The 72,089-nt window shown below is 49.1% G+C and overlaps 1 long non-coding RNA gene across 1 annotated transcript; it reads right to left on the minus strand.

Annotated features, from left to right (window-relative positions):
- Window positions 1-10,284: 10,284 nt before the first annotated feature.
- On the minus strand, window positions 10,285-59,181 carry LOC144107998 (uncharacterized). The gene is made up of 5 exons (XR_013309459.1): window positions 59,045-59,181; window positions 56,884-56,948; window positions 17,966-18,105; window positions 15,806-15,870; window positions 10,285-10,306 (listed from the first exon to the last, which is right to left on the minus strand). It is a non-coding gene; the product is annotated as an uncharacterized LOC144107998 (long non-coding RNA).
- Between the last annotated feature and the right edge of the window lie 12,908 nt (window positions 59,182-72,089).

Below are 72,089 nucleotides of genomic sequence, written 5' to 3' on the forward strand. Positions count from 1 at the left end.
ATATCGGCGGACACCTGAACCACACAGCACCGTAAGGGAAGGGATAAAAGAGGGAGTGAAAGAAGAAAGGAAAAAAGAGGTGCCGTAGTGGAGGGCGCTGGCGGTAGTGGTTTTATTAAAAATAATAATAAAAAGGAGGAAAAAGATGTTTGCTAGCCCCGGCATCTACCATCGATACTGAAGCACCTGAGCTGGGGCAGCGGAAATAAAGGACACCAGGCAGAATGGAGAAATGAAATCAAAGAGGTGAGGGGACAGGAATAGAGGACAGGGGGAGAAGTAATATGTACAAACCATTCACAAAATAAGAAATGTGACCAGGGTGTGCGCGTGATTAGTTCAATTTAGAGGAATTAAATCACACACGCGCACAGCACCGTGTTGGATACAACTGGAGTGGGGCATCCAGTTATTAACTCCGCAGTACTTTCGACCACCTGGGTATCTTTACCGTGCACTGACATCGCACAGCACACGGGCGCGTTACTGTTTCGCCTCCATCGAAACGCAGCCGTGCTCTCTCATAACAGCTCTTTCCTTCGCACCCGCGCCGCTCTGCAGTGGCCACGAGCCAGAGTTCCACGTTTGTTTTCCATACGCCGTTCAAGACCACGTGATATATAACGCATTCGTGCATCGCAGAGGAGTCAATATCTGGGCATGATTTGTCACTGGGAAGCAGCCGAAAGACCATTTGTTTACCCTCTGACACCTATCACATGGTTTGGGCCTGCCCCTCCAACCCCGCTATTCCCCCCATCCCCAACCAAACCCGGGAGGACTGGGAGGCGACCCTGCTCGGCTGCCACGACTTACAGGCCCAACAAGCCTTAGTCGGGCGCGCCCGTTCGGCGGCAACCGCCACTGGGGTCCCATACTAGGGACCTCCACCTAGTGCTTGTGCGGATCGGTCCCTTACGGGCTGATCCAAACATACCTCCTATTCATCCGTAATAAATGTTTTCACCACCACCACCACCCGCTGTTCTTGCGCTTCGCGGCCTGTTTTTAAAGCGAAACCTTTACTGGCCTAGCGGAGCTGGTTTCGCCGTGGGCTGCAATTGGACCGTTCGACCACAGACGCGCCGCAGCCTTGGCAACGCCACCGCCGCGTGAATATCTCCTCGCATTTCCTTTAACCCTTCCCTTAAGGCGCGGCTCAGGTGTCCCCCGAGATGTGAGACAGATACTGCACCGTTTCCTTTCATCAAGAGACAGAGAGATATTAAACTTTATTTCCCAACGGATAAGGCGATCTACCCACCCCCGAAACTCAGGGCAGGGGTCGGGTGCCGCCCCCTCATATGCAGGCTGGGAGGTTTTGTTCCCCAGCAGCCTCTTCAGCCAGTTGGACGAGCAGGAGCTTGAGCTTAAGGCCTGAGTTGCGCAGCAGGGTCTCCCAGGTGTCTCTACTGTTTATATTGTGCGTCCCCCTGGGAGAGAACGGGCAATCCAATATTGTGTGGTCGAGGGTCCCTCCCGCGCCACAAAGGATATATTTATCGCCCCTGGCCTCGGGGAACATGTGATTCGCCATAACTGGATGCGGGTATGTATACGTTTGCAGTCGCCTCCCCGCGTTTGCTTGTCTAATTTCGACTCTGGCGGGTGTACAAGTCTACGCTTCAATCTATAATGCTGCCTGATATCCCCATATTTTGCATGCGCTCCCCGCTCCCTCCGTCATCGAGGGGCCCTGTAGCGGCTCGGCAGTTGAAGCCTCGAGCCAGCTCGTGGGCCGCCTCTTTGCCGGGGACGGCTTCTTGCTCCGGAGTCCAAATTACTTCAATTTTTCTATCCAACTTTCTCTGGCCGAGGATTCTGGCCTCTAAGGGTGGGATCCTTCTCTTGTTAAAATTTTGTATGGCAGTTTTGCTGTCACTGATGACAAACTTCACTCCGGTTCCAACGCAAGCTAGAGCCACCGCAGTTTCCTCGGCATCTTCTATGCTCTGCCCGCGCGAAGTGGCAGCTGCCACGGGGCTGCCCCTGCCGCTGACGACCGTTGCCAAAGTAAAACCGCCAACACCTCCCGCCGCGTCTACAAAGGCCACATATGTCCCGAAATTTTGCCGAATCTAATTTCTAATGACTCGGATCGTTTTTGCCTCCTGTGTTTGTTATATACTGGTGCATGTTTTTGGCAGGGCGGAATCGTCAGATTTTGTCTGAATTTTCTATCTACCTCCACCTTTTGTGTGGGACCCCTGTCCTGTTTTATTCCAACTTTGGTCAGAATGGCTCTTCCTGTTCTTGTGGTGCCAAGTCTCTCATTTTGAGAGGTTCGCACCGCCTCCGCCATTTCTCCCCATGTGTTGTGCACACCTAGAGCCATTAGTCTTTCTGTGTACGTGCACATGGACAGACCTAGCGCTCTTTTTACGCATTTTCTCTATAGAGACTCAATATTCACTTTTTCCACCGCTTTCAAATCTAGATACGGCGTTGCGTACCTCACCCGGCTGAAAATGTACGCCTGTACCAGTTTAATCAAATTGTTTTGTTTAACCCTTGGCCTCTGCAAGCCACCCGCCTAATAAGGATCAGGGTCTGCTTCGCATAATTCTCCAGCCTTCTGATAGCCTCATCATTATGTCTGTTTGACTGTAGAATTCAGGTCCAAGATACCGATTTGCTCGACTTTTGGTACCTCCTTACCCGCCATTTTAATTTTTGATCTCCGACGGTGGCTTGCGCCTTAAGTGCTTCGGATTATATATCAATAATTCTGATTTCTGCCACGAGCACGCTAGGCCTCTCTTAGCCGCGTAATCGACTATGATGACGGTGGTGGCCTGAAGCAGGTTTTTGACAGCCGAATCACTTACTCGGTTGACCCAAAGGGTGATATCAATCGCATTTATACGAAGTTTAAATCCCTCGAGGTTTGCGAATTGCTCGGGGAGCTCTCTCATAGCCACGTTGAAGAGTAGGGGAGACAGCACCGATCCCTGGGGCGTACCCTTATTCCGTAGCTCAATAGCGGGGGATTCTAGCGTTTGGAACTGCATGCAAGCAGTTGTGCCCGTCAGGAAGTCCCTGATGTACCGATAAGTCCTAGTATGTACATCAACCTTGTTCAGCCCTTCCAAGACCGCCTCGTGCTTCACGTTTTCGAAAGCCTTCGTGAGGTCTAGCCCCAAAATGGCTTTCGCATCTTTAGACCTTGAGTCCATTATGGCATGTTTGATTTTAAACATGACATACTGCGTACCTGAGTGAGGCCGGAACCCAGCCATCTAATGTGGCCACAGATCGCCCTGCCCCATGAAGCTCATCAGTCTGGTCTGGACGACGTGCTCCATGAATTTCCCAACTCATGAAGTTGAGGAAATTGGTCGCATATTTGCCAATCGAAGAAGCTTCCGAGGTTTCGGTATTGAAATAATGCTTGCCGTCTTCCACTGTTGTGAGATTTCAAATTTTTTCCAACATTCCTGCATGTACTCCTTTAGACGCCTAATGCAGTCATCGTCTAGGTTTCTGAGCATTTTGTTCGTTACCCCTTCAGGGCCAGGAGTCGACCTCGTTTTAATTACAATCTCTGCCCTTACAACCGCTTCTGTGATGGGGGCGTCCAGCGCCTCGTTAGACGCACCACCTTAGTCAGGTAGTGGAGTTCGCGAAGTTTCTCCCACGTACGTCTCAATTACCTTGTTCATGAAGTCATCACTGTTCGCTTGTAATGCGTGCCTCGCTTAAGCCAGTCTTATGCCGGATTGCGTCTTCGAGTTTTCAGGGTTCAGCAAGTGCCGGGGGAAGTTTCACGTCTTGGAGAGGTTTATGCTCTCCTCCATTTCGGCTCACTTGCTGTCCAAATTTTGTGCGCATAGCTTGAAAGTATAAACTTCGATTTCCTTATTATGTCTTGCACTCGTCGTTCTGAGGTTGCGGTTCAATATCTGCTTTTTGAGACGACGCTCCATGCATTGCTTAGCTTCCCACATATGCAGAAGACGGCTGTCCGCAATCCCCGGGGCGTTATCTCCGTCTAGTGTTTTTGTCGCCTCTCAAACGTACGATTTGAGCGCCGTCGCCCAATCCTCAATGTTTCTGATGGGCTTCATTTCAAGAGCCCTCCTGATATCTCTAAATTAATCCCTCTTAAAGATGTCCGGCGCACAAGCCCTGCGCGTTTTAAGGCATTTTTTCGGTATAGAAACAATTAAGTAGTGGTCGCTGCCAAAATTTAGATCCCAATTATGCCATTCTAAACCTTTTACGTGTTTCGAGAATGTCAGATCTGGAGATGTATCCTTACCAACGCTATTGCCCACACTCGCTGGCGTCGCGGTGTCCGTGTGCAGGGTGAGCCCTAGGTCATGCGTATGCTCCCATAGCTGGCTGCCTTTGGGCATTGCTGCGTCTACTTTCATTCGTGGTGACGTGCATTAAAGTCCCCCGCTATCAACAGTGGCTGGTTGCTTCAAATTTTGAGATGCTTGTGAATCTGATCTCTCAACCTCAACTTCCTATGCCTGGGTGAGCTGTGTAAATTTAAAAGGAATCGACTACAGTCTTGTTTTCCGGTTAAAATTTCGACAAACATGTTCTAAATCCCTCTAGAGTCTAGATCATGTTCAATAGTTGCGATATTTCTTTTCACGAGCGTTGTGACCGAAGATTTCTCCCTCCCGTCACAATGAAATGCCTGATAGCCTGAAAATTTTGCAGAGCCCCCAGTTTGCTGGAGAGCAATTGCCAATGGAGTGTCATTTAATAGCGGAAGGTACTGTTGCAGAATCGGCCGCTTGCTCCAGAAGGCGCGACAGTTGCACTGCCAGATTTTATTTTCATTTGTGCGCCTAGCCATTTTGCAGTTGCGAGACGGTCTGCTCCATACTCTGTTGCCACCCGTTTATGGCGGCCATCTCATTCCTTAACCTTTGGCAATCCTTGGCCTGTTTTCATAAAAATCTTTCATCAAAACCAATTTTCAATTTAATCTTTCTTCTTTATTATTTTCCTCCCTGCTTTATCTTGTCTCTTATTGCGCGGTTCGGGTGTCGACTAAGATGTGACAGATACTGCGCCATTTATTTTCTTTAAAAGCCAAACAAAATAGCCGCCGTCGTTCACTGGTTTCAGTGGCGTTGAGGAGACTGTAGAGGTTGTTTATTTTCACTAAAGGAAAGGCACACAACTGGCTCCTTGGGTCAGTGGACACAAGCTCGCTTTTATCTTTGTGACGTTGGTGCCCGACTGCCAATGAAATTTATAATTGGTTTTTCGGGAAAGGAAAAGGTGGTGGTGGTGATAGTGGTTTTATTTAAAATAATAGTAAAAAGGAAGGAAAGGATTTTTGCTAGGAAAAGGCGCAGTATCTGTTTCATATATCGTTGGACACCTGAATGGCGCCTTAAGGGAAGGCATAAAAGAGGGGTGAAAGAGAAAGGAAGAAAGAAGTGGCGTTGTGAACGTCTGCGGGATAATTTCGACCACCTGGAGATCTTTAACGTGCACTGACATTGCACAGCACACGGGCGCCTTAGCTTTTTGCCTCCATAAATACGCAGCCGCCATGGTCAGGCTCGGACCGGGGAACTCCGGATCAGTAGTCGAGCGCCCTAACCAGTGAGCCACCGCGTCGGGGCTAATTGCTAACACCTGCTTTGTCTCTCTGTCTGTGTGTTGCTGCCAGGAAGAAACAAAAGTGAAATGCACAGGCCTGCACACTGGCTCAAGCCTAGCCACAATCGCTGCCACGTGCAGATAGTAGGAGGGTTGAAAGATGGGATAGAAAGACAGGATAGTAAAGACGCGCTAACGACAAGGCATATCCCGGAGGCAGTGCAATACCGGGCCAACCGGTGGCCGAAGTGAAGCAACCTTCAAACCTTCCGCCACATTTCGGTCCGCACCTTATATAGGCAGCGCGCCTTCCATGCCACCCTGGCAGGTGGCAGTTAATGGTTGATCGTGAGAGGTTGGTCACCCAATGAACGCTGAGGCCTACTGCTGAGGGCCGCGGTCTGCTGTAACGGTGTCAGCGCTAATGCATGTAGCCAACATCTCTATCACCACCGCCACGTAATTCAAAGTGCGATTGACGTGTCCACTGACCCAAGGAGCCAGTTGTGCACCCTTCCTTTTCTCAAAATCATCGGCGTCTTGAACGATGTCGACGCATGGGTGACAGACGTTGCTGCGAGGAAGTAGGAAAAGGAAAGAGCACGGGCCTGCCTACTGGCTCGAGCCGAGCCACGCTCGCTGCCACGTGCTGAAAGTAGGAGATTGAAAGTAGGGCCCTTAGAAATACTTCCAAGTATTTCTAGGGACCCTACTGAAAGGATAGGGGGAAATATAGAAAAGGTGCTGCGCACTAATAGGCCCATAGACCCCCGGCCGATCTGGCCGACCCGTGCCAGAGTGCGTCTAGCACTCCGCCATATTCCAAAAATAACTTTAATCTTGGGTCCAAGGACCAGCAGCAGATAGTTAAACGGGTATCAGGGGTATCAGATTGAGGTGTCCACTGACCCAAGGAGCCAGCTGTGCGCCCTCCTTTTCCTGAATATCACCGGCGCCTTGAACGTTGTCGACGCCGAAGCCTACGCCAATGAACATAATGATCGGCTACAGGTTTCGCTTTATATACATCATCGATTTGCTGAGCTAATCCACATTTTGTTGCATGCCAGTATGAGAAATGCCCTTTTCAATTTCCTTCTTTATAATAACTTAAGCTTGTTTCCTTTTTTACGGGACTAAAATAAGGCCTTCTAGATTTAAAAAAAACTTAGCTACGTATACCCTGGCATAGCTGAGCTATGCCGGGGTATACGTAGCAAGAGGTACGGCATTCCCTGATTACGTCTAGTTGTTTTGCTTGTCGTCATGGCTCGTGTTAGACATTGAAGACGAGACATGTGGCGATAATAATAATAATTGGTTTTTTGGGGGAAAGGAAATGGCGCAGTATTTGTCTCGTATACCGTTGGACACCTGAACCGCGCCGTGAGAAAAGGAATAAAGGAGGGAGTGAAAGAAAGGAAGAATGAGGTGCCGTAGTGGAGGGCTCTGGAACAATTTCGACCACCTGGGGATCCTTTCTTCTTTCACTCCCTCCTTTATCCCCTCCCTTACGGCGCGGTTCAGGTGTCCAACTATATATGAGACAGATACTGCGCCATTTCCTTTCCCTCCAAAACCAATTAATATTATTATTACTATTATTGTTATCTTTAACGTGCACTGACATCGCACAGCACACGGGCGCCTTAAGCGTTTTTCCTCCATAAAAACGCAGCCGCCGCTGTCGGGTTCGAACCCGGGAACTCCGGACCAGTAGTCGAGCGCCCTAACCACTGAGCCACCGCGGCGGGTAAAGACATGTGGTGCAGGCGGCACATTATTCAAGCGGCGTCTCCACTTGTCGATGAGCTCTTTTCTCTGCTCCGGCGTCCCCGCACCTCTCTCGGCCTTGCGTCGGTCTTTCTTCCTTGCTTCGACGGCTAACTGCCAGACCACAACCTTGGGGTATTACGACTCGAGTTTATCCCGTCTTCTACGCCGCGCAGCGTCGGTCCCGCTCTCCTTGTTTTTCATGACAGTGGTTACGCCGCCGTATCGTCCCCCCACCCCGCTGTATATGACGCCGCGAACTCCCCTGCGCGCGTGAGACTCCTCGGAGAGGCGCGCATGTGCAAGAGACCGCAAAACTGCTTGGACCGAGGCGAGGGGCGTCTGCTCCGCGGTCGACGCACCGCGCCGGCAGCTACGCAGCTTTGCTGTCACTCGGCTCCTCGCACATGCGCAGTAAACGTCGAAAATCGTCGGTCGGAGGCGAGCGGCGTCTGCTCCGCGGTCGGCGCGGTACACCAGCTGCGCGGCTCTGACGTCACTGAGCTCCTCGCGCATGTGCAGAACTGACGACCGGCGGCCCCAACGAAACAGCGAGACTGGGGGTGATGTAGCCCTCAATACGAAAACCACTCAGAAATCAGAAAAAATCCAGTGGAATTATCCCAGCTGCAGCGTGAAACTGTAGGCATTCCGGATGCAGGACTTCTGAGAGGGTCGTGCTAAGAAAAAGAAATAGACGTGAATGGAATAGAAACAAGTTAAAAATAGGAAAATGAATTGCAATATAACAAACCCTTCGCTCCATTTTAATGCGTACAGTTTCCCATATTTTCATTTGCTTCCATTGTTAGATCATGTCTTATTCTGTGGCCTGCACTTCTGCGCTTGTTTGCTGTTTTTTCCTTTCATCATCTGTCATCTGTGAATTTTAATTTCTGCTTTTTTAATTATCTTTCCCAGTGGTCTGAAGTCTAGAGTTACTTAAGTGTGATGCGGCGCCTGGTAGCAACATGGTTCTGGTTTCTGATGACACTATATGTTTTGTAGCCCATCGTAACTAAAAGGGAAGTGCAGGTGATTATCTACATGTCAGTAAGTGATATCGCCAGCTGTAATTTTCAGTATGTCCTGCTTTGCCTGCATACATATCCTGTGAATTCATTTCCTACTAGTAAGCAGCGGGAAGCTTGTGCCTGTGATGGCTATTCTGGGTTCATCCCATTGTCACTGCCTTTCGAAAGACTTTAAATTGATGGTATAACCCTATTGAAAAATCTCGTATATATGTGTTAAATGTGTCTCATATATACGCAATTATTGGATATGTGTCCACATATATGGTCGTATGAATACGTGCTCGTATGGTATGCGCGTTCTCTCCACGTATGGCGAAACACATATATACGAGTGATACGTGCCTCACATATACGCTAATGGATATGTGTCACTCCGGTCCCTCATATATACGAGGGCCACGTAACCTTCGTACAGATACGAGGGCCTCGACATGGGGATACAATGGCCTTGCAACACGTACTCTGGTGTACAGTTAATACCTCTGAATATGTAGGCTACCTGAATGAACTTGCAACCCTTCAGTGCAGCAAATGCTGCATCCCAGCACTAAATACCAGGCTGCAGTCAATGAAATAATTTTTCTTGCTGCCTTTATTTTATCATTTTTATCTGACTACAGTCATTGATTACAGGGGCAGGTGCAGGCGATGATTACTTGTTGTCCCTCAGCATGTCCGCCAGGTAGCAATTCAACTGCTCTGCGCATTTTCTCATCCTCGGCAGCTTGTGCAGCTTTGTTGTATGCATCAAATGCATCTGACAGAGTATTAATAATGACAAAATTGAAGACATGCAGGTGCTGTAAAATAAAGGTATTTAAGTCATGCACACTTAAATAAACAAATGCCTTTGTCAGTCAGGAAATGTACCTAAATAAAAGAGGCTTACTGCCCACAGCTGCTAGTTTTTCTGAGCTCATCCGATGCTTCTGCATGCCACCAGCCTTAAGGAATTGCCGGCACACTGAGCCGGTGATGCTCCTTCCCTGAACGCTCTTTCCCCTAGGGCTCTTCGGGGAAGGAGCATCACCAGGAAGGAGCGTCACTTTTGTGGGGAACCCCACAAAAGTTTTGTGGCGTCCTTGCAAAACAGGAAGTCTCGACCTTGGGAAAGAAGCCAGCGCCACCGCTCTGCACTGACAATTTCCGCTCCCGAGGTGGATCTGCAATAAAACAGCTGCACATATGCTTTGTATAACGCCCTATAATAGATTGGGGAGAGAAGTATTTGCCACATTAAAACTGCTAAAATCCTTTTCCTCAGGACTCCTATATGCAACATTAAGAAAATGGCAGTTTTCCTTGCAAACGCTACTAATGATAAAACATGACACATCGCTCTCTTCTTCGGAGTGAGCAGCACGATGGGCCACCAGGTCACGTTTATGTGCAATCATATAAGCTGCCTTTGACAACATAGATGAGCCTTTTTATCTTTACTTCAGGCTCCACTGCACCCTGGCAACAGTAATGCTGCCAAATATTCGGAAGCACAGAACTAACAGATGAAAGATTATGAATATTTAACACACAGCAAATATATCTTAGCACAAGAGGCTCTGCTAATTAGACATGAAAGGTGAAAGGTTGTGGTCATGGCTTAGTGATCTAAGAGTTCATTAAGCAAAGCTGCCCTGAGCTGTCACAGGTTCAAATTGTGCCTGGGGCTCATGTGCAGGCAATTGTTTTCCGCTCCACGCCATTTGGATGGAAAATTCCACGTGTCCGAGAGGTGTGCACTGATCCTCAGCCATATACGCTTCCACAGTTTCTAGATTGTCTGCCTGCAGTTACCAAGAACGAGAGCTACAAGCATTTCAAGCTTACAAATTAGTTCTAAATATGAGAAGCCATCGTACCTGGCCATTGACCTCAGCAAGAACACCTGGGTACTATGGTGCAGCAGGACCCATGCTAGTGGAAGCCTGGAAAGTGTGCAAAGTGTTCGCATTTGCAACAAGAGTAATGTACAGTGTCGGTGAAGTCTTAAGGCCAAAGGCTTTTCGCTTCAGCCGCATAACAGAGCCATTACAGCAATATTAAAGACCAAGTGACCTTGAAGTGCTAGCAGGTTTCTTCTTGCGATACAGAAGCTTCCTGCTTGACTACAGTTTTGAATGATCCGCTACATGAATTATTCTAGGAACATTGATTTCACTGGAGCTGAATGCTGTAGCCTTAACACTTTTGACCTAGACTGTACATGGTACATTAAAGGGACAGTGAGGAGAACTCAATCAATTTTCTTTTGTAAGCAAAATGTGATAGTTCAGCATTTCATGGCTTTGTTGCCGCTTGTCCGAGAGCGAAAGATGCATTTATTTCAAAGAAATTTGCATTCGAAGTTGAAAAAGTTTTTCCCGCCACTCCGAGTCAAACTCGGGAAATCTTATGACATCACGGCGCACTCTTATGACGTTACAGGACGTAGTGACAAGAAACGTGACGTAAACGCTGACTCCGTGATTTCTCGCGGCTAGCGGTGCGGTCTAGCAGCAGCCAAAATGAAAGCTACCGCCGCCACACGTTGAAGGCATCTATCGGGGGTCGCTACCATTGCTTCGTCTACGTTTGCACCAGCATCTTGCCAGCGTTACGATAGATACCGTTCCCGAGCCCGATGACAAAGTTCTCGCAAAAACTCCGGCCTGCTTTTCAGCGACCTCTGCCCCACAGAGCGTGCGATGACTTTGAGGGAGAACGGTTAGTTAGGCGCTAGCGGGTCGTTCCCCCTTCCGCCATGAGCAGCCATTGCAAATTAAATATCATAACCCCAGTGCGGGGAGTCGCGAGGGGCCAGGACAAGGTCAGTGCGTCGCGCCCATCGGAGGCTGGCCGGGGCTTTGGGGTCAACAGATTGTGATTCCTTGAACGGCGCGGTTGCACGGTGCAGAAGACGGCGTCCAGGTCTCCCACGGTTGCAAGGGCGAGGTTATTTATTTATTTTTTTGCCACAAAAACGGATGGGTACTCAAGGACGCTCGCATTTAAAGTAGGCGGCTTGAAAGTAAGGCCGACACTTCAACGGCTTCTCTGCGTTTCCGGAGGTACAGGGTCCACTGGATCGGGTTCTCTCGCCCACTTGCATGTACCTTCAGATGTGTACTGTGAATGGATTAAATTAGCCGAGAGTTCGAAAAGAACAGCACCGCCCAAAGACCGAAGCTATTGAAAGATGTCACAACGCGCACCTCGCCGCGGAACCGTATCAGTCTGGTCTGGCTGGCACAGCTGGCGCACTCGGCGCGAAATAGAGACATGCTCCAAGTCTCCGCCAGTGTGGTCAGAGTGCGCCTAAGCTGCCGAACGCGTCACCAGTCAAGCGCAGTTGGAGTATAGAGGGTCTCGCTTTGGCCGACGTGACGTTGGTGTGCAGTGCGCGCGCATGCGTTACGCCAGGCTATAAACGCGCATTAAAGGGACACTGAGGAGAAATTGAGGTTGCGTTGTATCGATAGAATACAAGCTCCTGATCACAAAAACGCAACTCTTACTGAAAACAAAGCTCTTGTAAGGTAGAAAATAGCAAGGACCAAAACACAGGTATCGCCGCCACAGGGCAATCTCGCAAGTACAAGCGTGATGACGTCATAGGACAAGAGACGCCACCTTGGAGGAATGTTCTTTTTTACATGGAAGCTGCTAAATCTCTGAGGCTGACAAAAGAAGGTTTCGCGGTTCAATATTGAAATAAGTTTTGTTTTAAAACCGATAGCGCACTTTTAACACACCAGGAACACAGACAAAAGACAACCTAAATGTTGGAAGCAAAGAAAACCAATGCTTGGGGGCGCCACAGGCAGCCACGAGAGTTTCGATTTGTTATGGCGCTTCGCGTCTATGAGCTTTGCGTGCCCCGAGGTTTTGTTTTTGACGAACCTCGATTTACAAGTGCCGAACAGCAGAGGAACTCCAAGTGCCGCTTCAAGTAATAGTTAACCTTTGAAGGAGCCTGTTAAGGCTGGTCAAATGATCGCCACGGTCGATGAAAAACTATCATGGCACGATGGTCGGTGATCATACAAGGCAGTTCGCAGTATAAAGAGCACTTGTGTCTTCCCACGCTCGCCCGGCGAAACATTCTTGGCTGTGCCAGTCAACTTCAAACTACTTAACGGAAATCATTTATTAGAGACGGGAGACAAGGTACAAGGCAGTTAAAAAAAATTGATGGCCTAGCTGTGTTAGGCCAGGATATACGTAGCGAAAGCGCGGAGACTTCTGCATCGGAAGAGTGCAATCACTAGATGCGCCTTTATTCATGGTTAAATCTTGAGCCGTCGTGGCGGAGTGGTAGAGTCTCCGCCTCAAACTACAAAGGCCCTTGTTCGATTCTGAGCCTCGGCACAGGTTTTTTTTTCAGTGAGTGGGCGGGGGGTTTCAGTGGCTACCATAGGTGCCGCCACTGAATACGTTGGTTAGCTGTTAAGCGCAGGCTCTGTTAAGGTGCGTTTACACTCCGGAGTAATGCGCGCGCGCTGCATGGCGACGTCACATCGGCCAAACCGAGACCCTCTATGCTCCAACTGTGCTTGACCGCCGACGCGTTCGGCGCACTCTGACCGCACTGGCGGAGACTTTAAGCATGTCTCTATTTTGCGGAGGGTGCGCCAGCCACCGCCGGCCCGGCCAGACCGATTCAGCTCTGTGGCGAGGTACGTGTTGCGACGTCATTCAATAGCTTCGGCAGTTGAACGCAGCTGTTTTTTTCGAGCTCTCGGCTAATTTAATCCATTCACAGTACACATATGAAGGTACATGCAAGTGGGCGAGAGAGCCCGATCCAGTAGACCCCGTACCGCCGGAAACGCGCGGAAGCCGTTGAAGCGTGGGCTTTACTTTCAAGCCGCCAACTTTAAACGCAAGCGCTCTTGAGTATCCATCCGTTTTTTTTTGGCAAAAAATAAAATAAACAACCTGGCCCTTGCAACCGTGGGAGACCTTGATGCCGCCTTCTGCACCGTGCAACCGCGCCAATCAAGGAATCGCAATCCGTTCGCCCCTAAGCCCCGGCCAGCCTCCAATGGGCGCGACTCACCGACCTTGTCCTGGCCCCTTGTGACTCCCCCCACTGGGGTTATGATATTTGATTTGCAACGGCTGCTCATGGCGGAAGGGGGAAACAACCCGCCGGCACCTAACCCAACCGTGCTCCCTCAAAAGCATCGCACGCTCTGTGGGGCTGAGGTCGCTGAAATGCAGGCCAGAGTTTTTGCGAGAACTTCGTCGCCAGGTTCGGGAACGGGATCGATCATAACGCAGACAAGACGCCGGTGCAAACGTAAACGAAGCGACAGTAGCGACCCCCGATAGATGCCTTCAACATGCGGCGGCAGTAGCTTTCATTTCGGCTGCTAGACCACACTGCTAGCCGCGAGAAATCACGTCTGCGCGTACGTCACGTTTCACGTCACTGCGTCCTGTAGCGTCATAAGAGTGTGCCGTGATGTCATAAAGTTCCCGAGTTTGAATCGGAGTGGCGAGAATAACTTTTTCAACTTTGAATCCAAATTTCTTTGAAATAAATGCATCTTTCACTCCCGGACAGGCGGCAACAATGCCTTGAAATGCCGAACTATCAGATTTTGCTAACAAAAATAATTTGATAGAGTTCTCCTAACTGTCCCTTTAACAGAGCCTGCGCTTATCCGCTAACCAACGTATTCGGTGGTGGCATCTATGCGCGCCACTAAAACCCCCCACCCACTCACTGAATAAAAAAAAAACCTGTGCCGAGGCTCGGAATCGAACCAGGGCCATTGTAGTTTGAGGCGGACTCTACCACTCCGCCATGACGGCTGAAGATTTAACCATGAATAAAGGCGCATCTAGTGAGTGCACTCTTCCGCTGCAGAAGTCTCCGCGCTTTCGCTACGTATATCCTGGCCTAACACAGCTAGGCCATCAATTTTTTTTTTAACTGCCTTGTACCTTGTCTCCCGTCCCTAATAAATGATTTCCATTAAGTAGTTTGAAGTTGACTGGCACAGCCGGGAATGTTTCGCCGGGCGAGCGTACGACGACACAAGTGCTCTTTATACTGCTAACTGCCTTGTATGATCACCGACCATCGTGCCATCATGGTTTTTCATCGACCGCGGCAATCATCTGACCAGCCTTAACAGGCTCCTTCAAAGGTTAACTAGCACTTGAAGCGGCACGGAGTTCCTCTGCTGTTCGGCACTTGTAAATCGAGACGCGTTAAAAACAAAACCATTAGGCACACAAAGCTCATAGACACGAAGCGCCATAACAAGTCGAAACTTTCCTGGCCGCCTGTGGAGCCGCCAAGCGTCGACTTTCTTTGCTTCCAACATTCAGGTTGTCTTTTGTCTGTCTTCCTTGTGTGATAGAAGTGCACTATCGGTTTTAAAACAAAAATTACTTCAATATTGAACCGTGCAACCTTCTTTTGTCAGCCTCAGATTCGCAGCTTCATGTAGGAAGGAAAATTCTTCCAACGTGGCGTCTCTTGTCCATTGACGTCATCACGCTTGTACTTGCGAGATTGCCCTGTGGCGTCGATACATGTATTTTGGTTCTTGCTATTTTCTACTTTACAAGAGCTTTGTTTTTCAGTAAGAGTTGTGTTTTTGTGATCAGGAGCTTATATTCTATCGATACAAGCCAACTTCAATTTCTCCTCAGTGTTCCTTTAATTGGCATCTCCAGGAGATTTTAAAGCACTTTGAGTTTACTATCACATTACACTTCTTGAACCTTGTCTCAGTTGCAAGAAATAATTCTGCAAAATAATGGAATGTCAACAACTAGAACACAAACAAAAACTGTGTTTCGACCACAAAGCCATCGCTAAGCAATACTGCTCCGAGCTGCCGCAGGTTAAAAATGTGCCTAGGGCTGCTCTGCAGGCAATTTTTTTTTTCTGCTTCATATTATTCGGACAGAAAATTTCCCATTTCCGAGAGGTGTGCAGTGATGCTAATCCCCATGTTTCCGGTTTCTAGATTGTTTGCCTGCATTTATCAAGGATGAGAGCTAAAAGCATTTCAAGCTTACAAAATCATTCTTGTAAGATCGACAATTGGGCTTTGATTTCCCAGCGCCCCGTGCTGAAGAAGGAGCAAAACACAGGCGGAAGACGAGGCTGACAAAGTTCAGTTTGGCACACAGAAACGCTTGGCCACCGAGGTGCGCTGTGCTAGCAGATTGTGGCCGTCGACACTTCTTGTTAGCACTGCGCACCCAGCCCCTCCACAACTGTAAAACGCAAATCAAACAAGAAGTGTGGATGGCCACAATCTTTGTTAGCACGGCGCACCCCGGTAGCCAAGCGTTCCTGAGCACCAAACTGAACTTTGTCAGCCTCGTCTTCCGTCTGTGTTCTGCTCCTTTATCAGCACTGGCCGATGGGGCATCAAAGCCCACTTGTCTTACATTCTAAATATGCGACACCTTCATACCTGGCTGCTGACCTCAGCAAGATATCCGGGTTCTGTGGTGCAGCAGGATCCATGCTAGTGGAAGACTGCAAAGTATGAAAAGTGTTCACATTTGCTACAAAAGACTAATGTACAAGGTAAATTAAACGGCAACTTCAGAGCATTTTCAAACATATTCTGTTTACTATCACATTACACTTCTTGAGCCTGGTCAGAGTCCCGAGAAATAATTTTTCCAAATAAGGAGCAAAGAAATAATGAAATACCACTAACTAGAACACAAAAAAACTTGATTTCAATCAACAGATCAAAATATGATGGTAAAGTGTTTTACTGGTAACACTGGTGACTCACATTCTGTACTGCACCAACTAGCTTTAAAGGAGTATAAACACCCATCTTTTGGGTGTGTGTTTTTGCTTTCTAATGAGGCATCAGGCATTATTATACATGGATTACCTTGTGGTATTCTCCTATTCTCAAGTCTAGCAAGAGAACAGCAGTTCACAATTGGTAGCGAGGTAAGGGAAAAGGTAAAGGAATACGTCTATTTAGGGCAGGTATCAATAGTGACAACTGATCCGGATTATGAGGGAATTACTACAAGGATAAGATTGCGATGGAGCGCATATGGCAGGGTCTCTCAGGTCATGAATGGCAGTTTACCAATGTCCCTCAAGGGAAATGTGTACAACAGCTGTATCTTACCAGTACCCACCTATGGGGCAGAAAAGTGGAGGCTAAAAAAAAGGGTTCAGCTTAAGCTGAGGACAACGCAGTGAGCCACGGAAAGAAAAATGATAGGCGTAACGTTAAAGCAGTATAACACCTACCGTTTGGGTGCGTGCTTTCTTGCTTGTAATGATGCATAAGGCATTATTATACATGGAGTAGCAGCTAGTAATCTCTTACGACCGCTTAATAATTTTTAATAGCATTTATTTTTCGTCCAGTTTCGGCTTCAACACTTGAACAAGGACAGTGACGTCAATGTGTGCTTACACGTCACTAGACATGAAAAAACAGCAATATAATCGCTGCTTGCACATTTGTTGTCATTCCAGCAATTGAGGAAGGCTGATTTCAACACTGCAGTAAATTAGAACAATGAAGCACCGATTCTATGGACATTTTTCCATGGCTCACGTGAAGGAAAAGCCCTCTTTGACGTCAGAGCCATCGTTCGGCTGTTCCAAAACTGAAACAGCATGCCAGAAAAAAACAATTATAAATTATTTAGCGGTCGTAGGCAAACATCACATGGTGATTCATGCCTAGTAGCGTCTTCTGCATCATTGAAGAAAAGAAAACATGCCACCAAAATTAGGTGTCTATACTCCTTTAAGAGACCGGAAGCAGGAAGAGTGGTTGAGAGAACACACGCGGGTTAATGACATCGTAGCCAAAATCAAGAGGAAGAAATTGGCTTGAGCGGGGAATGTAATGCGAAGGTAAGATAGCTGTTGGTCCTTAAGGGATTCCAAGAGAAAGAAAACATAGCAGGGGGCGGCAGAAGGTTAGGTGGGCAAATGAAATTAAGAAGTTTGCAGGCATAAGGTGGGCGCAGCTGGCAAGACATGGTTAATTGGAGAGACATGGGAGAGGCCTTCACCCTGCATTGGGTGTAATCAGGCTGATGATGAAGATTCTCCCATGATTAGTAAATAATTTATAATCGAATTTCTTTTTCGCGCCGTTTCAGTTTCAAGAGATGAATGGGGACTATGACGTCAAAGTGAGCTTATAGGTCATGCGTGGCATGAGAAACTGCAATATAACCGGTGCTGCTACATTTGTCATTCCGACTATTGAGGAAGGCTGGCTTCAACACTGTAGTGAATTAAAACGATCAAAAAGCAATTACATCGCATTTTTTTCATGCCTCACGTTACATATAACCTCTCTGATGTCACAGTCTTCACTCGGCTGTTGAAATCGAGACAGCATGGCAGAAAGATTTGATTATAAATTATTTACAGGTCCCAGGCAAACACCACATGATGATTCATTCATAGCAGTGTCTTCTGAATCATTGTAGGGAAGAAAACATGCCACCAAAATAAGGTGTCTACACATCTTTAAATCTTTAAATTATCATTGGGCTTTTTCAAATTGCCGTGCTCGGAGAGCCTGTTCGCTGCCAGAAAATTCACTCCTGACAGGAAGGTGCATCATGCTCACATGAACTAGTCGCCGCCAGAACCAGCCTGCTGGCAATCATGGCGCCAAGGCCGTCCATGGATCACGGAAGGCGAGTGCCCTCTGCTGCTTTGCTTGATGTTGCGTCTCATTGCTCGCATGCGTACGGTAGAAATCTGATCCTTGGGAGCGAAAGAAAGGACGGAAGTTATTCAGGGCAGCCGCGGACTCATGCACTCAGATGCGTACATCGGCGGCAACAACGCAAGTATATGTCCTTCAGTGCGTTGTGTGCTGTCGTGAAGTGTGCATGTAAGCTTCGAGATATCCACAAAAGCATATGTGACGGGCAGTCGCACTCTAAAGACTTGCATTTGACACCACATAGGAGGGCTAATTGGACAGCGTTAATTGGAAAGACATGGGTGACGCTTTTGCCCTGTAGGTGTAGTGAGGCTGATGGTGAGGAGGAGGAAAAAACTGCGCATGCACTGCTCAAACAACATGCTGTAGTCTCAGATTATTGCATATTTGCTAACTACACACTAATTACTTTGGCGCCAATGATCGACCCTGCCTATACTGACTCTCCTGTGGTAGTTGCAATTTCTGTTTGTGAACTAATTCCTGTGGGCTGTGAGCAGAAAACAATCAGGATATGTTCCACTCAACTGTAGTCTGCCGCCCTCCAGCTGCTAATATTGCTGCCAGCAAGTAATGCACGCATTATTTTGACAAGCGTGCATATCAGCTGGTTGAACATTTTTCTGAAGTGCGTGCACTGTACAAATTTAGCTGCACGTCGTGTCTGTATGCTATCGCTTTTACTGCAGAGCTAGCACTCGAATGAAAGGCATTACAATCTGGCCTTGCATGTCGGCCCCGCACTGTGTGTGCAGGCATGATGATCCACACTGGGAAATTTTTCTTTTTGATGAGTCAAATGCAAGGTGAAGTATGCATACGGTATGGTATTTCTCAGTTATTTTAAGCACTTGTGGCAGAAGACCCGAGCACCAAGCTTTATGGGAACGACCGAATCGGCACGTGCAAGGTTATGCTTCATCTTGAGCTGTGAAATGAAAATGACCTCCGTAGAGAATAAAAATTTTGAACAACAAATTTGGCAGAGCACACACGCACGCCAGCCGGCAGCCACCACTTAAAGTGCCCCGACCACCCTCTGGCTAAAAATGTCCTCTACCAATGTTGTTGTGAGGCACAGTCCCCGGAACACACAACCGCAAACAAACTTTAATAAAAGATATTATATTGGAGTTGCATATATGGCAAACTAGCTACTTTTCCATGCTCCTCTTCTTCCATTCCCTCTCAGAGGTTTTTCTCCCTTCCGCTTGGTCCACTAGCTTTAGTCCTCCATCCCTGCTTGTTCTCTGTGGCTGCCCTTCCGTTTACAAGAGTAGACAGCACCCCTTTTGTTTTAAAGTCAAATGGGGAGCTTTCGGTGGCGTCCGCGTTGGGCCTATTATGAACGGAATGCACACCAGCCGAAGAGGATTAAGGTGCAGATCCCATCGACAGGGATGACCACGGTGGCGCAGCAACAGCAGCGGCAATTTCGACAGCGTCATCAGGTGGCCGACGACTGCACAAAATGAAAGGATGACTAGCTGGGAAGGAGCCTGATTCTTCCCACGCTCGGCTCGATGCAAATGACCTTCCCCCTTTGACTGGTTCCCTGCAAGAAGCGACCGACGATGAACAGATGACGGGAAGAGGGGAACTGTGCCTTCCAGTATTTAATCGGGTCTTAACAAGAGCCGCCCCGACCGGAGAGAGCCCACCGCAGTTGTAGCCCACAGCGCAGCACCGGCGTTTTCGATAGACAAGTGAATAATAATTATCACCCCTCGTGAATAATAATTATCAGAGGCCCTATCCGTGTCTCACGTGGCCCGATTCGCTTTGGTATGCCGCATAACCGAAGAATAGCAGGGCCTATAAATTTCCAGCAATACATATATTTAACCAGTATCATGGCACTGACAGGCCACCGAGTTGCAAGCCGAAGCTAAGACAACGTGCTGCAATGAGAGATGTGCGCTGTTCCGCAACGCCGTATCGGTGGGCTCGATACAAAGCTCTCTGTTGCTGAAGGCAGCCTGGCTGCTCCCCCAAACAATAAATATTTTAGACAACAATGCGAGGAGGCAATACGAAAAATGAAACTTTGACCTGACATAAAGCACACAATATATGAGAGAACAAAAAACAGAACGATGCTTCCATTCCACATGCGGTTGTCTAGTGTCCTACGCAATCTTTTACAATGGTAGCATTTAAGCAATATCTCTACACTACAATTCAAAGATCCGCTACAAAGCACTCTGTTGCTGACGGGAGCCTGGCTGCTTCCCGCAACCATAAATATTTTATACACACACAAACAGAGACGCCTGCCTGGCTCTGAAGTATGCTGCTATGTAATGTACATATTGCGACTGGTAAGCGTGCGAGTGGCAGTAGCAGAGGCATCCGCAGTAAAACTTCGCTCAGTGCATACATGTATCTGTGCAACTGTTGTAGCTGGCTCAGACTTTTTAAAGCACATCGGAGTGATTTTTCTCCTCGACATCCTTTGGATAAGCTCCGCGTTTGTTAGTGGAACACAAGAAATGAGAGATAAAATAATTAAAGCGACAACAAACACAGGGCAAGCTACGAAAACGGATCAGTTAGTGTGTCGCGTTCATTGCTTTCCAAAAATCATATGTCGCGAAAAATTAGCAGATCTGAACACAGCGGATTTCTCCCTGCCTCATGCAATTACTTGAATTCATGAAAAAAATCACGATATATTATTTCGCTCAGAGTGACGCTTACGTCGAGACCTGCTACAACGCGACCACGCAGTTTTTCCCTTCTTTGGGAAGCATGCGCTGGGCTGCTGCGTGCTCGGATCGCAAGCACAGAGGAAGTGGTATCGTAAGCGTTCTGCGAGTGCTCGCAACAGTAAAAACGCATGTGCATCGACTTTATGTAAAACGCCACCAGGCTTTGCTAAAAGCGTTAGGCTTGACTGTACACGCATCACACGTTTGGCACTTCTGAAATCTGACCAAGTAGCGAAGTAACTGCAAAACTCACCTCCAAGCTCCATTACTTGGGCGGAATAGAATGCCTTCTCATCTTTTCCGCCGCGCCAGTAGACGTCCTTTTTTTGCCAGGTCGCTAACGCCAGTCGGTGAGGCATCATGGATAGATGTAGCGCAAAGGAAACAAGGACGACATAGAGACGTGTACGATAGCTTTTGCGCCGGTAGCCATGAGATGTCGGCCAGGTCTCTTGCAGCCGACGAAGCTTTTACAACCATGGGCCATGTTCTCACCTTCCGTTCGATCTTGGACCATTTAGAGCCTTCCGCGCCTACAGAACTCCACACGGACGCCAGCAGCATGTCTGGGTGCCGCTCCTGCTCAGCGGAAACCTGGCTTCAATGAGTACGTCTTTGCATACGCAAGCCGTGCGCTCACAAAAGGGAAGTCTACTTATTCAGTCGGCGAAAAAGAATGATTGGCGATTATTTGGGCGATCGCACAATTTCGCCCTTACTTATATATGGGCACCCCTTCGCTGTCATAACAGATCACCATGCCCTTTCCTGGCTGTTTTCGCTAAGGATTCCTCTAGCCGCCTGGTTCGATGGGATCTCCACTTACACGATTACAACATTCGGGTCATTTGTCGCTCCGATGGTAAGCACTCTAATGTCGACACCCTCTCAACCTCCCCTGTGCCCTCTCATCCAAACCCACAATCTATTTACAGGCATCACACCTTCTCTTGACACCACTGATGCCGCTTTTGAGCATCGCAAGAATACATTGATTGCTTCTGTTCTGGATTTTCTATTAACCGCTCGCTTCCAATCTAGAGCGCTTTTTCGTCAAATCCATCAGTTTGTCATGAGGGACTAGCTGCTGTACCGTCGATTCTAAGTGTCAGATGTTTACAAATGGCTGCCGGTGTTTCCCCGGCATTTCCGCCCCGTCATTTGTGCCACATATCACTGTCACTCGCAATGCACTCATGCCAGTCTGCTGAATATTTTTTTCCTGTCTGCGTCTTCAATATTATTGGCGGTGCTTTTCCTGTTTTCCGCCAGTACGTACTTTTTTGCCTGGAATGTCAGAGTCACAAGAACCGACCACCGCACTCACCTGTTCTCTACAAGCATAAATTTGTCAAACTCAGCCATTCGGCCGTGTTGAGATCGAGCTTTGCTGGCCCTTTTTTGCACTCCGACAGGGCACCGCTGGATAATTGTCGCTATTAATCATCTTATGCAATCGGCGGACACTGCCCCATTACGAACTGCGACGGCCTCTGACGCAGTTGGTTTCATACTTCAAACCTCATACTTTGAAACGGTGCGCCTCAGGAATTCCTCAGCGATCGTGGTCGCGTGTTTCTGTCATACGTCGTTGAAGCCCTTTTTCGGGAGTGCCACATCGTTCAGCGTTAAACTTCTTTGTATCATCTCTTCACGAACTGCATGACAGAGGGATTTTACTGGACCCTCGGCGACGTGCTAGGCAAACATATCACTTCCGATCGCTCAAACTGGGACCATGTTCTGCCCTTCGTTACCATGCCTCGCATTGATCTCGGTTGCCTTGAATGCATTGTTGCTTCGATTGAATAAAAACATTTGCGAGCGAATACTGTCTCGAAACACGTGCGTATCATGTAAAGTCAATAAAATAGAGTAGCTTAGGAATGCGACAACACCTCACGATTCACAACAGTGGAGCAAACACGGGCAAATCGGAGCCTAGACAAAACAAGAGCTTGTATCAGGTCGACATACGACTACCGTCAGCATCAAACTTTGCGTCCGCCTCGTGGCATAAACTGGGTGCGAAAAAAGCTTTCGTTTGCTGCCCATCGCTTGCTTTTAAATAATCAGGAAAGTCAAATTTTTAACACTGTGCTGCCGCAGACTTTGTCGAGCTGCAGAATGATTAGTATCCGCGCTGAGTAGAACTATTGCGTACACTACTTAAATTTCGTTCATTGCTGGGCGTAACACACTGCTAGCAATACACGTTAAGTCGTAATTTTTTCTTTGGCGGACAATCTTGTGTGTGCAGCAAACTGAAAAACGTCCCAGCACCTGTTTCTCCCAGCAAAGTGATTCGGTTCACATTATACGGTCGGTATTTACCTCGAGGCCGCAATACTTCAAAAAATTGTGGCTCCAATCCACGCTTTGAAGGTGGCTGGAGAGCGAAGCTATGCTGTTTTCATTAATGTCTTAGCGTGGCGCTTTTTACTTACGACAAACACACGAAAAATCAATCATAAACTTTACCGGCAGTTCCAGGGATCGAACCCGACCGCGGCGGCTGCGTTTTTATGGGGGCAAAACGCTAAGGCATCCGTGTGATGTGCGATGTTAGTGCACGTTAAAGATTAAATAAATAATTGGTTTTGGGGGAAAGGAAATGGCGCAGTATCTGTCTCATATATCGTTAGACAACGTTAAAGATTCCCAGGAGGTCGAAATTATTCCAGAGCCCTCCAGTACGGCACCTCTTTCTGTCCCCTGTTCTTTTATTCCCTTCTTTATCCCTTTCCTTATGGCGCAGTTCAGGCGCCAAAAAATATATGTAAGAGAGACACTGCGACATTTCCTTTCCCAAAAAAACAATTGTTATTATTAAACACATTGGGGACAGGAAACATGCGCCATTGTTGTATAAAGAGCGGGGATGATACGGCGGCGCAACCACTGTCCATGGAAAAGAAGCCAAGTGGGGCCGACGCTCCGCGGCGTAGAAGACAGGAGAAATTCCAGTCATCGGACCTCGAGGTTGTGGCCGACCAGTTAGCCTTCGAGGCAATGAGCGGCACATGGCCAAGAGAGATGCGGAGACGCCACAGCAGAGAGAAGACCGCATCACCAAGCGCAGATTCTAGTTGAATAACGTGCCGCCTTCAACACGTGCCTCGTCTTTAATACCTTGCATGTAGCCATGATGACAGGCAAAAATTGGGGGACGCTTAAGCTTCGTCTTTAAGAGCAGGACGCGTGTTAGAGCGTCTTAGAGCGTCGACAAGGAATCTGCGGAACTCCATCGTCATTCGGCGCGACTCCTTGCCTGGACAATTTGAGGAAAGAAAGCATATCTTGGTGGACACCCAAACCGCGCCGTAAGGCAAGGAGAATGAAAATTGGTTTTAAGGAAAGGAAATGACGCCTGTCTCACATATCTCGATGGACACCCGATCGACACCGTAAATGAAGGAAAAGCACCCTTCGGAGACAACACCGTATTCACTTGACGAGCCTTTGTTCATTCCAAACCATCGAGATGCAGGGGAAATGTGGCCTGGAGTTTTGTGGTGTAAGCGTGCTCACTTTGCTTTTCGGCACTATTTCCATTCAATAAAGAAAAAAACAAGAGCTGGCGAGGCGTTGTGGTTGGTGTGCTCCTCTCCCATTCCGGATCCCGACGTTCGATTCCCAATGTCGACGAATTTCCGACTCGGTTTTATTTATGAATGCTTGTGGGATTTTTCCCTGACCGCCAGCACCGACAACACCTGCATCCCTGTGACACCGGGCCCCATAACGCTGTCGTGTTAAAACAACTAGATGTAATGTAAGGCTAAAGAAGAAGATGCGTCTGATGATTTGAAAAGACGAAGCCGATGTGACAGTGTTCTCGAGAGTTTTTGCCAGCGCTACGCTTGTGTGTCTTTTGCCGATCTGATCCCAGACTGCTGCCGTTGCCGTTCCCGTCGCCCCAGTACCTCGTAACAGACCCCCCGTTACATTTGGTGGAGGAGCCGGGTAAAACATCGGCCCTGGAGCTCCGTAGTCGTGCTCTCCCGGCGCGCACGATGCCTGAGGACGTCCAACACCAGGCCGTACAAGTGGGCCAGGCTGTCATCTGTGCCGGCTCTCTTCGTCAACGGGACCCGACCATTTTCAGCGGGACTGACGAGAACGATGTGGAAGATTGGCTCACATCGTACGAGCGGGTGAGCGTATACAACAAATGGGACGATGTGACGCAGCTAAACAACGTCATCTTTTATCTCGCCGGTGTGGCTAACCTCTGGTATCGCAACCATGAGGCAGATATTCAAACCTGGTCCATTTTTAAGACTAAATTTGCAGACGTATTTGGTCGACCGGCTGTCAGGCAACTCCGAGCCGAACAGCGATTGCGTGAACGATCTCAGCAGGCTAGTGAAAGCTTCACTAGCTACATTGAAGATGTCGTCGACTTGTGCAAGCGGGTCAACGCTCGTATGTCGGAAGCCGACAAGATCCAACACATCTTGAAAGGCATCGATGACGACGCTTTTCAGATGCTTCTAGCGCGCGACTTGCGTACCGTTGCTGAAGTCGTCACGCTGTGTCAAAGCTTTGAGCAGTTGCGCAAGCAGCAGATTCTGACACGCCAGCGGCCACAGCAGGTTGAGTCGCTCGCTGGGCTCACGCCTGCTCCCGACCCCTCGCTGCTACAGCAGATTAAAGACTTCGTGCGGGAAGAAGTGGCACGTCAACTTTCCTTTCTGCCGAGCGCTCACGACCGACCATCATATCTGACTCCAGCGCTCCGACATACGATTCAAGAGCAAGTTGCTGAGGCTCTTCCACCGGCTCATCCGTCACCACCTGTCACGGTTCCGCTGACATACGCTGACGTTGTCGCCAGACCACAACCTGTGGCGGCTCCGCTCACATATGCCGAAGCCGTCGCGAGACCGCCTCCTGTCGCGGCTCCAGTGACATATGCCGATGTCGTAGCAAGACCGCAGCCGCCAATCTATAGTGTGGCTTACCGACGACCTACTCCAAGGGTCAGCGATTCCTGGCGCACAACGGACAATCGGCCGATTTGCTTCTTTTGTGGTCTCCCAGGTCATGTAGCTCGGCATTGCCGCCGTCGTCTCCCGGACGCGGAAATTCCTCCCCAAGCTCCTGGGTACTGGCCCCCACCGAGTCAGTACTCTGTACCAGCTGCGCCGCCGCAAAGTCGTACTTCCTCGCCGGACCGTTCTACCCTCTCCAGCCGCCGGCCCTCTTCTCCACGACGCCGGTCTATTTCGCCTATGCGACGTCGCCCCACCGCTAACCAGGAGGAAAACTAGGCGCCGCAGTTCCTGAGGCGAGAACTGCGTCCACAACGAACTTCGAAAGGCCTCATCCGTCAGCCGCTAACCTCATTGAAATTTCCGTTGACGGCGTTTCTGTCATGGCGCTTGTCGACACTGGTGCTGCCGTTTCCGTCATGGACGCAAAGCTGTGTAGTTCTTTAAGAAAAGTAAGGACGCCAATTGCTGGACTCTCACTGCGCACCGCCAGCGCTCATAACATCCAACCGTCAGCAGCGTGTACCGCTCGCGTTGTAATCCAGGGGACCATTTATGCCGTCGAATTCGTCGTACTGCCCTGCTGTTCTCATGCTGTTATCCTGGGCTGGGATTTCCTATCGCGCCATGCTGCTATCATCGATTGTGCTCGAGCTGAAGTCGAGTTCTCTCACCTGCCCGAAGCTGTCTTGGACACTGCCCCTCCTGGTGCCTGTGTTAAGGCCCTAGTTGCCGAAGACATTGACCTGCCTCCCTGCTCTTCAGTCCTCGTACCCCTCTCTTGCGGCCCTCTTCGCGACGACACTGTCCTCTTCACTCCGTCCCCTATCTTTCTGCACCGCAAGTGTCTGCCTCTGCCATACGCTGTACTGACTATATCCGCTGGCCTCTCCGTACTGTTCGTGTCTAACCCATTCTCGTTCCCCAACGCCTTGCGCCTAGGTGAATGTCTCGGCACGGTACAACCATTCGCGTCTTGCTCATCCGCGAAGAGACGGACGACGCGCCGCACCTCTCCATAGCCGCACTCAGCCCACCTACTGCTGCGCCCGATCCCTCCTCAACCGAAGCATTCCTTCGCTCCATCGACGACAACCATCCAGCGCCGCAAAGGGCACAGCTTCTCACTTTACTTAATCAGTTTCGCTCATCATTTGACTCACATCAAAGTTCCTTGGGTCGAACTTCCACTGTCACCCATGCCATCGACACAGGTGACCACGCACCGCTGCGACAACGTCCCTATCGTGTGTCTGTCGCCGAGCGCCAAGTTATTGAAGACCAAGTCGACAAGATGCTCCAGAGCGGCGTCATTCAGCCCTCAAGCAGCCCATGGGCGTCGCCTGTGGTGCTCGTCAAAAAGAAGGATGGCTCCATACGCTTCTGTGTAGATTACCGCCGCCTTAATAAGATTACGCGCAAAGATGTCTATCCCCTCCCGCGCATAGACGACGCTCTGGACTCTTTGCAAGGGGCCGAACTCTTTTCATCTCTTGATTTGCGTTCTGGGTACTGGCAAGTTCCTATGAAAGAAGCCGATCGCCCCAAAACCGCCTTTGTGACACCGGATGGCTTGTATGAATCTACGGTGGTGCCCTTCGGGCTTTGTAACGCCCCCGCGACTTTTGAGAGGATGATGGACACCATTTTGCGCGGACTTAAGTGTGAGACATGCCTTTGCTACCTCGACGACATTGTGGTCTTTTCCCCGGACTTTGACACCAACCTCTCCCGTTTGAAGCACGTCTTGACCTGCCTCTCTAACGCCGGCCTGCAGCTGAACTAAAAAAAATGCCGTTTTGCCGCTCGTCAATTAACCATCTTAGGTCATGTTGTCTCTAAGCAGGGCGTCAGTCCCGACCCAGCGAAACTTCGTGCTGTGGTTGACGGTTGACTTTCCCAAACCTACCACCATCAAAGACCTGCGCAGCTTCCTGGGTTTGTGCTCATATTTCCGCCGGTTTATTCGCAACTTTGCGTCCATTGCTGCGCCTTTGACTCAACTGCTGTCTGGAAGTGCGGATTTATCACTGTGGTCTCCAGCGTGCGACGACGCATACACCACCTTGCGCCGTCTCCTCACGGCGCCGCCCATTCTGCGCCATTTCGACTCGGCCGCTCCTACCGAAGTTCACACGGACGCCAGCGGTGTTGGCCTCGGCGCTGTCCTCGCCCAACGAAAACCTGGCTTTGACGAATACGTCGTTGCTTATGCTAGCCGCACACTCACCCCAGCAGAACGCAACTACTCCGTAACTGAAAAAGAGTGTTTGGCGATTGTATGGGCCCTCGCGAAGTTTCGACCGTACATTTATGGGCGCCCTTTTGACGTTGTGACCGACCACCATGCGCTCTGTTGGCTTTGCAACCTGAAAGATCCCTCCGGCCGCCTCGCTAGGTGGGCCCTTCGCTTGCAAGAATATGATATCCGCGTCGTGTATCGCACCGGCCGCAAGCATCAAGACGCCGATGCACTGTCACGCTGCCCCCTTCCAGCCGAGATCGCCAGCCTTTCCACCTCCGACGCTTCTCTGCCCTTGCTTCGCCTCAGCGACATGCCTTCAGCGCAACGCATGGATCCCTGGATCGCTTCCCTTCTCGACTTTCTCGCCAACCCGACGGCTGCTTCACCGCCACGTGCGCTCCGCCGCCAAGCTGCCCATTTTGCGATCCGTGACACCCTACTTTATCGCCGTAACTACAACTCCGAAGGTCGCAAGTGGCTGCTCGTTATTCCACGTCACTTACGCTCGGAGATATGCGCATACTTCCATGCTGCCCCCCACAGCGGTCACGCGGGCGTTTTCAAGACCTACACCCGCATACGGCTGCGCTACTACTGGCGCGGAATGTACACCTTTATCATGAAGTACGTGCGCGCATGCATTCCCTGCCAACGTCGCAAGACACCTCCCCATCGTTCTGCTGCTGAGCTGCAGCCGTTACCATGCCCTCCACGCCCGTTCGACCGCGTTGGCATTGATTTATACGTTCCGCTTCCATACACTGCAGACGGCAACCGTTGGGCTATAGTAGCGGTGGATCACCTTACACGATATGCCGAAACTGCTGCCCTTTCGGCTGCCACAGCGACGGACGTCGCCTCCTTCATTTTGCACCGATTCATCCTTCGCCACGGTGCACCTCGTGAACTGCTCAGTGACCGAGGCCGCGTGTTCTTATCTGAGGTGGTGAAGGCGCTTCTCAAAGAGTGCAACACGATTCACCGAACTACCACCGCCTATCATCCGCAGACCAATGGCCTCACTGAGCGATTTAACCGCACACTCGGAGACATGCTCTCCTAGTACGTCGCTTCTGACCACACGAATTGGGATCTCGTCCTTCCGTACGTTACTTATGCGTACAATACCGCTACGCAGTCTACCACCGGATTCTCTCCTTTCTTCCTACTTTACGGCCGCCAACCCTCTGCTACTATCGACAGTATCCTCCCTTACCGCCCTGATGAATCCGAATATCGGCCTGTTTCCGACGCCGCGCAACACGCCGAAGCCTGCCGCCAAATTGCCCGGTCACTCACCACTGACACCCAGCATCGCCAGCGCTCCCGCCTCGACCAAGACCAAACCCCACCGAACTACACTTCTGGTGCACTTGTGTGGCTCTGGATCCCTTCAGGACCTCCCGGTCTCTCCTCAAAATTTCTTGCGAAGTACCATGGTCCCTACCGTGTGCTGGAGCGCACCTCTCCGGTTAATTATATCGTGGAACCCCTCACGCCGTCTCCTGATCTCCGCCGCCGAGGACGGGAGACCGTTCATGTCCAGCGCCTCAAGCCCTACTATGACCCCGCCGTCTTGCCATCATCCTAAGTCGCCAGGATGGCTCCTCTTGTCCCCGGGGTGATTGTAAGGCTAAAGAAGAAGATGCGTCTGATGATTTGAAAAGACGAAGCCGAGGTGACAGTGTTCTCGAGAGTTTTTGCCAGCGCTACGCTTGTGTGTATTTTGCCGATCTGATCCCAGACTGCTGCCGTTGCCGTTCCCGTCGCCCCAGTACCTCGTAACAGACCCCCCGTTACAGTAACTAGGGAATACCGTATCTCTCGCTACATATAACCTGGCATAGCTGAGCTAAGCCACTGCAACGGAGCCCTTTCTTCGCTTAGTCGCTCATTTATTCCTTCACTTACGCCCCGGTTCTGGTTTATTTATTTTTATTTATTTACGTCTTATATTTTGCACTTTTCTTTATTCTTCTACATAACGACTCCTTTATCATTCGTCTTTAAGAGAAGGACGCGACAGCGCGTTGGAGGATTGTCAAGGACACCAGGCAGCGGACTCGTCTGTTCGGCGGGACACCTGGCCCCATGGACAATTCAAGGAAAGGAAATACCCGCCGCGGTGGCTCGTTAAAGATCCCCAGGTGCTCGAAATTATTACGGAGGCCTCCACTTTTCTCAAAAACAAATTTTCAAAGAAAAGAAAACCCGCCGCGGTGGCTCAGTGGTAAGGGCTCTCGGCTACTGTTCCGGCGTTCCTGGTTTCGTACCCACCGCGGCGGCTGCGTTTTTACGGAGCAAAACGCTAAGGCGCCCGTGTACTGTGCGATATCAGTGCACGTTAAAGATCCCCACGTGATCTAAACTATTGCGGAGCCCTCCACTACGGCACCTCATTCTTCCTTTATCCTTTCACTCCCTCCTTTATCACTTCCCTTACGGCGCTGTTCAGGTGTCCAACGATATGTGAGACAGATACTGCGCTATTTCCTTTCCCCGAAAACTAATTTTAAATTTTCACATCGCGTAAAAGGCTACAGAACCTGACAGACAAAACTAAAAGATGATGTGTTTTTACATTTTGAGCGCCAAACAGATTATCATTAAATAACAATTCGCTGCAAAAATGTAATAAATTTGCAATGATGGCCCTGCTAGTACTGCAGCTTCATACTATGAGCACAGCGGTGAGGTATGCTTACATCCGCCATTATAGCTTTGCGCGCTGAATACGAAGACTTGCGGTGGCCAAAACCATAAGGGACATTGCGGTGGCTAAGCGGGAAGCTCGAAGTCCCTCCACACTCGAAGGAGCAGGGCCTGTCCAGCACGAGCTCCATGGAGCCCACCTCCAGCCTGCTGCTGATGCTGTTGCTGCTGGGGCGACGGCGTCCGGAAGAAAACCGGGTGAGACCTCACCATATCCCGCCGCATGAGACCAGGCTGCGGCTGGGGCTTCGTCTGCTGGCAGCGAGCGCGCCTAACTCCACGTCGCGCCGCAGCAATGCGCCGCAGACAGCGGCGACGCTGATGCTGGGGCCAGCCTGGTCCCGTGGCGCATTATCACTACCAAGGCGCAGCGGTGCCGGAGAGCTGCCCTGCAGCGAGCCGCGGCTGCCGTGGAGGTCCCGTCCAACCTGGTGGGGACGGTGCTGTTTTGGCCGGCGAACCGGGGCACCGCTTTAATCGGGGAACAGGGCTGGGCGTTGGCCGAGGAGATCGGATCCCGCCCGGGCGTCCTCGCCGTCCGGGTAAACGTGCGGCGGAATGTGGTGGCAGTGGACGCGGGGAGCAGCGATGCTCTCCAGGCCCTGCTAGCCACAGCCGTCATCCGCGGCGTGCCGGTCTGCGCCAAGGAGCCTCCTCCTCGGAATCAAAGCTCCGGCCTGGTCTTCGGTGTGGACAGGCTCAGGACGGCGGAGGAGCTGCTAGCGGCGGCGGAGTCAACGGTACCGATGGTGTCGGCGCCTCTGTCGGGCAGCACGCTCGCTCTCCGTTTTGCGGCGCCGAAACCCACGGCGTTCATCACCGTATTCAAGCGCAGTCTCACGGTCCGCCCCTGCCGTCCCTGGCCGCTCCAGTGTGCCAAGTGCGCCAGCCTGGGGCATGCCACTGAGGTGCGTCGCGCTCCTGCTCGATGCACGCGCTGCGGCGGGCCGCACAAGCCAGGTACCTGCGCGAGCAAGCCCCGCTGCATTAACTGCGGGGGGCGGCACGCAGCCATTGACCCAGCGTGCCCGCACTGGCAGCGAGAGCGTCATGTGGCCACTTTAATGGCCACATCCATGGCACCGATGTCCAGGCGGGTTGTCCGAGCCGTTGTCCAGGCCCCGGTCCAGCGGCCCTAGTCCAGCAACATCAGCATACGCCGCGAGCGCATTCTTATGCGCAGGCCGTCAGGGGAACACCCCAGCAGCAGCAGCAGCCACCAAAGCAACTGCAGCGCCGGCAGCGGCAGCGGCGATCCGGTTGCCCGGCGTCCCGTACAGCGCGGCCCGAGTCTTCGGCCCCTTCTCGGGGCGAGCCTCCTGACGCACGGGACGCGGAGATCGCGCGCCTAAAGCTGGCGTTGCGCGCCCTCCGCGCACTTTTCCCGGAGGGCACCGATGGACACCGGGCTTGCTTAGAACCAGTGGGTGCTCCCGCACAGATAAGCCTGCATGATTGCCAGCCGCCGGACTCCCTCCCGCATACCGTCCATCCTGCAGTGGAACATGCGCGCACTTTCGGCGCGGTACGCCGAAATGCGAGTTCGCATCGCACAGGATTCGCCGGAAGCTATCGCGCTGCAGGAGACGTACGTACGTTCACATGACGGGGAGCCCCAGATGCGGCTACCTGGCTACATTGGCTACCACTCAGCCACCACGTGCGAGGAACCCACCTGTGGCGCAGTGCCCTGTTGTGACACATCTCATCGCCCCGGGAAATCAATGTGCGCGATATACGTGCGGCAGGACGTCCAGCACACCCACATCGGCTCGGCGGTGGCGACATCTGATGCCCAGGACTGCGTGGTGGTGACAGTGCGCGTCGGTGGTCTTGGGACGTTGGTGGCCAGTGTTAACGTGCGTCCAGCTGTCGCGTGGAAGGCGCTGTCTTTTCGTGCAGTGTCTTCGTGCTTTGTCCCGCCCCAAATCATCTGCAGTGATTTCAACGCCCACCATAGTGCGCGGGGCTGTGCGCGCCACTCCGCGCGTGGAGACGACCTGCACGACGCAGCAACGCAGCTGGCACTCACCCCATTGAACACCGGCGAGCCCACCTTTCGACGACGCGGAACAACCGGCTCCTGCATCGACGTTGCCTTCGCATCCAGAGGCATCGAGGCGACATGGCGCCGATCACCATCTCTCTGGGTCTCGGATCATTACTCCATTCTAATCGAACCCACTGCGTTGGAGGCGCGCCCCAAATGTGCCTACTCCATTACCATGTGGAGTGCGTTCCGGCGGCCGGTCGACAAGGCGGCGGCCACTGGCGCAGATTTCTTTTCAAGTCTAGTCCGAAGCGCTCTCGCAGCCACCCAACGAGCAGAGTTAAGGGTAGGGCAGCCCAAACCTGATATGAAGCTGCTAAATCTGTGCGTTGCAGGGACCATAGAATGGTAAGGTCTAGAATTAGCTTAGACTTGAAGAGGGAACGGAAGAAGCTAGCGAAGAAGAAGACCATTAACGAGTTAGCCGTAAGAGGGAAAGCACAGGAGTTTAGGATAGCGCTGCAAAACAGATACTCGGCTTTAACTGAGGAAGATGATCTTGATGTTCATTCAATGCACGATAACCTGACATCAATAATTACGGAGTGCGCAGTAGAAGTAGGCGGTAGGACAGTTCGAAAAGATACCGGGAAGCTATCTCAGGTGACGAAAGATCTGATTAAGAAGCGCCAAAACATGAAGGCATCTAACACTACCGATAGAATAGAACTAACGGAGCTGTCAAAGTTAATAAATAAGCGCAAGGTAGCCGACATAAGGAAGTTTAATATGGAGAGAATCGAGCATGCTATAAAGAACGGAGGTAGCCTAAAAACAGTGAAGAGGAAACTAGGCCTAGGTAAAAACCAGATGTATGCATTAAGAGACAACCAGGGCAATGTCATTAGCAATATGGATAAGGTAGTTAACGTAGCCGATGAGTTCTACACAGACCTGTACAGTAGCCAATGTAATCAGAGCGCTAATGAGAAAGACAGCAGTGCACAGCAATGCGTCATCCCGCCAGTAACGAAAGATGAAGTAAAGAAAGCCTTAGAAGCAATGAAAAGGGGAAAAGCAGCTGGGGAGGATCAGGTAACAGCAGATCTGTTGAAGGATGGAGGGGACATCGTGCTAGAAAAACTAGCCACCCTGTATACGCAATGCCTTATGACCTCGACTGTACCAGAAGCTTGGAAGAATGCAAACATTATCTTAATTCATAAGAAGGGAGACGCCAAGGACTTGAAAAATTACAGGCCGATCAGCTTACTATCCGTTGCCTACAAAGTATTTACTAAGGTAATCGCTAATAGTGTCAGGGCAACGTTAGACTTTAATCAACCAAATGGTCAGGAAGGCTTTCGTAAATGATATTCTACAATAGATCATATTCACACTATCAATCAGGTGATAGAGAAATGCGCAGAATATAACCAACCTCTATATATAGCTTTCATTGATTACGAGAAAGCATTCGACTCAGTGGAAACCTCAGCAGTCATACAGGCATTGCGTAATCAGGGGGTAGAAGAGCCTTATGTCAAAATACTGGAAGATATATATAGCAACTGCACAGCTACTATAGTTCTCCATAAAGTCAGCAATAAAATTCCAATAAGGAAGGGCGTCAGGCAAGGAGACACGATCTCGCCAATGCTGTTCACCGCATGTTTGCAGGAGGTATTTCGAGGCCTGAATTGGGAAGAGTTGGGAATAAGAATAAATGGAGAATACCTAAATAATCTGAGATTTGCTGATGACATTGCCTTGCTGAGTCACTCAGGAGGTGAACTGCAAATCATGATCAACGAGTTAGACAGGCAGAGCAGATCGATGGGTCTAAAAATTAACATGCAGAAAACCAAGGTAATGTTCAACAGCCTAGGAAGGGAACAACAGTTCACAATTGGCAGCGAGAGCCTAGAAATGGTGCCGGAATACGTCTACTTAGGGCAGGTAGTGACAGCTGATCCGGATCATGAGAGGGAGATAACTAGAAGGATAAGAATGGGGTGGAGCGCATATGGCAAATTCTCGCAGATCATGAGTGGCAGTTTACCAATTTCCCTCAAGAGGAAAGTGTACAACAGCATAATCTTACCGGTACTCACCTACGGGGCAGAAACGTGGAGGCTAACGAAAAGAGTTCAGCTTAAGTTAAGGACAACGCAGCGAGCCATGGAAAGAAAAATGATAGGTGTAACGTTAAGAGATCGGAAGCGGGCAGAGTGGGTGAGGTAACAAACACGGGTAAATGACATCCTAGTCGAAATCAAGAGAAAGAAATGGGCTTGGGCAGGGCATGTAATGCGAAGGCAAGATAACCGCTGGTCTTTAAGGGTAACGGAGTGGGTTCCAAGAGAAAGTAAGCGTAGCAGGGGGCGGCAGAAGGTTAGATGGGCGGATGAGATTAAGAAGTTTGCAGGCAAAGGGTGGATGCAGCTGGCAAAGGATAGGGTTAATTGGAGAGACATGGGAGAGGCCTTTGCCCTGCAGTGGGTGTAGTAGGGCTGATGATGATGATGATGAATCTGCGCGAGAAGAGAGATCGCGCAGAGCGACGGGCGCGATGGACTGACAGAGCCGCCGACTGGACTGTCTACAACCGCTTGGATGCAGCAGCGCGCCGCCACGCCAACAAGCTATACCGCCGGCAGTGGGCTTCACTAGGCCAAAGGATAGAGGAAGATGTCAGCTCGCGAAGGCTGTTTGACACCCTGCGGCGCATCACCGAACCACAGGCAGACCGTCAACCACTGGCCGCCATCGCAATCTCCAGCGGGCTCAGCTTTGTAGAGTTGGCAGAGCGGTTTGCTGATCGATTCGCGCCGCCCATCCCCGCAAACGCGGCTAACATGGCTGCTCCTGAGAGCCCTAGAAGCAACGCCGATTCTTCGTCCGTCGCCTCGGAAGGTCCATGTGATGCGCCGTTCACCGCGGCGGAACTGAACAATGCGCTGCAGCGCTGCCGCCGCCGCTCGGCGCCTGGACCGGATGGAGTGGCATACCAGACGCTGCGAAACCTGGATGCGCAGCAACGACAGATCCTCCTGCAGCAGATCAACCTTGTGTGGGAACGCGGGGAGCTACCGGAGGATTGGCGAACCGCGGTCGTTTGTTCCATCCGAAAGGCAGGGCGCCCACCTACGGAGCTGAGAGGATACCGGCCAGTGGCATTAACATCGGCAGCAGGTAAGGTCATGGAGCATATGGCGTTGCAGCGTCTGAACGAGCGGGTTGCGGAGGCTGATTTGTTTGAAAGCGGCAGACGGGTTTCCGTGGGATGCGGTGCACGGCTGATTCTATATCGGACGTTGTTACAGCGCTGGAGCATGCCAGGGCGGCAGGCCAGTTTGCGCTGCTGCTACTACTGGACGTCTCGGGCGCTTTTGACAACGTTCACCGCGCACTAATTCTCGCGGTGCTTGAGGGGGCTGGTGTGAGCGGGCGCGTTTTGCGATACGTTCATGGCTTCCTGAGCGGGCGCACCACGCGCGTACAAGTAGGGGGTAAGCTCTCCAAGCCTCACCCGGTGGACATGGGCATGCCGCAGGGCTCTGTCCTATCACCATTTCTGTTTAACGTGGCCATGTTGGTGGTGCCGGCCTCCCTCCCCACGAGCGGCCGACACCATGTGTACATGTCCATATATGCAGACGACATAGCTCTGTGGTGCCGGAGACCACCGGGTGAGGCGTTCTGCGTGCGGGGTGCCTTCAAGGAGCCCTTACCGCAATCGATGCCAGCTTGCGCGGCCTTGGTCTGTCGCTGAGCGCGGACAAATCGGTGGCCATGGCCTGCGTTTCGCGCTCACGCGCGCACCTTGCGCCACTGTCACTGGACGGGACTCTGATTCCTTGGCGTAAATCTGTGCGGTACCTTGGCCTGGACATCGACTGGCGCCTTTCCTTCCGCCCCGCGGCGACCAAGGCCTATCTGCAGATGAAGAGGATCACCGCCGCCGTGGACAATCTCACCGCTCGAGGCCAAGGCATCTCCCAGCAAGCCGCACTGCGGCTATACAATGCCACAGCTTTGCGGGCGGTGCTATATGCGCTGCCGCTCGTCACTGTGCGCAAGCCGTGCTGGAAGAAACTCGAGCTTCAGCACCGCAAGTCCCTTCACGTGTGCCTAGGCCTGCGCAAAACCTCGCAGTGCGCCGCAACGTTGGCCGAGGCAGGTGCGTGGCCACTTGAGCTCCAAGCAGCGCGCAGGGCATTAAAATACATCGACCGGCTTCACCGCGCACCGGACGGCGGCTCGCTGCTGCAGCGTATGCGCTCGCACCCGCGCTCACGAATGGGCGCGGCGCTGCTCGAGTATGAGCAATTGACACAAGGCCCAACCCCCTACGGCTCCTGCGCGCCCTGGCCTGCTGCCTCGGAGGTACAGCGAGAGATCGTCGGCATTGCGGGAAAGCGGAGCACACCCCTCGGTGCTGTGCAGCAGCTGGCCAGAGCCGTCATACACGAGGAGATCAAGGACCATCTCCTCGTGTACACCGACGGCTCAGTGGCCCGCGACAGCTGCTCCCTTGCTGCGGCGGTAACCATCCCCACCCTGCGACTGCACAGCCAGCAACACGCAGCCTTCCCGGGCTCCTCCACCACGGCAGAGGTGATGGGGATCCGGCTCGGGCTGTACCTGCTACTCACCCTCGGCCCTGTGCCGCCCAAGAGTGCTCTGCTGTGCGACTCCCGCGCCGCCCTCAGCCGCCTGCAATCTAACGGCCGCGGTACCCCACTAGTGCGGGAAATTCGCTCGAGCATCGAGCGCCTCGCCCAGAGAGGTTGTAATGTCCGAGCACAGTGGGTGCCCTGTCACTGCGTCATCGCCGGCAATGAAGAAGTTGACGAGCTTGCGACCGCTGCACACCAACTACCTGCCAGCGATCTACCCCTTGCGCTGGAGGACATGCGTGCGGCTATCCACGACCATCTCCGAAAGCTGCACCCCGACCCACGCATCGCGGGAGGTGAGCGCATCGACAGTGTCACCGGCTGCCGCGCATTTACACGGTCACAACGTGCAATGATCCTCCGCGCGCGCATTGGCTGCGCGCGGCCCGGGGAACGACGGGTGCTTCACGGAATCGCGACGAGTGATGTGTGTGACGGATGCGGTGCAGTGGAAACACTAGAACACCTGCTCCTTCACTGTGCCGCGTTCGCCGATGCTCGTCGCGATATGCTCGCGGCCTATAGAGCGCAAGGCATACTACCAGACTCCATCAAGACGCTATTGTGGCCGCAGGGCAGTGCGCGCACTCGTAAGCGAACTTTGGTGAGCCTCTGTGCATTCCTCGAACACACGGGCTTGACGTCCCGTCTGTTCTCCGTCAGGTAGTTACAGGCAGTGACCGAACGCTCCGCGAGTTCTACCTTGAACGATTAATAACTGGACGCCCCACTCCAGTTGTAACCATCCAGTGCTGTGCGCGTGTGTGATTTAATTCCTCTAAAATGAACTAATCACGCGCACAACCTGGACATGTTTCTTATTGTGTAAATAGTTTGTACATATTACTTCTCCTCCTATCCTCTCTTCCTGTCCCCTCAGCTCTTTCATTTCATTTCTCCATTCTTTCTGCTATCCTTTATTTCCGCTGCCCCAGCTCAGGTGCTTCAGTATCGATGGCAGATGCCGGGGCTAGCAAAAATCTTTTCCTTCCTTTTTACTATTATTTTTTAATAAAACCACTACCACCACCACCAGCAGCATCTTTGCGAACTAGACGGCTTTGTTCACTCGTAAGATGTGTCTTGCCGTTTTATGCCCCAGAGCCTCAGGTTTTGTTTGTAAGCCAAATGTTATTATTATTATTATTAATATTATTATTATTATTAGGAAAAGGAAAATCCGCCTGTCGTACATATCTCAGTGGACACCCAAACCGCGCCGTAAGGGAAGGAATATGAACTGAAAATTGGTTTTAACAAAAGGAGGCGACGCTTGTGTCACATATCTCGATACTTTTCTACTCCTGGGTTTTTGCTCAAGACACACACAACAATTTCGTTGCACGGCAGAGGTATAGAAGCTAGCTGTTAAAAAATGGCCTGGCTTAGCTTATGGTTAAGCCTAGGATGCGAAGCATACGTCGCTTGACAAGCCGTACTTCTCGTTCTTCTCCCGTTTCCGTGGCTCTTTGTAACTTGCGCTTTGCGGTCTGGCGAGCCGCCCTCTCCCTGGCCGACATCTCGCTGCTCAACTGACTCAACGAGTGCGTCGCCTTTTATACAATTGCGTGACGTCAGTATCTCCTAGCGGTAGGAGCGGGAGTTAGGCCGCCGGCGGAGGCTGCGCGTCCGCAAGCGAGCGCACGAGTTGAGCCCCAGCTTTCACAGTTGTTGTGACGTCATATCACGTGGTGCGCCGATGTAGGTCAAGTGGTAGCTACGCGGCCGCGCGCGGCGCAGCAAGGAAGAGCTCGGTTGTTCGGCTAGTATGCTTCGCATAAAAAAGCCGCCGATGTCAGTGCATGTTAAAGATCCCGTGGTGGTCAGAATTATTCCGGAGCCCTCAACTACGGCACCTCTTTCTTCCTTTATCCTTCAACTCCCTCCTTTATTCCTTCCCTTACGGCGCGGTTCAGGTGTCCAACGATATGTGATACAGATACTGCGCTATTTCCTTTCCCCGAAAACCAATTACATTTATATATAAACTTGAAGTGGTTTTGGGGAAAATTAAATGACACAGTATCTGTCCCACATATCGGCTCACACCCGAAACGCGCCATAAGGGAATGAAAAAAGGAGGGACTGAGAGAAGCCAGGAAGAAGGAGCAGTCATAGTGGAGGGCTGCGGAATAATTTCGACTGCCTGGGGATCTTTAACGCTCTGACATCGCAGAGCACCCAGGCGCCTTAGCGTTTCGCCTCCGTTGAAACGCGGCCGCCGCAATCGGGTTCGAAACCGGGTACTCCAGATCATTAGCCTAGCGCCCTGACCACTGAGCCACCGCGGAGGGTCTTAACACCCCCTTTATTTCACTTTCCTTCACTTACGGCGCGATTCGAGTGTCCACCAAGATATAGGACAGGCATAATTTCCTTTCCTCAAAAACAAATTTTTGTTTTATTTTTCTTCCCTTACGGGCGCGGTTCGGGTGTCCAATGAGAAATTTGAGACAGGCGTCATTTCCTTGTTTGACCTCTACCTATATTCAAGATGAAATTTGCGGCCACGATGTACTTTAGATCAAATTTGCGGCCCTGCTGGCATCTTGAAAAGCTGGCGTAGTGATGCTTTTCGCTTCAATATCCGCCAGAGTTGTTTTATTTCTGGCAGTGACTTTCTCATGTTTACCTACACACAAAATCTCATCAGCAAGGTAGCATAGTGTCATATTTAATATCTTTCTTTATTTCAAGAGTGCATGCGCTCGATATCCTGCTGTCACCTTTTGGCCTGTCATAACTCAGCTGCAAATATCCTGTAAATGTTTTAATCGATAAGTTGTCTAGAACTGTATGGGTTATGAGTCGGCAAATTTGTTGCATACATCTTTATTTCTCTGATGCTTAGAAACAATACCCAGACGCTATGGAGCAAAAAAAATGCGAATGCCATCTTACAAGTGCATAATGCCATCTAGTTGGCACTGCTGCTGCGAATAGAGAAAAAAAGAAAAGGAAAGCGCATGGGCCTGCCTACTGGCTCAAACCGAATCATGCTCGCTGCCGCGTGCTGAAAGTTGGAGAGTTAAAGGATAGGAAAGCGAAGACAGAAGGAAAAGGTGTGCGCAATTATGCCCCAGGCCGATCCCAGAGGCAGTGCACTACCGGGCCGACCCGTGCCAGAGAGTTTCAAGCCAAGCACACCGCCATATCTTGGGTCCAAGGACCCGCAAAAGATATTAAATCAGGTATCATGGTGGTGTCACACCATCTAATCAATTGGTTGCCTAGAACTGTACGAGCTATGCGGAAACTTTGTTGAATACATCTTTATCTAATGATTAGAAACTACACCCAGGTGCTCTGGGGAAAAAAACTGTGTGAACCAATTCTCCACATTCATACCGCAGCGACAATGCCATCTCATTGGTATTTAAGAATCGCAACTATTCGTATTCAGCGCACAAAGCTCTAATGGCGGTACAGTTAGCACATCTCACCGCTGTACTCACAGTATCAAGCTGCAGTTTTAGCAGGGTCATCATTAAAACTTCATTACAGTTTTGCACCAAATTGTTATATAATGTTAATCTGTTTTGCACTCAAAACATGATATAACATCATCTTTTAGTTTGTTTTGTCTGTCAGGTTCTGTAGCCTTCCTTTACCCGCCCTGAAAAATTAAAATTGGTTTTGAGGGAAAGGAAATGGCGCAGTATGTCTCACATATCGGCGGACACCTGAACCACACAGCACCGTAAGGGAAGGGATAAAAGAGGGAGTGAAAGAAGAAAGGAAAAAAGAGGTGCCGTAGTGGAGGGCGCTGGCGGTAGTGGTTTTATTAAAAATAATAATAAAAAGGAGGAAAAAGATGTTTGCTAGCCCCGGCATCTACCATCGATACTGAAGCACCTGAGCTGGGGCAGCGGAAATAAAGGACACCAGGCAGAATGGAGAAATGAAATCAAAGAGGTGAGGGGACAGGAATAGAGGACAGGGGGAGAAGTAATATGTACAAACCATTCACAAAATAAGAAATGTGACCAGGGTGTGCGCGTGATTAGTTCAATTTAGAGGAATTAAATCACACACGCGCACAGCACCGTGTTGGATACAACTGGAGTGGGGCATCCAGTTATTAACTCCGCAGTACTTTCGACCACCTGGGTATCTTTACCGTGCACTGACATCGCACAGCACACGGGCGCGTTACTGTTTCGCCTCCATCGAAACGCAGCCGTGCTCTCTCATAACAGCTCTTTCCTTCGCACCCGCGCCGCTCTGCAGTGGCCACGAGCCAGAGTTCCACGTTTGTTTTCCATACGCCGTTCAAGACCACGTGATATATAACGCATTCGTGCATCGCAGAGGAGTCAATATCTGGGCATGATTTGTCACTGGGAAGCAGCCGAAAGACCATTTGTTTACCCTCTGACACCTATCACATGGTTTGGGCCTGCCCCTCCAACCCCGCTATTCCCCCCATCCCCAACCAAACCCGGGAGGACTGGGAGGCGACCCTGCTCGGCTGCCACGACTTACAGGCCCAACAAGCCTTAGTCGGGCGCGCCCGTTCGGCGGCAACCGCCACTGGGGTCCCATACTAGGGACCTCCACCTAGTGCTTGTGCGGATCGGTCCCTTACGGGCTGATCCAAACATACCTCCTATTCATCCGTAATAAATGTTTTCCACCACCACCACCACCCGCTGTTCTTGCGCTTCGCGGCCTGTTTTAAAGCGAAACCTTTACTGGCCTAGCGGAGCTGGTTTCGCCGTGGGCTGCAATTGGACCGTTCGACCACAGACGCGCCGCAGCCTTGGCAACGCCACCGCCGCGTGAATATCTCCTCGCATTTCCTTTAACCCTTCCCTTAAGGCGCGGCTCAGGTGTCCCCCGAGATGTGAGACAGATACTGCAACCGTTTCCTTTCATCAAGAGACAGAGAGATATTAAACTTTATTTCCCAACGGATAAGGCGATCTACCCACCCCCGAAACTCAGGGCAGGGGTCGGGTGCCGCCCCCTCATATGCAGGCTGGGAGGTTTTGTTCCCCAGCAGCCTCTTCAGCCAGTTGGACGAGCAGGAGCTTGAGCTTAAGGCCTGAGTTGCGCAGCAGGGTCTCCCAGGTGTCTCTACTGTTTATATTGTGCGTCCCCCTGGGAGAGAACGGGCAATCCAATATTGTGTGGTCGAGGGTCCCTCCCGCGCCACAAAGGATATATTTATCGCCCCTGGCCTCGGGGAACATGTGATTCGCCATAACTGGATGCGGGTATGTATACGTTTGCAGTCGCCTCCCCGCGTTTGCTTGTCTAATTTTCGACTCTGGCGGGTGTACAAGTCTACGCTTCAATCTATAATGCTGCCTGATATCCCCATATTTTGCATGCGCTCCCCGCTCCCTCCGTCATCGAGGGGCCCTGTAGCGGCTCGGCAGTTGAAGCCTCGAGCCAGCTCGTGGGCCGCCTCTTTGCCGGGGACGGCTTCTTGCTCCGGAGTCCAAATTACTTCAATTTTTCTATCCAACTTTCTCTGGCCGAGGATTCTGGCCTCTAAGGGTGGGATCCTTCTCTTGTTAAATTTTGTATGGCAGTTTTGCTGTCACTGATGACAAACTTCACTCCGGTTCCAACGCAAGCTAGAGCCACCGCAGTTTCCTCGGCATCTTCTATGCTCTGCCCGCGCGAAGTGGCAGCTGCCACGGGGCTGCCCCTGCCGCTGACGACCGTTGCCAAAGTAAAACCGCCAACACCTCCCGCCGCGTCTACAAAGGCCACATATGTCCCGAAATTTTGCCGAATCTAATTTCTAATGACTCGGATCGTTTTTGCCTCCTGTGTTTGTTATATACTGGTGCATGTTTTTGGCAGGGCGGAATCGTCAGATTTTGTCTGAATTTTCTATCTACCTCCACCTTTTGTGTGGGACCCCTGTCCTGTTTTATTCCAACTTTGGTCAGAATGGCTCTTCCTGTTCTTGTGGTGCCAAGTCTCTCATTTTGAGAGGTTCGCACCGCCTCCGCCATTTCTCCCCATGTGTTGTGCACACCTAGAGCCATTAGTCTTTCTGTGTACGTGCACATGGACAGACCTAGCGCTCTTTTTACGCATTTTCTCTATAGAGACTCAATATTCACTTTTTCCACCGCTTTCAAATCTAGATACGGCGTTGCGTACCTCACCCGGCTGAAAAAAATGTACGCCTGTACCAGTTTAATCAAATTGTTTTGTTTAACCCTTGGCCTCTGCAAGCCACCCGCCTAATAAGGATCAGGGTCTGCTTCGCATAATTCTCCAGCCTTCTGATAGCCTCACCATTATGTCTGTTTGACTGTAGAATTCAGGTCCAAGATACCGATTTGCTCGACTTTTGGTACCTCCTTACCCGCCATTTTAATTTTTGATCTCCGACGGTGGCTTGCGCCTTAAGTGCTTCGGATTATATATCAATAATTCTGATTTCTGCCACGAGCACGCTAGGCCTCTCTTAGCCGCGTAATCGACTATAATGACGGTGGTGGCCTGAAGCAGGTTTTTGACAGCCGAATCACTTACTCGGTTGACCCAAAGGGTGATATCAATCGCATTTATACGAAGTTTAAATCCCTCGAGGTTTGCGAATTGCTCGGGGAGCTCTCTCATAGCCACGTTGAAGAGTAGGGGAGACAGCACCGATCCCTGGGGCGTACCCTTATTCCGTAGCTCAATAGCGGGGGATTCTAGCGTTTGGAACTGCATGCAAGCAGTTGTGCCCGTCAGGAAGTCCCTGATGTACCGATAAGTCCTAGTATGTACATCAACCTTGTTCAGCCCTTCCAAGACCGCCTCGTGCTTCACGTTTTCGAAAGCCTTCGTGAGGTCTAGCCCCAAAATGGCTTTCGCATCTTTAGACCTTGAGTCCATTATGGCATGTTTGATTTTAAACATGACATACTGCGTACCTGAGTGAGGCCGGAACCCAGCCATCTAATGTGTTCACAGATCGCCCTGCCCCATGAAGCTCATCAGTCTGGTCTGGACGACGTGCTCCATGAATTTCCCAACTCATGAAGTTGAGGAAATTGGTCGCATATTTGCCAATCGAAGAAGCTTCCGAGGTTTCGGTATTGAAATAATGCTTGCCGTCTTCCACTGTTGTGAGATTTCAAATTTTTTCCAACATTCCTGCATGTACTCCTTTAGACGCCTAATGCAGTCATCGTCTAGGTTTCTGAGCATTTTGTTCATTACCCCTTCAGGGCCAGGAGTCGACCTCGTTTTAATTACAATCTCTGCCCTTACAACCGCTTCTGTGATGGGGGCGTCCAGCGCCTCGTTAGACGCACCACCTTAGTCAGGTAGTGGAGTTCGCGAAGTTTCTCCCACGTACGTCTCAATTACCTTGTTCATGAAGTCATCAATGTTCGCTTGTAATGCGTGCCTCGCTTAAGCCAGTCTTATGCCGGATTGCGTCTTCGAGTTTTCAGGGTTCAGCAAGTGCCGGGGGAAGTTTCACGTCTTGAGAGGTTTATGCTCTCCTCCATTTCGGCTCACTTGCTGTCCAAATTTTGTGCGCATAGCTTGAAAGTATAAACTTCGATTTCCTTATTATGTCTTGCACTCGTCGTTCTGAGGTTGCGGTTCAATATCTGCTTTTTGAGACGACGCTCCATGCATTGCTTAGCTTCCCACATATGCAGAAGACGGCTGTCCGCAATCCCCGGGGCGTTATCTCCGTCTAGTGTTTTTGTCGCCTCTCAAACGTACGATTTGAGCGCCGTCGCCCAATCCTCAATGTTTCTGATGGGCTTCATTTCAAGAGCCCTCCTGATATCTCTAAATTAATCCCTCTTAAAGATGTCCGGGCGCACAAGCCCTGCGCGTTTTAAGGCATTTTTTCGGTATAGAAACAATTAAGTAGTGGTCGCTGCCAAAATTTAAATCCCAATTATGCCATTCTAAACCTTTTACGTGTTTCGAGAATGTCAGATCTGGAGATGTATCCTTACCAACGCTATTGCCCACACTCGCTGGCGTCGCGGTGTCCGTGTGCAGGGTGAGCCCTAGGTCATGCGTATGCTCCCATAGCTGGCTGCCTTTGGGCATTGCTGCGTCTACCTTCATTCGTGGTGACGTGCATTAAAGTCCCCCGCTATCAACAGTGGCTGGTTGCTTCAAATTTTGAGATGCTTGTGAATCTGATCTCTCAACCTCAACTTCCTATGCCTGGGTGAGCTGTGTAAATTTAAAAGGAATAGACTACAGTCTTGTTTTCCGGTTAAAATTTCGACAAACATGTTCTAAATCCCTCTAGAGTCTAGATCATGTTCAATAGTTGCGATATTTCTTTTCACGAGCGTTGTGACCGAAGATTTCTCCCTCCCGTCACAATGAAATGCCTGATAGCCTGAAAATTTTGCAGAGCCCCCAGTTTGCTGGAGAGCAATTGCCAATGGAGTGTCATTTAATAGCGGAAGGTACTGTTGCAGAATCGGCCGCTTGCTCCAGAAGGCGCGACAGTTGCACTGCCAGATTTTATTTTCATTTGTGCGCCTAGCCATTTTGCAGTTGCGAGACGGTCTGCTCCATACTCTGTTGCCACCCGTTTATGGCGGCCATCTCATTCCTTAACCTTTGGCAATCCTTGGCCTGTTTTCATAAAAATCTTTCATCAAAACCAATTTTCAATTTAATCTTTCTTCTTTATTATTTTCCTCCCTGCTTTATCTTGTCTCTTATTGCGCGGTTCGGGTGTCGACTAAGATGTGACAGATACTGCGCCATTTATTTTCTTTAAAAGCCAAACAAAATAGCCGCCGTCGTTCACTGGTTTCAGTGGCGTTGAGGAGACTGTAGAGGTTGTTGATTTTCACTAAAGGAAAGGCACACAACTGGCTCCTTGGGTCAGTGGACACAAGCTCGCTTTTATCTTTGTGACGTTGGTGCCCGACTGCCAATGAAATTTATAATTGGTTTTTCGGGAAAGGAAAAGGTGGTGGTGGTGATAGTGGTTTTATTTAAAATAATAGTAAAAAGGAAGGAAAGGATTTTTGCTAGGAAAAGGCGCAGTATCTGTTTCATATATCGTTGGACACCTGAATGGCGCCTTAAGGGAAGGCATAAAAGAGGGGTGAAAGAGAAAGGAAGAAAGAAGTGGCGTTGTGAACGTCTGCGGGATAATTTCGACCACCTGGAGATCTTTAACGTGCACTGACATTGCACAGCACACGGGCGCCTTAGCTTTTTGCCTCCATAAATACGCAGCCGCCATGGTCAGGCTCGGACCGGGGAACTCCGGATCAGTAGTCGAGCGCCCTAACCAGTGAGCCACCGCGTCGGGGCTAATTGCTAACACCTGCTTTGTCTCTCTGTCTGTGTGTTGCTGCCAGGAAGAAACAAAAGTGAAATGCACAGGCCTGCACACTGGCTCAAGCCTAGCCACAATCGCTGCCACGTGCAGATAGTAGGAGGGTTGAAAGATGGGATAGAAAGACAGGATAGTAAAGACGCGCTAACGACAAGGCCTATCCCGGAGGCAGTGCAATACCGGGCCAACCGGTGGCCGAAGTGAAGCAACCTTCAAACCTTCCGCCACATTTCGGTCCGCACCTTATATAGGCAGCGCGCCTTCCATGCCACCCTGGCAGGTGGCAGTTAATGGTTGATCGTGAGAGGTTGGTCACCCAATGAACGCTGAGGCCTACTGCTGAGGGCCGCGGTCTGCTGTAACGGTGTCAGCGCTAATGCATGTAGCCAACATCTCTATTACCACCGCCACGTAATTCAAAGTGCGATTGACGTGTCCACTGACCCAAGGAGCCAGTTGTGCACCCTTCCTTTTCTCAAAATCATCGGCGTCTTGAACGATGTCGACGCATGGCTGACAGACGTTGCTGCGAGGAAGTAGGAAAAGGAAAGAGCACGGGCCTGCCTACTGGCTCGAGCCGAGCCACGCTCGCTGTCACGTGCTGAAAGTAGGAGATTGAAAGTAGGGCCCTTAGAAATACTTCCAAGTATTTCTAGGGACCCTACTGAAAGGATAGGGGGAAATATAGAAAAGGCGCTGCGCACTAATAGTCCCATAGGCCCCCGGCCGATCTGGCCGACCCGTGCCAGAGTGCGTCTAGCACTCCGCCATATTCCAAAAATAACTTTAATCTTGGGTCCAAGGACCAGCAGCAGATAGTTAAACGGGTATCAGGGGTATCAGATTGAGGTGTCCACTGACCCAAGGAGCCAGCTGTGCGCCCTCCTTTTCCTGAATATCACCGGCGCCTTGAACGTTGTCGACGCCGAAGCCTACGCCAATGAACATAATGATCGGCTACAGGTTTCGCTTTATATACATCATCGATTTGCTGAGCTAATCCACATTTTGTTGCATGCCAGTATGAGAAATGCCCTTTTCAATTTCCTTCTTTATAATAACTTAAGCTTGTTTCCTTTTTTACGGGACTAAAATAAGGCCTTCTAGATTTAAAAAAACTTAGCTACGTATACCCTGGCATAGCTGAGCTATGCCGGGGTATACGTAGCAAGAGGTACGGCATTTCCTGATTACGTCTAGTTGTTTTGCTTGTCGTCATGGCTCGTGTTAGACATTGAAGACGAGACATGTGGTGATAATAATAATAATTGGTTTTTTGGGGGAAAGGAAATGGCGCAGTATTTGTCTCGTATACCGTTGGACACCTGAACCGCGCCGTAAGAAAAGGAATAAAGGAGGGAGTGAAAGAAAGGAAGAATGAGGTGCCGTAGTGGAGGGCTCTGGAACAATTTCGACCACCTGGGGATCCTTTCTTCTTTCACTCCCTCCTTTATCCCCTCCCTTACGGCGCAATTCAGGTGTCCAACTATATATGAGACAGATACTGCGCCATTTCCTTTCCCTCCAAAACCAATTAATATTATTATTATTGTTATCTTTAACGTGCACTGACATCGCACAGCACACGGGCGCATTAAGCGTTTTTCCTCCATAAAAACGCAGCCGCCGCTGTCGGGTTCGAACCCGGGAACTCCGGACCAGTAGTCGAGCGCCCTAACCACTGAGCCACCGCGGCGGGTAAAGACATGTGGTGCAGGCGGCACATTATTCAAGCGGCGTCTCCACTTGGCGATGAGCTCTTTTCTCTGCTCCGGCGTCCCCGCACCTCTCTCGGCCTTGCGTCGGTCTTTCTTCCTTGCTTCGACGGCTAACTGCCAGACCACAACCTTGGGGTATGACGACTCGAGTTTATCCCGTCTTCTACGCCGCGCAGCGTCGGTCCCGCTCTCCTTGTTTTTCATGACAGTGGTTACGCCGCCGTATCGTCCCCCCACCCCGCTGTATATGACGCCGCGAACTCCCCTGCGCGCGTGAGACTCCTCGGAGAGGCGCGCATGTGCAAGAGACCGCAAAACTGCTTGGACCGAGGCGAGGGGCGTCTGCTCCGCGGTCGACGCACCGCGCCGGCAGCTACGCAGGTTTGCTGTCACTCGGCTCCTCGCACATGCGCAGTAAACGTCGAAACTCGTCGGTCGGAGGCGAGCGGCGTCTGCTCCGCGGTCGGCGCGGTACACCAGCTGCGCGGCTCTGACGTCACTGAGCTCCTCGCGCATGTGCAGAACTGACGACCGGCGGCCCCAACGAAACAGCGAGACTGGGGGTGATGTAGCCCTCAATACGAAAACCACTCAGAAATCAGAAAAAATCCAGTGGAATTATCCCAGCTGCAGCGTGAAACTGTAGGCATTCCGGATGCAGGACTTCTGAGAGGGTCGTGCTAAGAAAAAGAAATAGACGTGAATGGAATAGAAACAAGTTAAAAATAGGAAAATGAATTGCAATATAACAAACCCTTCGCTCCATTTTAATGCGTACAGTTTCCCATATTTTCATTTGCTTCCATTGTTAGATCATGTCTTATTCTGTGGCCTGCACTTCTGCGCTTGTTTGCTGTTTTTTCCTTTCATCATCTGTCATCTGTGAATTTTAATTTCTGCTTTTTTAATTATCTTTCCCAGTGGTCTGAAGTCTAGAGTTACTTAAGTGTGATGCGGCGCCTGGTAGCAACATGGTTCTGGTTTCTGATGACACTATATGTTTTGTAGCCCATCGTAACTAAAAGGGAAGTGCAGGTGATTATCTACATGTCAGTGAGTGATATCGCCAGCTGTAATTTTCAGTATGTCCTGCTTTGCCTGCATACATATCCTGTGAATTCATTTCCTACTAGTAAGCAGCGGGAAGCTTGTGCCTGTGATGGCTATTCTGGGTTCATCCCATTGTCACTGCCTTTCGATAGACTTTAAATTGATGGTATAACCCTATTGAAAAATCTCGTATATATGTGTTAAATGTGTCTCATATATACGCAATTATTGGATATGTGTCCACATATATGGTCGTATGAATACGTGCTCGTATGGTATGCGCGTTCTCTCCACGTATGGCGAAACACATATATACGAGTGATACGTGCCTCACATATACGCTAATGGATATGTGTCACTCCGGTCCCTCATATATACGAGGGCCACGTAACCTTCGTACAGATACGAGGGCCTCGACATGGGGATACAATGGCCTTGCAACACGTACTCTGGTGTACAGTTAATACCTCTGAATATGTAGGCTACCTGAATGAACTTGCAACCCTTCAGTGCAGCAAATGCTGCATCCCAGCACTAAATACCAGGCTGCAGTCAATGAAATAATTTTTCTTGCTGCCTTTATTTTATCATTTTTATCTGACTACAGTCATTGACTACAGGGGCAGGTGCAGGCGATGATTACTTGTTGTCCCTCAGCATGTCCGCCAGGTAGCAATTCAACTGCTCTGCGCATTTTCTCATCCTCGGCAGCTTGTGCAGCTTTGTTGTATGCATCAAATGCGTCTGACAGAGTATTAATAATGACAAAATTGAAGACATGCAGGTGCTGTAAAATAAAGGTATTTAAGTCATGCACACTTAAATAAACAAATGCCTTTGTCAGTCAGGAAATGTACCTAAATAAAAGAGGCTTACTGCCCACAGCTGCTAGATTTTCTGAGCTCATCCGATGCTTCTGCATGCCACCAGCCTTAAGGAATTGCCGGCACACTGAGCCGGTGATGCTCCTTCCCTGAACGCTCTTTCCCCTAGGGCTCTTCGGGGAAGGAGCATCACCAGGAAGGAGCGTCACTTTTGTGGGGAACCCCACAAAAGTTTTCTGGCGTCCTTGCAAAACAGGAAGTCTCGACCTTGGGAAAGAAGCCAGCGCCACCGCTCTGCACTGAAAATTTCCGCTCCCGAGGTGGATCTGCAATAAAACAGCTGCACATATGCTTTGTATAACGCCCTATAACAGATTGGGGAGAGAAGTATTTGCCACATTAAAACTGCTAAAATCCTTTTCCTCAGGACTCCTATATGCAACATTAAGAAAATGGCAGTTTTCCTTGCAAACGCTACTAATGATAAAACATGACACATCGCTCTCTTCTTCGGAGTGAGCAGCACGATGGGCCACCAGGTCACGTTTATGTGCAATCATATAAGCTGCCTTTGACAACCATAGATGAGCCTTTTTATCTTTACTTCAGGCTCCACTGCACCCTGGCAACAGTAATGCTGCCAAATATTCGGAAGCACAGAACTAACAGATGAAAGATTATGAATATTTACCACACAGCAAATATATCTTAGCACAAGAGGCTCTGCTAATTAGACATGAAAGGTGAAAGGTTGTGGTCATGGCTTAGTGATCTAAGAGTTCATTAAGCAAAGCTGCCCTGAGCTGTCACAGGTTCAAATTGTGCCTGGGGCTCATGTGCAGGCAATTGTTTTCCGCTCCACGCCATTTGGATGGAAAATTCCACGTGTCCGAGAGGTGTGCACTGATCCTCAGCCATATACGCTTCCACAGTTTCTAGATTGTCTGCCTGCAGTTACCAAGAACGAGAGCTACAAGCATTTCAAGCTTACAAACTAGTTCTAAATATGAGAAGCCATCGTACCTGGCCATTGACCTCAGCAAGAACACCTGGATTCTATGGTGCAGCAGGACCCATGCTAGTGGAAGCCTGGAAAGTGTGCAAAGTGTTCGCATTTGCAACAAGAGTAATGTACAGTGTCGGTGAAGTCATAAGGCCAAAGGCTTTTCGCTTCAGCCGCATAACAGAGCCATTACAGCAATATTAAAGACCAAGTGACCTTGAAGTGCTAGCAGGTTTCTTCTTGCGATACAGAAGCTTCCTGCTTGACTACAGTTTTGAATGATCCGCTACATGAATTATTATAGGAACATTGATTTCACTGGAGCTGAATGCTGTAGCCTTAACACTTTTGACCTAGACTGTACATGGTACATTAAAGGGACAGTGAGGAGAACTCAATCAATTTTCTTTTGTAAGCAAAATGTGATAGTTCAGCATTTCATGGCTTTGTTGCCGCTTGTCCGAGAGCGAAAGATGCATTTATTTCAAAGAAATTTGCATTCGAAGTTGAAAAAGTTTTTCCCGCCACTCCGAGTCAAACTCGGGAAATCTTATGACATCACGGCGCACTCTTATGACGTTACAGGACGTAGTGACAAGAAACGTGACGTAAACGCAGACTCTGTGATTTCTCGCGGCTAGCGGTGCGGTCTAGCAGCAGCCAAAATGAAAGCTACCGCCGCCACACGTTGAAGGCATCTATCGGGGGTCGCTACCATTGCTTCGTCTACGTTTGCACCAGCATCTTGCCAGCGTTACGATAGATACCGTTCCCGAGCCCGATGACAAAGTTCTCGCAAAAACTCCGGCCTGCTTTTCAGCGACCTCTGCCCCACAGAGCGTGCGATGACTTTGAGGGAGCACGGTTAGTTAGGCGCTGGCGGGTCGTTCCCCCTTCCGCCATGAGCAGCCATTGCAAATTAAATATCATAACCCCAGTGCGGGGAGTCGCGAGGGGGCCAGGACAAGGTCAGTGCGTCGCCGCCATCGGAGGCTGGCCGGGGCTTTGGGGTCAACAGATTGTGATTCCTTGAACGGCGCGGTTGCACGGTGCAGAAGACGGCGTCCAGGTCTCCCACGGTTGCAAGGGCGAGGTTATTTATTTATTTTTTTGCCACAAAAACGGATGGGTACTCAAGGACGCTCGCATTTAAAGTAGGCGGCTTGAAAGTAAGGCCGACACTTCAACGGCTTCTCTGCGTTTCCGGAGGTACAGGGTCCACTGGATCGGTTCTCTCGCCCACTTGCATGTACCTTCAGATGTGTACTGTGAATGGATTAAATTAGCCGAGAGTTCGAAAAGAACAGCACCGCCCAACGACCGAAGCTATTGAATGATGTCACAACGCGCACCTCGCCGCGGAACCGTATCAGTCTGGTCTGGCTGGCACAGCTGGCGCACTCGGCGCGAAATAGAGACATGCTCCAAGTCTCCGCCAGTGTGGTCAGAGTGCGCCTAAGCTGCCGAACGCGTCACCAGTCAAGCGCAGTTGGAGTATAGAGGGTCTCGCTTTGGCCGACGTGACGTTGGTGTGCAGTGCGCGCGCATGCGTTACGCCAGGCTATAAACGCGCATTAAAGGGACACTGAGGAGAAATTGAGATTGCGTTGTATCGAGAGAATACAAGCTCCTGATCACAAAAACGCAACTCTTACTGAAAACAAAGCTCTTGTAAGGTAGAAAATAGCAAGGACCAAAACACAGGTATCGCCGCCACAGGGCAATCTCGCAAGTACAAGCGTGATGACGTCATAGGACAAGAGACGCCACCTTGGAGGAATGTTCTTTTTTACATGGAAGCTGCTAAATCTCTGAGGCTGACAAAAGAAGGTTTCGCGGTTCAATATTGAAGTAAGTTTTGTTTTAAACCGATAGCGCACTTTTAACACACCAGGAACACAGACAAAAGACAACCTAAATGTTGGAAGCAAAGAAAACCAATGCTTGGGGGGCCACAGGCAGCCACGAGAGTTTCGATTTGTTATGGCGCTTCGCGTCTATGAGCTTTGCGTGCCCCGAGGTTTTGTTTTTGACGCACCTCGATTTACAAGTGCCGAACAGCAGAGGAACTCCAAGTGCCGCTTCAAGTAATAGTTAACCTTTGAAGGAGCCTGTTAAGGCTGGTCAAATGATCGCCACGGTCGATGAAAAACTATCATGGCACGATGGTCGGTGATCATACAAGGCAGTTCGCAGTATAAAGAGCACTTGTGTCTTCCCACGCTCGCCCGGCGAAACATTCTTGGCTGTGCCAGTCAACTTCAAACTACTGAACGGAAATCATTTATTAGAGACGGGAGACAAGGTACAAGACAGTTAAAAAAAATTGATGGCCTAGCTGTGTTAGGCCATGATATACGTAGCGAAAGCGCAGAGACTTCTGCATCGGAAGAGTGCAATCACTAGATGCGCCTTTATTCATGGTTAAATCTTGAGCCGTCGTGGCGGAGTGGGTAGAGTCTCCGCCTCAAACTACAAAGGCCCTTGTTCGATTCTGAGCCTCGGCACAGGTTTTTTTTTCAGTGAGTGGGCGGGGGTTTCAGTGGCTACCATAGGTGCCGCCACTGAATACGTTGGTTAGCTGTTAAGCGCAGGCTCTGTTAAGGTGCGTTTACGCTCCGGAGTAATGCGCGCGCGCTGCATGGCGACGTCACATCGGCCAAACCGAGACCCTCTATGCTCCAACTGTGCTTGACCGCCGACCGCGTTCGGCAGTTTCGGCGTACTCTGACCGCACTGGCGGAGACTTTAAGCATGTCTCTATTTTGCGGAGGGTGCGCCAGCCACCGCCGGCCGGCCAGACCGATTCAGCTCTGTGGCGAGGTACGTGTTGTGACGTCATTCAATAGCTTCGGCAGTTGAACGCAGCTGTTGTTTTCGAGCTCTCGGCTAATTTATTCCATTCACAGTACACATATGAAGGGTACATGCAAGTGGGCGAGAGAGCCCGATCCAGTAGACCCCGTACCGCCGGAAACGCGCGGAAGCCGTTGAAGCGTGGCTTTACTTTCAAGCCGCCAACTTTAAACGCAAGCGCCCTTGAGTATCCATCCGGTTTTTTTTTTGGCAAAAAATAAAATAAACAACCTGGCCCTTGCAACCGTGGGAGACCTTGATGCCGCCTTCTGCACCGTGCAACCGCGCCAATCAAGGAATCGCAATCCGTTCGCCCCTAAGCCCCGGCCAGCCTCCAATGGGCGCGACTCACCGACCTTGTCCTGGCCCCTTGTGACTCCCCCCACTGGGGTTATGATATTTGATTTGCAACGGCTGCTCATGGCGGAAGGGGGAAACAACCCGCCGGCACCTAACCTAACCGTGCTCCCTCAAAAGCATCGCACGCTCTGTGGGGCTGAGGTCGCTGAAATGCAGGCCGGAGTTTTTGCGAGAACTTCGTCGTCAGGTTCGGGAACGGGATCGATCATAACGCAGACAAGACGCCGGTGCAAACGTAAACGAAGCGACAGTAGCGACCCCCGATAGATGCCTTCAACGTGCGGCGGCAGTAGCTTTTCATTTCGGCTGCTAGACCACACTGCTAGCCGCGAGAAATCACGTCTGCGCGTACGTCACGTTTCACGTCACTGCGTCCTGTAGCGTCATAAGAGTGTGCCGTGATGTCATAAAGTTCCCGAGTTTGAATCGGAGTGGCGAGAAAAACTTTTTCAACTTTGAATCCAAATTTCTTTGAAATAAATGCATCTTTCACTCCCGGACAGGCGGGCAACAATGCCTTGAAATGCCGAACTATCAGATTTTGCTAACAAAAATAATTTGATAGAGTTCTCCTAACTGTCCCTTTAACAGAGCCTGCGCTTATCCGCTAACCAACGTATTCGGTGGTGGCATCTATGCGCGCCACTGAAACCCCCCACCCACTCACTGAATAAAAAAAAAACCTGTGCCGAGGCTCGGAATCGAACCAGGGCCATTGTAGTTTGAGGCGGACTCTACCACTCCGCCATGACGGCTGAAGATTTAACCATGAATAAAGGCGCATCTAGTGAGTGCACTCTTCCGCTGCAGAAGTCTCCGCGCTTTCGCTACGTATATCCTGCCTAACACAGCTAGGCCATCAATTTTTTTTTAACTGCCTTGTACCTTGTCTCCGTCCCTAATAAATGATTTCCATTAAGTAGTTTGAAGTTGACTGGCACAGCCGGGAATGTTTCGCGGGCGAGCGTACGACGACACAAGTGCTCTTTATACTGCTAACTGCCTTGTATGATCACCGACCATCGTGCCATCATGGTTTTTTCATCGACCGCGGCAATCATCTGACCAGCCTTAACAGGCTCCTTCAAAGGTTAACTAGCACTTGAAGCGGCACGGGAGTTCCTCTGCTGTTCGGCACTTGTAAATCGAGACGCGTTAAAATAAAACCATTAGGCACACAAAGCTCATAGACACGAAGCGCCATAACAAGTCGAAACTTTCCTGGCCGCCTGTGGAGCCGCCAAGCGTCGGCTTTCTTTGCTTCCAACATTCAGGTTGTCTTTTGTCTGTCTTCCTTGTGTGATAAAAGTGCACTATCGGTTTTAAAACAAAATTTACTTCAATATTGAACCGTGCAACCTTCTTTTGTCAGCCTCAGATTCGCAGCTTCATGTAGGAAGGAAAATTCTTCAACGTGGCGTCTCTTGTCCATTGACGTCATCACGCTTGTACTTGCGAGATTGCCCTGTGGCGTCGATACATGTATTTTGGTTCTTGCTATTTTCTACTTTACAAGAGCTTTGTTTTTCAGTAAGAGTTGTGTTTTTGTGATCAGGAGCTTATATTCTATCGATACAAGCCAACTTCAATTTCTCCCTCAGTGTTCCTTTAATTGGCATCTCCAGGATATTTTAAAGCACTTTGAGTTTACTATCACATTACACTTCTTGAACCTTGTCTCAGTTGCAAGAAATAATTCTGCAAAATAATGGAATGTCAACAACTAGAACACAAACAAAAACTGTGTTTCGACCACAAAGCCATCGCTAAGCAATACTGCTCCGAGCTGCCGCAGGTTAAAAATGTGCCTAGGGCTGCTCTGCAGACAATTTTTTTTTCTGCTTCATATTATTCGGACAGAAAATTTCCCATTTCCGAGAGGTGTGCAGTGATGCTAATCCCCATGTTTCCGGTTTCTAGATTGTTTGCCTGCATTTATCAAGGATGAGAGCTAAAAGCATTTCAAGCTTACAAAATCATTCTTGTAAGATCGACAATTGGGCTTTGATTTCCCAGCGCCCCGTGCTGAAGAAGGAGCAAAACACAGGCGGAAGACGAGGCTGACAAAGTTCAGTTTGGCACACAGAAACGCTTGGCCACCGAGGTGCGCTGTGCTAGCAGATTGTGGCCGTCGACACTTCTTGTTAGCACTGCGCACCCAGCCCCTCCACAACTGTAAAACGCAAATCAAACAAGAAGTGTGGATGGCCACAATCTTTGTTAGCACGGCGCACCCCGGTAGCCAAGCGTTCCTGAGCACCAAACTGAACTTTGTCAGCCTCGTCTTCCGTCTGTGTTCTGCTCCTTTATCAGCACTGGCCGATGGGGCATCAAAGCCCACTTGTCTTACATTCTAAATATGCGACACCTTCATACCTGGCTGCTGACCTCAGCAAGATATCCGGGTTCTGTGGTGCAGCAGGATCCATGCTAGTGGAAGACTGCAAAGTATGAAAAGTGTTCACATTTGCTACAAAAGACTAATGTACAAGGTAAATTAAACGGCAACTTCAGAGCATTTTCAAACATATTCTGTTTACTATCACATTACACTTCTTGAGCCTGGTCAGAGTCCCGAGAAATAATTTTTCCAAATAAGGAGCAAAGAAATAATGAAATACCACTAACTAGAACACAAAAAAACTTGATTTCAATCAACAGATCAAAATATGATGGAAAAGTGTTTTACTGGTAACACTGGTGACTCACATTCTGTAATGCACCAACTAGCTTTAAAGGAGTATAAACACCCATCTTTTGGGTGTGTGTTTTTGCTTTCTAATGAGGCATCAGGCATTATTATACATGGATTACCTTGTGGTATTCTCCTATTCTCAAGTCTAGCAAGAGAACAGCAGTTCACAATTGGTAGCGAGGTAAGGGAAAAGGTAAAGGAATACGTCTATTTAGGGCAGGTATCAATAGTGACAACTGATCCGGATTATGAGGGAATAACTACAAGGATAAGATTGCGATGGAGCGCATATGGCAGGGTCTCTCAGGTCATTAATGGCAGTTTACCAATGTCCCTCAAGGGAAATGTGTACAACAGCTGTATCTTACCAGTACCCACCTATGGGGCAGAAAAGTGGAGGCTAACAAAAAAGGGTTCAGCTTAAGCTGAGGACAACGCAGTGAGCCACGGAAAGAAAAATTATAGGCGTAACGTTAAAGCAGTATAACACCTACCGTTTGGGTGCGTGCTTTCTTGCTTGTAATGATGCATAAGGCATTATTATACATGGAGTAGCAGCTAGTAATCTCTTACGACCGCTTAATAATTTTTAATAGCATTTATTTTTCGTCCAGTTTCGGCTTCAACACTTGAACAAGGACAGTGACGTCAATGTGTGCTTACACGTCACTAGACATGAAAAAACAGCAATATAATCGCTGCTTGCACATTTGTTGTCATTCCAGCAATTGAGGAAGGCTGATTTCAACACTGCAGTAAATTAGAACAATGAAGCACCGATTCTATGGACATTTTTCCATGGCTCACGTGAAGGAAAAGCCCTCTTTGACGTCAGAGCCATCGTTCGGCTGTTCCAAAACTGAAACAGCATGCCAGAAAAAAACAATTATAAATTATTTAGCGGTCGTAGGCAAACATCACATGGTGATTCATGCCTAGTAGCGTCTTCTGCATCATTGAAGAAAAGAAAACATGCCACCAAAATTAGGTGTCTATACTCCTTTAAGAGACCGGAAGCAGGAAGAGTGGTTGAGAGAACACACGCGGGTTAATGACATCGTAGCCAAAATCAAGAGGAAGAAATTGGCTTGAGCGGGGAATGTAATGCGAAGGTAAGATAGCTGTTGGTCCTTAAGGGATTCCAAGAGAAAGAAAACATAGCAGGGGGCGGCAGAAGGTTAGGTGGGCAAATGAAATTAAGAAGTTTGCAGGCATAAGGTGGGCGCAGCTGGCAAGACATGGTTAATTGGAGAGACATGGGAGAGGCCTTCACCCTGCATTGGGTGTAATCAGGCTGATGATGAAGATTCTCCCATGATTAGTAAATAATTTATAATCGAATTTCTTTCTCGCGCCGTTTCAGTTTCAAGAGATGAATGGGGACTATGACGTCAAAGTGAGCTTATAGGTCATGCGTGGCATGAGAAACTGCAATATAATCGGTGCTGCTACATTTGTCATTCCGACTATTGAGGAAGGCTGGCTTCAACACTGTAGTGAATTAAAACGATCAAAAAGCAATTACATCGCATTTTTTTCATGCCTCACGTTACATATAACCTCTCTGATGTCACAGTCTTCACTCGGCTGTTGAAATCGAGACAGCATGGCAGAAAAATTTGATTATAAATTATTTACAGGTCCCAGGCAAACACCACATGATGATTCATTCATAGCAGTGTCTTCTGAATCATTGTAGGGAAGAAAACATGCCACCAAAATAAGGTGTCTACACATCTTTAAATCTTTAAATTATCATTGGGCTTTTTCAAATTGCCGTGCTCGGAGAGCCTGTTCGCTGCCAGAAAATTCACTCCTGACAGGAAGGTGCATCATGCTCACATGAACTAGTCGCCGCCAGAACCAGCCTGCTGGCAATCATGGCGCCAAGGCCGTCCATGGATCACGGAAGGCGAGTGCCCTCTGCTGCTTTGCTTGATGTTGCGTCTCATTGCTCGCATGCGTACGGTAGAAATCTGATCCTTGGGAGCGAAAGAAAGGACGGTAGTTATTCAGGGCAGCCGCGGACTCATGCACTCAGATGCGTACATCGGCGGCAACAACGCAAGTATATGTCCTTCAGTGCGTTGTGTGCTGTCGTGAAGTGTGCATGTAAGCTTCGAGATATCCACAAAAGCATATGTGACGGGCAGTCGCACTCTAAAGACTTGCATTTGACACCACATAGGAGGGCTAATTGGACAGCGTTAATTGGAAAGACATGGGTGACGCTTTTGCCCTGTAGGTGTAGTGAGGCTGATGGTGAGGAGGAGGAAAAAACTGCGCATGCACTGCTCAAACAACATGCTGTAGTCTCAGATTATTGCATATTTGTTAACTACACACTAATTACTTTGGCGCCAATGATCGACCCTGCCTATACTGACTCTCCTGTGGTAGTTGCAATTTCTGTTTGTGAACTAATTCCTGTGGGCTGTAAGCAGAAAACAATCAGGATATGTTCCACTCAACTGTAGTCTGCCGCCCTCCAGCTGCTAATATTGCTGCCAGCAAGTAATGCACGCATTATTTTGACAAGCGTGCATATCAGCAGGTTGAACATTTTTCTGAAGTGCGTGCACTGTACAAATTTAGCTGCACGTCGTGTCTGTATGCTATCGCTTTTACTGCAGAGCTAGCACTCGAATGAAAGGCATTACAATCTGGCCTTGCATGTCGGCCCCGCACTGTGTGTGCAGGCATGATGATCCACACTGGGAAATTTTTCTTTTTGATGAGTCAAATGCAAGGTGAAGTATGCATACGGTATGGTATTTCTCAGTTATTTTAAGCACTTGTGGCAGAAGACCCGAGCACCAAGCTTTATGGGAACGACCGAATCGGCACGTGCAAGGTTATGCTTCATCTTCAGCTGTGAAATGAAAATGACCTCCGTAGAGAATAAAAATTTTGAACAACAAATTTGGCAGAGCACACACGCACGCCAGCCGGCAGCCACCACTTAAAGTGCCCCGACCACCCTCTGGCTAAAAATGTCCTCTAACAAGGTTGTTGTGAGGCACAGTCCCCGGAACACACAACCGCAAACAAACTTTAATAAAAGACATTATATTGGAGTTGCATATATGGCAAACTAGCTACTTTTCCATGCTCCTCTTCTTCCATTCCCTCTCAGAGGTTTTTCTCCCTTCCGCTTGGTCCACTAGCTTTAGTCCTCCATCCCTGCTTGTTCTCTGTGGCTGCCCTTCCGTTTACAAGAGTAGACAGCACCCCTTTTGTTTTAAAGACAAATGGGGAGCTTTCGATGGCGTCCGCGTTGGGCCTATTATGAACGGAATGCACACCAGCCGAAGAGGATTAAGGTGCAGATCCCATCGACAGGGATGACCACGGTGGCGCAGCAACAGCAGCGGCAATTTCGACAGCGTCATCAGGGGGCCGACGACTGCACAAAATGAAAGGATGACTAGCTGGGAAGGAGCCTGATTCTTCCCACGCTCGGCTCGATGCAAATGACCTTCCCCCTTTGACTGGTTCCCTGCAAGAAGCGACCGACGATGAACAGATGACGGGAAGAGGGGAACTGTGCCTTCCAGTATTTAATCGGGTCTTGACAAGAGCCGCCCCGACCGGAGAGAGCCCACCGCAGTTGTAGCCCACAGCGCAGCACCGGTGTTTTCGATAGACAAGTGAATAATAATTATCACCCCTCGTGAATAATAATTATCAGAGGCCCTATCCGTGTCTCACGTGGCCCGATTCGCTTTGGTATGCCGCATAACCGAAGAATAGCAGGGCCTATAAATTTCCAGCAATACATATATTTAACCAGTATCATGGCACTGACAGGCCACCGAGTTGCAAGCCGAAGCTAAGACAACGTGCTGCAATGAGAGATGTGCGCTGTTCCGCAACGCCGTATCGGTGGGCTCGATACAAAGCTCTCTGTTGCTGAAGGCAGCCTGGCTGCTCCCCCAAACAATAAATATTTTAGACAACAATGCGAGGAGGCAATACGAAAAATGAAACTTTCACCTGACATAAAGCACACAATATATGAGAGAACAAAAAAACAGAACGATGCTTCCATTCCACATGCGGTTGTCTAGTGTCCTACGCAATCTTTTACAATGGTAGCATTTAAGCAATATCTCTACACTACAATTCAAAGATCCGCTACAAAGCACTCTGTTGCTGACGGGAGCCTGGCTGCTTCCCGCAACCATAAATATTTTATACACACACAAACAGAGACGCCTGCCTGGCTCTGAAGTATGCTGCTATGTAATGTACATATTGCGACTGGTAAGCGTGCGAGTGGCAGTAGCAGAGGCATCCGCAGTAAAACTTCGCTCAGTGCATACATGTATCTGTGCAACTGTTGTAGCTGGCTCAGACTTTTTAAAGCACATCGGAGTGATTTTTCTCCTCGACATCCTTTGGATAAGCTCCGCGTTTGTTAGTGGAAACACAAGAAATGAGAGATAAAATAATTAAAGCGACAACAAACACAGGGCAAGCTACGAAAACGGATCAGTTAGTGTGTCGCGTTCATTGCTTTCCAAAAATCATATGCCGCGAAAAATTAGCAGATCTGAACACAGCGGATTTCTCCCTGCCTCATGCAATTACTTGAATTCATGAAAAAAATCACGATATATTATTTCGCTCAGAGTGACGCTTACGTCGAGACCTGCTACAACGCGACCACGCAGTTTTTCCCTTCTTTGGGAAGCATGCGCTGGGCTGCTGCGTGCTCGGATCGCAAGCACAGAGGAAGTGGTATCGTAAGCGTTCTGCAAGTGCTCGCAACAGTAAAAACGCATGTGCATCGACTTTATGTAAAACGCCACCAGGCTTTGCTAAAAGCGTTAGGCTTGACTGTACACGCATCACACGTTTGGAACTTCTGAAATCTGACCAAGTAGCGAAGTAACTGCAAAACTCACCTCCAAGCTCCATTACTTGGGCGGAATAGAATGCCTTCTCATCTTTTCCGCCGCGCCAGTAGACGTCCTTTTTTTTGCCAGGTCGCTAACGCCAGTCGGTGAGGCATCATGGATAGGTGTAGCGCAAAGGAAACAAGGACGACATAGAGACGTGTACGATAGCTTTTGCGCCGTCGGTCGAAGTATTTCACGTACGCATAGCTCGCCGCAGCTGACGAACCCATAGTGGAAGTGTCACATGTGGCTGCAAAACACACAATCTAATATCTGTATCAACCACACACACCGACACGAGTGACGACGCAAACGTTGGACGCAAACGACCGCAGACTTGGATTGGCTTGGCGACGCGCACCGCACAGGGCACTGCATACGATGATGATGATGACCTCTTCTTTACAAACCAGAATAATAAAATACGTTTTATTCGTTCAATTTCGTCTGTTTGTTTCCTGCGGCAGAACTTGCGTCTCCGACCGTGATCTCTATACCGCTCCATGTCGCAGCCTCCTCGTGCAGCGCATCCGGCCATCCAGTTGACTGCTGATTGACCGCATGTAGTAGCAGACGACGCGGGGCTCTACACAACATGAAATACTTATAGTTGAAAAGTTACAAATACTACTTTGAAGGGGAAATAGTTATGAGTTCCGTGTCAAGCTGTGCCACAGAGCGTTGGTCCAACATAAGCAGAACCAACTGCAGAACCAACTAGCCCCTCAAATCGGTCTTGCACCTGTGACTGCCCATGGAGTGTGAATAGGGTAGCTTAGTGTAACTCTGTGGGCTCTATCATGTATGAGCTTTATGGTACCGCTGTAACTAAAATATTTGAAGTGTTCTGCGATTTTTGATCGCCACTGCATTAAACAAAGTAGTTGCTATGTGACAAATCGCTTCGGTTTCGGTTTCAAAGCTGGAAGCTATAGTGGCGCGCGGTGCCTGATTGTGCTTTGCGCTTTTTACTTAGTGCTTTAAGCAGAAAGTTTTGTGTGGCTTACGACAAACAGGAAGCACCTATAAATTCTGGGCCTAGCCGTCAGACGACGCTTGAACATTTTCAGTTTCGGTTTCGAAATATAAAAGCTCCTGTTGCGCGGCTCTTGACCATAAATAACGCTGGGCCCTTCCCTGTTCTCTGCGCTGTAAACAGCAACTTCTGTGTTATCTACGATAAAAGAAACACTTCTTTTAGAACTCCCCTAAATGCAGCAAGTGCTTGAAAAGTCTGTAATTGCTGCAAAACAGTATTTTCTGGCACGGTGCGAGGTAGATATCAGAAGTACTATATTGCCACTGACCTGAAATCAGCGACTCAGGACCAGCAGAGGGGGAAATATAGATTGCTGAATAGGTAAATTGATGCACTGAAAGAATTTATGTTAAGAAATCAGAAGTGTGCAAGGCACGAAGAGGAAGAGGCTCTCAAAACTAAACTGCTAGTGTGCGCTAGAACACGGAACTGGGTAGCACAACCGCGCCCTCGATCGAGGTGCTTCGACCGAGGTGATCGAGGACCTCTATAATTATAGTTTCGCAGTGTTCTCTGGCACACCGCTGTCCTCGTCCGGGTCGTGATGGCAGCGGGTGAAGGTTTGGGCTATGCTCGAGACAATTAATAGTATAGCCAGGGACTCCGGAACTCATTTTTTTTTAGTGGGAGGGCAGGTTCAGGTTACTCATATACCAAATGTTTTACAACTGGCTACTAAGCCAAGCTGCTCATGCAGCCCCACTGTGCTTTGAATTAAGAGGTTAAAACTAATATGTGTTTCAATTTTCAGAAATCTGATCCAAGTAGAAGCAAATGGAGATTGGGGGGGCACATCCCCTCTGAAAAATGTGGGGGGGAGGCGACCTTCCCATTGCCACCCCCCTGTTCCGTGTTTCTTGAGTATAGCCCACCTGAACTCGGGTAGGCAGCCCTATAGGTACGTGATCGGCCCACTGGAGTGGGTATATCTCGCATATTTTATATCTGATATTGGTCGCAAAGCCGATGTCTATTGGTAAACAAGTTTAAAACGCCTGAGGTGTCCTGAGAGATGTTCGATCCGACGAAGCATTCGGTCAGGAAAGATTTTTGAAGGCAATTTGCAGTGCATATCGGATTGTTTTTTTCCGAATATATAGCTTTCGTCTACTTATAGGAACTTTTTGGAATTCTTTTATTGACATATCTCAAACAAACCCTTCATTTCTGCAAGAAAAAAAAACACACATGGGTAGGCGGCCCTAGTAAATAGAATGGTTAACAGAATAACAGAATGGTTAGAAAGGGCCAATGCAACATATTTTTACTAGGAACAGAAATTATGTGGACATGTCCTTAGTGTTCCTTTGAGAAGCAGTATTTTCTTTTGTGTGTTGTGTAAACTATAGTTGAATACAAGTCAAGAATGAAGTGGCAAATGCTTCTCTATAATTCAGTTCGCAAGTTGTTTGCATGGAAGGTACGACAACCTGAGCCAATCAGGATGGTGCACACTTTATAATTCGGTTGCTGCATGCCTACCACACCCGTTGCCTTGTGACAGGTAGTTCCATTTCTGTGAATGAAGGTGTACTAGTGTTTCGGCGGTTTATTTCTTCAGCAGGTGACACTTCATGTCTTTTTATTTTTATGTTTGTTTTCAGATGGGCGACATGTTCACACAGTGAAGAGGGCATATATGGCCCACTTTTCTTTTTGTCATTACCTGTCCATATTCAGTTCTTTAGTTGTCATGTCACAGTTGTTTGGATGGACATTTATTCACTCCATTGTGGTCTATGCCCAAGGAAGCTGAGTCAAATCCAGGCGAGAGCAGCCACATGTTGATATAGGTGAAGTGGAAAACACGCCTCTTTGCTGTGCTTTGTCAGCGCATATGCAGTTGAAGTTAATCTGGAGCCCTCTACCATGGCGTCTACAATAGCTCATTAGAGACATTTTCATTCTCATTATTGGTAATCTCATTGTGGCAGTGCTCGATGTGCTCGGCTTGTATACGCAGACGTTTAATGGATCACATTGGCCTGTTAACGGGCTCACATCTCATCGTCATCATCAAAACTCTCATGCACTGCTGGTTTTGTCCTCCTCCTGAATGCTCATTACAATGCCTGGTCCTTTGAGAGGCATCTGCCACTTCATTCTTATGTTGTATTTGAGTATAGCAAATATGGAGAAATGTAACTAATATTGTATGTCACTTGCTGCTGTGTTGTTCGTGTGGTCTGTGTACAACACTCTTACTCTTGTTCCATGATATAGTATATATGTAGTGTTTTTGTGTATTATGTAGGTGTGTTTCATTAAACAGATGGTATTGGTGGATTCTGTTTATACGAGGGGAGATCAGTATATTTTTTACCTCCTGGTCTGTAACACATTTATCACCTCGTGAAAGGGAAAGACGTTACAATGAAAAGAAAGTTTGATGTTCCCACTTTTCATATTTTCATTTTGCACATTGCACCACTGATATTGAAGTAGTCACAAGGAAAATGTTAGTATACATCAGTGTACGGTTATAACAGTTTTTCGAAACCAAATTTTGGATGGCAGAAGGTGTTCTCCCTATCATTATCCACTATCGAATGAGTCAAGTTTATGGTAATGGGTATGTTATGCTTACAGTCAGAAGGTGGGTACAAACTGTACGTACATGCAAGATTCAGCTGTGTTGAGTGTGAAAGACGAGGAGTGCAGTGGATGCCCACTGTCTGCATCTTGCATCTGAGCTCATGGCACATGTGGATGAATTTATTTGTGATGATTGTCACATTAAGCAGACGGTTATTGCGGGCATTCTTGAACTTGAGGGTGCTGAAGGACCGTGCACTTTTTCTTAAAGTTTGCCCTAAAAAAATCCATCATTTAATGTGACAATGCTTGGCATGACAACAAGTTAGGTGGCAATACCGCCGTGTTGAATAAGCTGCAGTTTCGGGATGTTCTGCATCACCCACCAATAGTTCTGACCTAGTGCCTTGTAGCTACTGGCTATACCGTAGCTGAAGAAACATTTGAAGATCTTTAGTGTCCAGTTGGGGCCATCAGCCTCATTCTTCTCTGAGGGCATGTAAACAAGAATAATGCATCGATGATGCAAGGGCATCAGTGTAAGTGGGGGACGATATCAAAAAATGAATTACACCTCTGAAAAAAGACATCTGAAGCTTCGTTTATAATAATATCTTTCACTTTCAGTAATTAGCATGTTATAGACAAGGAGGCAAATTATTCAACACACCTCTCAAGCTTGGGACATATGTATGGGAAATTTTTGCATCTGTATAGTCACTTTCTTATTATTGGAAGCTACTTGAGTCATTTTTCCCATGGACCAATGTTTTGTGGCCTCATTATCTATTATGTTTTAGATGGTGTCCTTGGCTTTATTTCACTTTTCCTGAGGGTGTTCTAAACTTTTTTTTGAATGTGCGCACTTCAGCTGAGATGTAGCTTTGAAACAGGACAGTATTGGAATGCCATATGCTTGTCCATTCATGTGCTAAGCTGATACAGCGTAAAACGGTACTATACTTGAGATTTAACATCCCACCACGTTAGAGGGATCTAATTTGATCACCTGTGTTCTTTAATTATGAGCTCAAGTGCCCCGCGTGAAAGACAAGATGAAATGTTATCCATTTAATTTCATACGTCGAGCCTTATAAAAGACAGATATTGTTACGTGACGGCTAGCATGGTGAAGAGTACTACATAACAGATGGCGATGGAATGATTTAATGGCAGTGGGCCTAGCGCGAGCGCTCCGTGCCGCGCCACTGCCCACTTTGTCGTCTTCGAGTCCGTGACACTACCCGGGGCTGCCGAGCAATCGTCCCGATCGCGCGAACTGAAAGACCGGCAGTGAAGACGAAACGCAGTGCGTGACGATGAGCGTGACAGGACGGATGAACACAGAAGAGAAGATGCAGGGTTTGCCGTCACGATGAAAGAGATGAACAGATGATGATCAGATGAGCGCTGGACCAGGAAGCTTCCGGGCCGTAGCTAGCTAGGTCACCTTGAGCCGATGGCCGAGGCCCATGAACACATCGAACGGCATGGGCAGGGGCTGTGTTCGAATATGTTGGCGACTTCTAGGGTCGGTGGGGTCATAGGTTCGAGTAGCGGCGGCGTCGTCAAGTTGTCGTGTCTTCTGGCCGGGGCAGGGGGCGGGGCTGGGGTGAACGACATGGTCGGTTCTGGTCTGGCGGGCTGGGGCACAACCGGGCGGTGCGGGCAGGAACACACGACCGACGACCACGGCACACGCAGGACACCGAATCTCCAGGACCAGGATGGGGATGAGGTCCGCACCTCACGCCAAATGTTACGCGACGGCAAGCAGGTGAAGACAGTACTACATAACAGATGGCGATGGAATGATTTAATGGCGGTAGGCCTAGTGCGAGCGCTCCGTGCACGCCACTGCCAACTTTGTCGTCTTCGGGTTCGTGACAATATCAGCTCACTGAGACACGCAGTTCACCCATATGAGTGATACGAGAGCTGCATTTGTCTAAAATGAGTGATAGGAAAGACACATCGGCCCATTCGGGTGATACGAAATCCATATTTCGGCTCAAACAACTGATACGATAGACACGTATCAGCCCATAGAGGCATACGAGGGACACATGCTCATACGAGGGATACGAAGGACACATATGCCCATACGAGGCATACGAAGGACACATATCAGCCCATACGAGGAATACGAACGACACATATAAACCCATACGAGGGATACAGGGACACAAATCAGCCCATACGAAACACATATTGGACACATATCAGCTCGTATGACCACATACTAGACACATATCATCTCGTATGACCACATACTAGACACATATAAATTGATACGAGGGAAGGCTTGGACATGACAAAAAGGCTATGCACTATAAATTATAATAAGGTTTGGTTTATGGGGGTTTAACGTCTCAAAGCGACCCAGGCTATGAGAGACGCTGTGGTGAAGGGCTCCGAAAATTTCGACCACCTGGGGTTCTTTAACGTGCACTGACATCTCACAGTACACGGGCCTCTAGGATTTTGCCTCCATCGAAATTCTACCGCCGAAGCCCGGATCGATCCCGCGTCTTTCGGGCCAGAAGCCGAGTGCCATAACCACTCAGCCACCGCGGCGGCTATAAATTATAATAACAAGGGGTTGCACTCATTAGTCAAGCTGAACTAAGGCTTTTTGGGTTCACCTCCTAACATCACCTAATGCTGAAATAAAGGCATTCGTATTTGTTTGTATTTTAGAGTACGGTTCCTGGAAAACAAGAAAAAGCTTCAGGCTAAAAGTGAAATAATAGCGAAGCCAACTTACACTTCTAAAGAGTCGTTTCCACTCATGTCGTAATGGGTTGACATCATACACACAAAATTATAGAGACTAGCATAATAAAGGTATCTTTAGTTAAGATTCATAACCGGTTTATACCACGCCTCTGCATTTTGCCTGTTCAAAAAGCTCTTGTTACTCGACTAGCCTTCCTGAAATACTAAATGACTATAAAGGCAGCATAAAATATGCTCCTTCTAAAGTATCTTTTTCGCATGAGTAAATTACAAACGTCGACTTCCTGTGAACCTGTTATTTCACCGTAGTGGTGCTCTGAGGAGGCACATGACGACAAAACGCGCGCCCCGCCGGTAGCCGAACCAGTCTGACAGGACCGGCGGCGGCTGGCGCACTCGGCAAGAAATAGAGACGTGCTCCAAGTCTCCGCCCGCGCAATCAAGGTGCGCCGAAGCCGCCGAACGCGTCGGCGGTCAAGAGCAGTTGGAGTATAGAGGGTCTCTCATTGGCCGACGTGACATCGCCGTGACGCACGCCTTAAAAGAGCCTGCGCTTAACCGCTAACCAACGTATTCGGTGGCGGCATCTATGGGAGCCACTGAAACCCTCCCGCACACTCAGTGAATAAAAGAAAACAAAATCTCTGCCGAGGCTTGGATTCCAACAAGGGCCTTTGGCGCTTGAGACGGAGACACTGCCACTCCGCCACGATGGCTCAAGGTTCACAAGCGAATAAAGGCGCATCTAGTGAATGCACTCTTCCGATGCAGATGTATCAGCGCTTCCGCTACCTAAATGCTGGCCTAACAGAGCTAGGCCACCAGCAATTTTTTATATACATAGTGCTGCTTCTTCTAATACTTGCAACATACGCAGCAGGGAAAATTGCCATGAATTGCATTTTGCCAGAACAGTAAAATTCAACATCTATTAACCTTTTTATGATGCTTTGCTCAATGAAATTATAAATACTCACTGACGGAAATACTGATTGACAGCATGAAAGAATGGATATAAAAAGTTACCTTCCATATCTGTTGTGACGTGCAGGCCACCTGAGCTTCATTAAATTTTAGGTTCACTTCTTTGTTAAAATGCTAAACTAATATGGGTTCATATTAGCTATTGGCAAGTATTCACATCCGTGAACATCATCTTTCTGCTGAAAAAGCAAGTATGCATACTGCAAGAAAACTAATAGCCTCACAGCCTGCACGTCACATTTAGCTTTACATGCATAAACGGTGCGAGTAATATCAGCTCGGTAACATGCCAGCCTACCAAGCATTAATATAGCTGTGCGTCATTTTTGTCTGACTTTCCAGTACATGCATTGTAGGCAGTGCCCCTGAAACTACTTCAATATAAAGTCTTTGCTGAAGTACAGCCTACTTTTGCAAGTTTTTGCATAACTAAAATATTGTCTTACAGCAGCAACTGCAGAAGAAAGGACAATATTGTTACTGCTTACGAGATTCAAAATATTCATAACAGAAAAAGCTTACAAACTAAACTACAAGGTCTACACTCTCCCACAAAGATTGCGCGCCGAACTGAATTCAAGAGAATAAAAAACACAAAAAGAGGTGACATAGACCGTATGCTTTTGTGGTCAAATGTTTGGACACCAACTAGCCCTGACCTTTTCACTTCTCAAGAAAACAAGAGAACAGTGGTCTTCATTGTTCAACATTAACACTCCGCCTGACTGAAGAACGAGTAACATATCACTTCAACGCCATTCGAACATACATCTTCCATTCCAATACAGTAAAACTTCTGGCATGATAAGTCAATCTCTCGGTTTGCGAAGAATATTGGAAGCTGTGTGCGAGAATGGCCGCACGCTAGGAAACGTAGAACACGAATGAGTTGCAAATTTCATGCCTTTCAACGATCCTAGTTTACTGTTTTTTCGTTTGTTTTCTACTCCATCGTAAATTGAAGCCGTCCATAATCAACGAGAGAAGAAGAAAAAGTGACCTGCCAGGCGGAGTCGTATTGTAGCGTTAAATTTATAAGAGGTTTATGTCCAATGGGAATCAGATAAATTGCTGAGGTAGATGTGAGCACTGAGCGCAGTACTTCCCGCAGAAGCGTGCACACAATTTACTCGCCCTTTTCTGAACGAAGACGGTGCTTTGGACATGACTGATCTGTAATGGTCGTAAGCAGGGAAAAATACGTTGCGTTGGAGAGACAACAGGCAATACTCTTGCGCGGTGGAAACGAAGGATCAGAGCCTGCAGCGAAGGAAATCATGAGAAAGATGATTGCACATTGCGCCGCAGCGGCTCCCTCCTGCCGCTAGGCAGCCGGCTCAAAACCAAACAATAGCAACATTCAGCGGCTCGCGCATACAAACCATGATAAATCGTTATTCGATGCACCATAATTTGACGGCAGGAGAAAACCACGTATGACTAAATGAAAAGGACGCTTACATATACTGTTAAATTTGGCGCAAAGAATCCGTACGATGAGCTCGCCGCGACGATCTGGCGTGCGCTCTTTCTTTCAGACGCAGACTCTTTCGCGAAGATGTCGCTCACTGCAGCATAACACATCGATGAAGCGTGCACGATGAAGTAATCGCTGAGTACAACAGAATTCAAAACCATCGCTGGCCCGTACACGCGCACACACACACACATACGCACGCACGCACACAGACACACACGCATGCACAGTACCTACCCACATCTACGACAAGCGTGGTAAACAGCTAGGCAGCGTGGAAAACAGCGGACACAGCGGCTACAGAGGCTTCGTCTTCGACTCTATGGAAGCATATATCAAATGCAAATTGACACGCACGTGACCTTAAGAGCGATGGGTGAAAGTACAAAATGGAAAAAAATCACCCGTCATTACAGTACGTCCTATTTTGGGGCACAAAGCATGCTATCTGAACACCTTTTTGTCTTAAAAACTGCGAATTACTGCAGTTTTGTCTTGAGAACACATATTTCTCTAACAAGGCCAAACTACACAAGCAGAACCGCGGCATAGCTATGGGCGCATTCATGTCTGTCACAACTGTGAACATCATCGAAGCAGTCGAACAGAACGTACTGGACATTTTTATACCAGCGCCAAAAGCCTTCCTCAGATAGGTGAGGATTGCTTCTGCATTGGTAAGAATAAGGATGTGACAGGATTCCATTATGCCCCGCACACAGTAAGACCATGCATGCAGTTTACAGCGCAGATAGAGCACAAAAACAGCCTTCCCTTCATGGAGGACAACGTCAATCAGCCAGTGCAGTTTCTTCCTGTGTACCAAAAGACAGCACCCACCGTAAAAGGCCCAAGAAATTGGTGCTTTTGTCCTTGGTGAACCAAGCCACACCACAATTGCTCTGGTGAAACAAAGGTCTCAGATGGACTGATAATAGCACGTCGATAACTGACTAAAAATGGCTGACTTGTTCATGCGAAGAAAACGATCAAAAATGAAATTGTTTGCCCAACACAGAGCAGTGGAACCGTAAAATTTCAAACTGCTATTTCATTACTTGCAGTGTCACCGAAGAACTATTGCATGCGTCTTCAAAATACAACCTGAACTTGGCACATGTGATTTCAGTAAAAACTTCCAACAAGGTTCAAAAGAAACAGTGTTCAGGAACAACCTATAACATTCTAAGCAAAAACTGTGGCACATTT

This window comes from Amblyomma americanum, chromosome 1 (genome assembly GCF_052857255.1).
Source record: "Amblyomma americanum isolate KBUSLIRL-KWMA chromosome 1, ASM5285725v1, whole genome shotgun sequence".
Taxonomy (NCBI): domain Eukaryota; kingdom Metazoa; phylum Arthropoda; class Arachnida; order Ixodida; family Ixodidae; genus Amblyomma; species Amblyomma americanum.